The sequence below is a fragment of the Xiphias gladius genome, chromosome 10 (genome assembly GCF_016859285.1).
Source record: "Xiphias gladius isolate SHS-SW01 ecotype Sanya breed wild chromosome 10, ASM1685928v1, whole genome shotgun sequence".
Taxonomy (NCBI): Eukaryota; Metazoa; Chordata; class Actinopteri; order Istiophoriformes; family Xiphiidae; genus Xiphias; species Xiphias gladius.
Window position 1 is genome coordinate 7,667,490 of NC_053409.1, and position 72,089 is coordinate 7,739,578.

The following is a 72,089-nucleotide window of genomic DNA, read 5'->3' on the forward strand; positions in this document are numbered from 1 at the left end:
GTGAGGGGAATATTAGCAGCTGACATGCTGCCCTCATCCTCAAATCCTTTTCTCATGTTCAAGTGAAAAATATTGTTTAGAAACACTAACAGCCGCATAAATCATGTTTTTGTATTGTTTGTCCAAGTAACTTAATATGTCTTGCTATGGTATCAAAAGTGTCAAGTTAGCCAGAAAGACTAACAAACTTACTGCAACAGGGCAGTTTTGATGTTTATGTCTCCTGTCATTTTTCAACTCCTTAGTGGAGGAGTCACCTGCCATGATGTGCATCTTTTGTTGAGTCATGATGTGGCTCAACAGGGAAGGGGGGAGATTTTGATTGCGTCTAAGTTATCATACACTGATTACTACTGAAATTGCACAAAGCCGCTGTGTGTCATTAAAGCGTGCCCTGAGAAGAATTTGATTCACAAATATAAAGATGATCCTTAACATAGACAAACACACAAACAGATGTACATTTAAAAATTACATTTAGTGGGTTTGTTCTCCTCTTCATCCCTGATTCCTCCAAATCCTCTCTTTCTCTCTTTTTCTCTCCATCCATCTCTCCCATGATGCATTTGTTAACTGCTGATGTATGTGGAACATTGAGACAGGAAGTGCACTGCGGTTTTCCAAATATGGATGCAGATGACTGTACTCACTGGAGAAATGTGACCTCGACTTCCTCCACAGGAAATGCGCTGCCTACATCTTCTTAATGACCTGTATATGTGTGTGTGTTACAGACTGCCAGCACAGGCTATAGTTGTAAGTGACTTACAGACAGATTTATATTGGCTGATGGATGTCAGTCAATCTAAAAGAAAAAATACAATCAACAAAAAAGAATCTGCATGTTGTACTCTGTAACAGTGGGGCTTCATGTTAAATCAGACAAACAAGCAGTATAATAATAAGAAGCTGCTTAAATCAAAATTTTACAGTACGATTCACTGAAGCTGAAATGAAAAGTTAATTGAAAGGTGACCACCTTTAAATTACTAAATTCAGCCTTTGGCTCTGTCTTTTCTCTTTTACTCATTGCAATGCAGCAACTACGTCACTACTCTTCGTGTGGCCTATTAATTCCGACAACATTTTCTTGCATTCTGTTTACAGTTTCTCACCGGGTAGGCAAGCAAAACTGATGTAGTGGGTGGAGAGAGCCCTGTGTCAGGTTTTCATCTGTAATTAGAGTTAATAATCACACTGTTTTGTTATGAAACACCGTCACTTCATATGGTGCTCAGGAATGATAATGAGAAGAGGCCATAACAGTCTGAACGCAGTACTGTGTTCTACTGTATTAACTGGTACCCTTTTTTTCTGACATTTTTTGGTTGACAGTTTGATGGAAGAAATTTACCTGCTTTTGCTTCAAATCCTTGCTACGACGCTGATGAAGGATTGCAGCATCCAAAACCTAGACCGACCTGCACGTTGATTTAAGATACTGCGACCACTTTGTCGATCCTTATCAGCATGTGTTGGCCTTAAAGGTATGGGAGGAAATGGCAGAAGCATAGCAGTGTTCCCTGTAACGCCACAATCATGATATGCTGGGTTACAGATTCCCGCCCTGTCAGGGGAGGGGTCTGCCTTTTAGCGAATAACCCTAACACTACTCATTTTGCAAAGAGAACCAAGAGTGGCTGACGTGCCAAGAGAGAATAAGCCACTTTTGAAATGCAAATATCAACAACTGTATCTTACACTCTGTAAGTGCCACTAGCTAGGTTTCCATTCAAATGTAGTTCAGATTTTAACCGAATTTTGAGAAAAACTGCAAAAGACAATGCTAATTATTGTGTGGTTCCATCCACTGCCGTTACGAAAATATTAGGATCTGATTCAGTTGAAAGATTACAGTCTTCTAATCACTCCACGTAGATCTGAGGGTTTCGTGTACTTTTGCGTAGGATTGATACAGAGCCTAGAGTTGCAGTTAATAAATATTGAACGACAGCTACTTTTACTGAAATAACTGCAATGCAGAAAGAGAGTGGATGTCAGAGGAGATGATGTTTATGACCTTTGAAATGATTGAGGCAGAAGGAGGGTGAATGTTCTGTGCTTGTCCGGCCACTAAGAGACATGGACGACCAAAAGGACCAATCACAGTCATTGCGGTCGATGATTCTGTGCAGAAGTATAAACTGGCCTTTAGGGGATGTTTTAGTCACATGCTTTATGTATGTCATTATTTTTGAAGTCTGTTTCCATTGCACTTTGTCACAGTTTGCTTTCATTGTGAAGTGTAAAAAAAATCAAGATTTTTACTTGATTTTACTTGATTTTTACTTACATTTCTGATGTTTCCGCTCAGGTTTTTTTATGCACAAATCGAAAACGCGCCAAAGAGGTGGATAGAAACCAACCACTCTTGTAGTATCAAAATGCTGTAGACTCACAAGTGGTTTGTCTTAAATACAATTATCCACGTCACCTGATTCCCATGGGCCAGTCCCCTTTTACATCGATTATGAAACACGGTGGAGAGACGGTCTTACAGTTAAAGAGAACACCGTGGTCTTCAGTACTTCAGTAAATGCAGTAGTTTGACATCCCTGTACTAAGCATTAGCTGTACGTTGAGCACCATCGAAGCTCTTTCTTGCCACTGTATAGCGTTAACAGTCTGCTCAGCCTCAGTTAGCGCTGTCATGTGGTCTCAAGCAGTAGGATCACAGATTTAGAATTTAAACTCAGCTTCTTTGCTTTGCATGGCTGTTGTAATACTATCGCAGTTACCTTAAACCAAAGCACCATAAAAATAATTGCCGTGATTTTACAACATTCACATTTTATTGAGCAATACAGAGTGTTTAGCTCCTTTGTGGGCCAGGTGAATCCAGTTACCAGCTTTCAGAGACACAATTCGTCAGTAATTGTGGCCCCCTTGAGGTTGACAGATTGAGTTTTAAGCTCCAGTTGAATCTACACTGCATCGGTAATTCAACTTTGATCCTCTCTAACTTTCTCATCTCTTGGGTATGGGCCTCATGTCAGTACAGCTGATATTAAAAACTGGTTGCCTGGTTGAACTAAAAACAAAATGACTGTGTGCATTGGAATGGTTTTTAGACAAAGAACTCCTGGCTTATAACGTTTGATTGCACATAATTTGTAAATAGATCACAAATGAACAAAACTGAACTGAGCAAAACCATGTTACATATTTCACTATTTTTTAAAGAACACTTTGTATAAGAGCTGATAGGATTTCCTTATTCTGTTACTTGCTTCATCTAAGAGCCTTTTATAAATGTAATTCAGTGTAAAGTTTGAAAAACACTGATACACAGTTATATCAATGGTAAAAAAAACTCACCTCTAATAATTATGGGGGTGTCTGTTAATATTGATATGACAAACTATTCAGGTTATAATGTTATCTGTGACACATTTAAACAGGAGTATTTATCAATAAACCATAACATTTCAGAGAAATCACAGGATTTTTGCAGGCTTTTTACACATATTTTACACACACAAACACACACACACACACGCACACACATCATAGTCATCATCATCATCATCATCAGCTTTCACAGTAGCCAGTGAATGATTCTATGACTGTGAAGTGGCAAGTAGCTTTTGATGGAGAAAATTAGATTAGTCACCCTCCCAGGTACGGATATTTTTATGCGAGGGCTAATACACACACACACACACACGCACACAAAGGAACAAGCTGGATTTAGCCTAGTTATTGTGTTATTGTGTATGTTTGTATCTGTACACACATGCAAACAAATGCACACAAACACACTCACGCACATAGAGTAGTGATCTGTATTTAACCTAGATATTGTGGTGATTAGTCGGTAGCTATTGATAAGTCCCTGACACATTAAAGGCAATAGCGTAGCACCTGCATATGCACACACAGACACACGCGCATGCACATACACAATGAGGTTGGCATTAGACTGATCAAAGAGATTTGTAAATAACTTCCCATATGTGTGGAGTTTATTTGTATCATTTCCCTCCTAATGGTGAAAACCTCACACGTCTGCCACCTGACCCAAATTAAAGTACTGAGAGAAACAGATACTCACTGGCAGGGAAACAAACACTAACGAACAGATCTGGGCAGAAAATGATGACAAAATTCATGCATCGTTCATAAATATCACGCAAGGGGATTCATTGATTTTGTTTCATTTTTCGGGCCTAATTCCTTTTTCAGCCTTAGCAACATATATTGAAGGTCTCTACTGTAAGGCAAAGGAGCAATATACAGTAACAGTAAACACCTAAATAAATGGCACAGCACCTAAGTTAAGGGAATGACAGTGACAGGAAGTTCCCGAAGTAGTTCACTGTCTCTGTAAATTGAGGATTTTTTTCTTCATACATCGTCACACCTAAAATATTTTGGAAGAAGTAGCCAGTTTAAGCAATAAATCCTAGTAAATCTTCATGATATTTTTGCATTATTTCTTCAAATGGTGATTTTTTCTTTACCAGCTACTACCCACAAGACTAAGACTACCCACACTTTTCAATGGAATTCACATAAAACAAAACAAAAAAGTACATTTTTTGATGTAATACAGTTAAATATTTCATTGTTCTCTATTCATGGTTTTCTTTTGCACAAGCATTTGTTTTCGTTGCTCTTGCAGCTGATTGAATTTTTTTTTTTTTTTTTTTTAAATATTTTTCAGGTGTGCTTTGGTTTGAAGTAGTGCTACATAAATAAAGATCTTTTTGTTATCCATAAATGCTTTTATGCTCTTTTCCAGCAGCTGTTTCACCTTCATTGCTACAATTCAGCACACACTGACACCTGGGAGTTTCCTAGTACAACCTCACTCTGCTACTTTTAGCCAGTGAGCTGCGTCAGTGGTGCAGGCAGGGCAGCTCAAGAGTCTTGCTCACGGGCACCTTAGCCATTGCTTTGTATGGAGGAGAGGATGTTTGATGCTCACTTGCATGGGCAAATAAATGGAATTTGATTTAAACTTATGGCCTGTGTACTGCCTGCTTTATGGAAATAAAGTACTGCAAAACAGCAGTTGACCTGGCCACAAACCCCATACTTTTCAATTTAAAGTACTCTGACCATTTTTATTGCTACGACCCAGTGGGATACAGGGAGCAAGGTAAACACTGAGAAAAAGGTTTATGCAAGTTTAATATTTTCCCTGCATACACTGCTCTCTCTTACTAGCCATGTCTCTTGCTGTGATTCACCTTAACTTTCTTGTACTTTTCTCTTTGTTGCCGAGTGCTGTGCATTTCTTAAAAATTCATGGTAATTCTTTTTGACTGACTTTTATTTTTTCAATACCGAATACATTAAATTTGGCATTTGTGTGTGTGTGATTGTGTGTTAAATGTGAGGCGTGTAAATAATTAAAGAGTATGCTCATGTTTGTATCAGTGTAAATTATTTAACCCAACCCACACACACACACACACACACACTTATACACTGTCCCCTGTGACATACTGCTCGCACGCCACAGTTCTACCCGTCTCTTTCTCTCTGTCTGTCCCTCTGCTCTCTCGTGCTCTGTATCTCATTTCTTATTGAAGTACTCAATAAGAAAATTACAAGGTCAAGACAGCTTTTTTTCGGAAAGTAAACATCTCAGTGGGTTGGCTTGGGACCAGCAGTTACCATAGTCTGTTTAAAACTTGACCATGTCTGAAGTACATCCTCCAGCTAGACTCGCAGGGAAAAAAAAAAAAAAAAAAAAATATATATATATATATATATATATATATATAAAGTCTTTATTTAGTAACTTTGATAACAGCAGGTTGCAGGCTACATTAGGACCAGGTACCATGGAGGATTCCATGGCTTATTCAAGCACAACCTCTGGGTCTGTTTTATTTTGGCTCTGCATTTTCATTTATATTTTAGACATTTGGTTGGCACTCTTGCCCCAGAGTAACTTTTGCTCTTTTTCTTTCTTACTAACCAGGAAGCTGGGCCTTGTTTCCTGACAACAATCGATCTTACAAGTTGTGAGTGTTTTGGATTTCATTTTTATAATTTATTTTTACAGATTTTACAAAGCAGCACTTAAGGCTGCTAAGAACATCTTAATGTTGGGTTTCTATGGTGCTGTTGTGAATGGTGAATATATTTTAAAGTAACCTAATGCTTTAACTGTCTGTAAGGCACACTATATATCAATAACATATAAATCACAAGTGTTGTAAATTACACAATATATATGTTTAGGAAACTAAAGGTTTATTTATTCAGCTGCTGCTCCAGACAGGCAGACATTTTCCTTAAGTATTAAGTAAACCTAAAGTCAAGCATTGACGGTTTTTACAAGCTGATATACATAATCAGTTGTCGATTCTTCAAAGTGGTCGCAGTGTCATTCTTTCATCATTTCTGTGTCAGACCGATACTATATGTGGCAAAAGATATACAAACAATAAATAAAAAGGCAAAAGAAGATATGGAAACTGAAAACAGAACATTAGCAGCCAGGGGAGATTATTATTTTAGACAAGAAGAGGGAAAGGAGAACGATGGTGACAAAAACTGGCAGGTCAATTGCGCAAAAGCAAATGCTCACTTAATTTTGTGTGCATTAGTTTTGTTTTGTTTTTTTTATTTTCTAAGTTAAACATCATCTCATATTTTACGTTAAACACCCCTTAGCAGTGAACATCAGCGATCATGAGCCTTCTATGATGAACACTAACAATAGACACTAAAGCGAGAAGGTAGGAGGTACTTGTAAGAATGTCTTAAGTTACTCCCCTTTTGGGAAACAACTTTCATTTCTTAAAAAGGGTTTTGAAATGGGGCCCTGAGCAGGTTCCTTTGCACTCAGTCTGCTTTACAAATAAATCTCGGGTCATCAAGAAATGTCAAAAGGACTCACAAGTGTGTTGGACATTTTTGGTGACAGAAACGTCTCATTTAAGGATGGGAGAGTGTTATCATACAAGTGCTCAAAAAAGTTACATTAACAATGGCAATGGCTTCATATTGTCAATCATGCCTTTCAAAAATAAAAATACACACAACATTACAACAATTACCTAATTCTATTCCTACCATCCTGTTTATCCATTTTCTGGGGTCTGACTATGGAGTCTACTTGGAGCCTCCTGAGCCCCAGATGGAAAGTTCTTATTGATGCTAGCAAAAAAGCAAGCAGGGAATGAGTAAGGTGGCAGAATTCTAATAAACCACTGGAGGTGTGATTGGGATAAAAATTAACTCCCCAGGTCACCAACATCACAGGCAGCTTAATCTAAGGAGGGGAAAGGCAAGGGCATTATTTTATGCAGACTATTCCTCCGTAAATGAGGGAGTAACTTATCCCGTATTGACAAAGCGAAAACAGAATTTCATAATTTTTTGAAAATTTATGAACAAGGAAAAACTGTAATATCACATTGACAGAAGTATTCAGACCCTTTGTTATGACACTCGAAATTTAGCTAAGGTGCCTCCCATTTCTTTTGATCATCTTTGAGATCTTTCTGTGCCTTGATGTGAGTCCACCTGTGGTACATTCAATTGGCATGATTTCAAAAGTCACACGCCTGTCTATATAAGGTCTGACAGCTGACAATGCTTATCAGGCATAAAAACCAAGCCATGATGACGAAGGAAGTGTCTGCAGAGCTCAGAGACAGGATTGTGTCGAGGCACAGATCTGCAGAATGCTACAAAAAAAATTAAGCTGCATTGAAGAGCAGAGCAGAGTGGCCTCCATAATCCTTCAATGGAAGAAGTTTGGAAAAAACAGGACTCTTCCTAGCGCTGGTCTGATGAAACCAAGATTGAACTGTTTGGCCTCAATTCTAAGAGTCAATCATGTCTGGAGGGGTCTGAATACTTGCTATATGCACTTTATATATATATTTTTTCCCTTATTTGAGAGAGAAATGTTAAGTAGAGAATGGAGAGAGTAGAGGAGGTATTTGTTGGGAAGAAAAGTGATGTGAAATACTTAACCAGACATTGGTATTTAGCCTTCCTGTTTATGGCTAACAATGCTGAGCTTTGACTATTAACAGAGCTGCTCATATTGTGTTCTGATTGACCCCCCAATTTAAGCTAAATTACTGCCTATTAATTACAGAGTAATGACTATAAATTTAAAAATAATGGTTTTATTTACTGATTACTGATTCGTGCAAATGATAAAAACCTAGTTACGGTTGGGAAAACAAGGCGATATGTAAATACAAAATGTTACCATCAGTAATGACTGGTAATACAAAGGTCATGGTATCTTTAATCTTAGGAGATGTAAGAGTTTTTGTTTAATGTTTAGGATAAATGCTTTAATACATAGTAGCAGAAAAAAGAGGAAACACCTCACACTAAATAGAACGCACAATAAAAAATAGGAAAACACTTGAAGAACAAACATAGCCAACGTAATGCACCTGCTTTAGTCTGTGTTCTGATAGTGGCAGTCATGATAAGTGCTAATTAGCCAGTAAATTACTGGGTTTCGGTTCACAGGATACTTAACCAGCTGCCTTGCCTTACTGGTGGAGGTTGATGGGGTGTTTGCCGCTTAAAAAAAGGAATATCTGCGGACACTACTCAGAGCAAGGGGCCTTTTGGCTGAGTGTTTTAGGTAAAACAATTTTTCAGATACAGTATATCTTTATTTGTGGTCAGCATTTTCCTAAGAATATGCTTGAATTACACATCAAAGATAAGAAAAAAGACTCACAGTGCACTTTGTAGTAAAGAAAGAACTACAACATTGTCATGAAGTATCAGGTATTAGGTAAGGACTAAAAGGTAACACATCACATATTTTGAAAACTATCTCAGGATGATTACGGCTAATTTGCTTTCGATGTGATTAAGGAATTTTAGAGTCATATATGCATCAGTTACTAGCTCTGGTGTGGTTTCAAAAACCAGACCATTGCTCTCATCTGTGCAAATTAAATGTCTGGTTGGATCTTCTTTCAAGTCGAAATCTAGTTAGACCAAAATAGAACATTCAAGTGATTCACATTCAAGATAACATTCAGAAGTACAGAGTCTGTTGGGGATTGCCTTGTGTACATGTTAGCTGTTTGATTGCTTCTGCACTAACACAGAAAAAAGTCAGTAGTCTAGATGTAACGGGTAAGGCAGTGGGCTGGGGAGACGATTCGGAAGAAGAAGCTGCTTCCCTGTAATAGGCATCCTTTGAGTGAGATTTGCCTAGCTCTGGTTTCCCTGTAAGAATTTTCCCGTTCTGTTTATAACTGTTTGGAAAAAGAGAGACGGCTGCTTCTTGATTATCATTTCAACTACTATATCTCTCCCCCTCACACTCTTCCTAGTATCTATGCTGTCAAAGGCGCCAGTGCGATACAGTAGAAAATAAGATAAGAGAAAGGCACAGAGATGCTTCCACGTTCCCCTTTGCTCTCTCACACAGGCTATTTTCAGATACCACACACAAACACACATGTGAACTAACAATGTGTCATTACAAGCTAATGCCATAATGTGTTTGCCATGCCCTCCCACAATGCTTTGCTCCGTGGGCCAACCCCATTTACTGATCCGCATATAAACAAACAAAAACGAGATCCGTGCGTGCGTGCGTGTGTGTGTGTGTGCATGTCTTGCTGTGGTTGTGTGGACAAATTGTGGCTTGACACTAAAAGGGCTGTTTGAGGGATAAGACTTGGTTTAAGGGGTCAGTTTAGAATCAGGTTAGGGTTGGCGTTAGGCATTTATTTGTTATATTTAAGGATAGGGTAAGGGGCAAGGGAATGCATGATGCCAATGAGTGTCCTCACAACTAATGCAAGACAAGTATGTGTGTGGAGATGCGTATTTGTGTTGTTTTGTGTGACTATTCTTATGTAAGCATGCAGCCTCCTCTTGCCTCGAGGATGATGATGGAAAGTGTTTGTCATCCTCCCACCTCTCTCTATATCGCTCTTTCCCGCTCTATCTCTTCATCCATTCAAATCTAATGTGCTTTATTGGCAGAGCAGAGACATTTCTAGGGTAACATAACGGTGTCGACATACACAAATGGCTAATTAATTATGAATTTCAAACGCATATCAACAACGATGTACACAGAGGGTTTAATACTCAAACAGTGTCACACGATGTAAGACGTTAAGCTCCCCACACAGTTCGGCAGGGCTGCAGAGTGGAGGCGAGTGAATGATCCTAAAGGCTGTCTGTAGACACTGCAGTGCCTCCAACGAGCCACTAGGAGAGAAAGTGGCTGGGTTGCAGTGAATGAATGAATCATTAATGTACAAAAAAGTAAGAGCTTTATTGCCCCCTGAAATACGCACTTTGTTACACTATTTTCTGATAATGCTTCTGCACGAATCAAACATGATGTGACGTCTCAAATTGTGATGCTTTCAGCTGTTGGAGTTGTGGAAGAGGAAAAAAAATACACCACCCAGTGAAAGTCAACCTTTGTCAACTACGAGTGTCCATTAGGCATCTTCTTCAGAGGAGCTGCAAGTTAAACTAATTGATAATATTGTTTACAACAGCAGAAACTGAGGAGAAAAGATTGTAATGCAATAGATACAGACTACTTTTTATGGATAGATTGCCTGGGAAAGGTATGAGAAAGCAGGATTCAAGTTAGCTGGTTAAATGCACTGACTAGAACCTTGCACCAGCCTTTTTGGCCCATGATACAAATCCAAATTTGCATCATATATATATATATAATATTTCAATAATATATATTATATTTGCAGATCTTACTCAGTACAATTAATCACGCTTTAAAATTCAAGTGACTATAATAGATATTTTTTCTAATAACAATCTATGATAGGATAATTTGTAATGTGAGAGGCATTGATTGTAGTAATGAAGCTACAGAGAATTATCACGTATCTGCAGCTCCCCTTGGCTTCATGGAGTTTTAGAGCAAGTTTCGGTTCACTGTTTAGCTTTCCGCCCCACATCGTCACGATTTTGGTTCACTCTCTCTGCTCTCACGCCGTCGTTTCCGGCGGCAGCAGGCAGCTGTTTTCAGCAAAACAGCTCCAAAAAGCCACTCTACAATACCTGCCCAACGCCAAACGGCACTCAGCCACAGTTAGCCACTAGCTTCTAACAGCTTAGGAGTCTTAATGCTGTGGCTGATCTATGTATAGTGCTGCTACTAGTTACATTTCAGTTTTCAGTCAAGTTTGACAAGACACTTGAATGGAAACAGTGCCTTCTCTTGTCCCAATCTCTTTTTCTCTCTCTGTCAGTCGTATGTGATCCTTTTACCCTACTACTGTATTTCAGTCCATTACTGTCACTATCTGTCTCTCATATATTCTAATATAAAACAACCTGACCCAATTTAGACTGTTTAAATAAAATATTCATTGCCCCTTCCCAGTTCATGATTAATAGTTACTTTTTTCACCCCAGAGAGCCCATTATGAAAATAAGCCCTTTCTGTGTATTTCTAGTAGTCTTTTATTCTTTTTTTTTTTCTGATTCTCTTTTAGTCATCTCATTTGAGCCAACTTAAATTTTGTCACATTTTCAGGAACTCTCTTTTTCTTAACTTCAGTATTTTTATGAGGAAGCTACAGTATCTTCTGATGATCAAATATTCATACTTACTGAGGCTATCATCACTTATGGTTTTGCTTAATTTGTTCATAATTGCATATTCACTTTGTTCCAGATGAACTTCAAACTGCTTAAAATAGATTGAATACACATACATTCACCATACACATTTTTATTAAATGCAGAATATGCGGGAAGGAAAAGAGTCTGTTACTGCTGGAAGTCATTTACAGGTCAACAAACTGTTAAGGACCATATTCATTTACTACAAACTGCATAACATTTTTAATATAATCAGTTTGATAAATTACAAATTCAAAGCAAATTTAAGTCTCTCTATATTAAATTTGATTGCATATTAAAATGAACAGGATCCAGTTACGGCGAAGTTTGAATTCAATCTGAGTACTAGTGTCACAGAAAAACAGTGGAAAGTAGCGCACACAGAATATGTAGTGGTGATCTCAAACATGCCAAAACATTACTTAGAGTTTGAAATTGAAGAATAATTATGACCCACGCACATACGTAGGTTATCCTTTCCAAATACTCTGTCCAGAATTCCTATTCCTATACTATCTAAGTTCAAAGATGTTCAGATTTTGTGAGGGTGTGAATGTGGGGGTACATGCGGGTTTTCACTTGTGTGAACGAGACAGGACGATGCAGAATTGTGAGGCAGACTATATTTGGCAGATTTGATCTCAGAAGGGTGTTTCCATCTGTATGCATGAGTACATTAAAAATGCCAAATCTGCTTTGTGCTTTCCCAAGTTTAAATGTGTAACGACAGGTTAGATTAATGGGAATTTTTTTTTTTTGTACAGAAATGGAACATATCTCACCCTTTTTATGCTTCTGCCATGTGAATGTGTCTCTGCGCTGTGGCAGGTTGGATGACAGAGTGAAAAAAATGATGTCATTTTATTAACATCAAACACTTCTATGCCTCTGAGAGAATAAAACCATCTGCAGCAAAGAAAATTAGCACTTGTGACTCTAAGAAGGTACTTACTGTGTTCCATGTTTTGCTGAATTCTGTTAGATATGAGGAAGAAAAAGACAAGAAAGCATTGGCTTGTTCATCTCAGTGTTATGGAAGATACTGTTGTACAGTCCAACCAACGCCTCTTGAGGCATTTTCACACCTATTTGCTTTGCAGCAGTCATTTTAACCCCGGAGTGGTTTGTTTGGGTATATGAGAGAACTGTAATCACAGTGAGACCTTGCTGAGAGGCTGGTTTGTCAGTACATTTCCAAGTAAACCTTGGAGCTGTGTTTGAATTGAAAGTGTGATCCACTTCAGCTGCAGAAAACACGGAGCATTATGGGTTAAATAAGCTGTGAACTATTAGTTAATGACACACACCTCGATTTTGCAAATGCACTTAATAGCGCCTGTAAATCCCAGCATTTGCTCCCATGATGTTGTGAGACTATTCTGCAAAATATACTCTTGGCTTCTCATCCCTCTGTGTTGTGGCAAATTTAATGCGTGTTTTTGTGTTTTTAGCCACAAACAGCAAATGGACATTTGCTTTGACAGCACACACCGAATCTGTGTGTGGAGTGTAGCAGTGTACTGTGTGTGTCTGATTTCAAGATTTGGAAGATTTTCCAGTTTCTGCTTTTCCAGGTCCCCCTCTTTTTGCTTGAGCAAACACAGGATAACCTCATATTTTCTGCTCAAGATAAAACGTTTTGCATTCGAGTAGACCCTGGCAACCCGTAACAGGAAGACCAGGTACCAAAAAAGAATGGATGATATTGGAATGGACCTGTCTTTGCTTCAGTCCACGTCTTTCCATTGATCTTGTATGCATTCACACTACCAAAATGTTTTGCTTCACTTTCCATCTGAAAGCAAGCACCTTTAGGCTTGTAGTTGCCAGATCCTTCTTGTTTGTGTGTGTCTGAGAGCGCAGATTGTGTTTTCCAAGTAGATTCTAAATGCCAATATCCAAACCAGCTTTTTATTAAAAGAGTGCTTTATTCGAAAGGGATTTGGTAGTCCCATACTATACTGTAGTAAAAGCTAGACCTGTGAAGAATTATTCTTTTATGCATTTGTTTTGTGCACCCAGCTAAAATACAGATGCCCAACAGACACAAAGCCAGTTAACTCTAAGAGAGCATTGCAGAGCATCAGTGCACTGCCCTAGAGCTGTATTTACGGCTATAAACAATGCCTCTTACTTACCAGCTACACAGTAAACATGCTACAGCTGTGTGCATTTAGGCACTGTTATTGTATGTGGAGCATGGCAGCTTGGAATTTTGTGGGGTCTAGTGATCGAGTCTACAGTGAGAAAACTGACCTGAATCTGTTCCAGTTTCATTCACTTTACGTTTTTTTAAATGTATTTATTTTTCATGGTGAGCCCGATTTGTTCACTGTCTGAGGTAAACAGGGCAGTGCAAAAATAGTTGTACAACACAATTTGAAGTCGTCAGAATTTCACAGTTTTGTGGTTTGATGGGTAGGTATGATGATGTAATGGTATTAGAAACATCCATTCGTTCAATCCACACCAACTCTGACTCCGAAATCATCACTCTGAAATGGGCAGTTTTTAAAATCTATGTCGGTATAAGTATATTATTGTGAAATGTTCTAAAAAAATGTTAGCAGGCTGTGAGGGTGTACTAAGGCAAACTTGTTGTCTGTGCTAAACAACTCTCTGTCTTACACGTCAGCGGGGCAATATACCAGATTTCATGGCAATCCAATAATCAAAACATTTTACAATGAATCAAAAATGTTAACCTACTGGTGGTGTGAATTGAAAAGTCCGGGCATCACAAAAGTCATTAGAATTTATCCTCTGGGAAACTTGAATATCTATACAAAACTTCTTGGTATTCATCCAATATTTGTTGAGCTGCTTCACTCTGCATAGAAATGGGGGATAAGCCGACCATCCAGCAGACCAACTTTGGCGTTTCTACACCTCTTACGTGGCTTTAAAGTATTTTATGTTAGTTATTGCTCTGCCTTCCATGACATACACTCTTCTGTCAAGACTGGACTATAGCTTACATGGTGAAATGCTGTTGAAATCCAGTTCCATGATGTACGGGCTGCTTTACACCTTAAAAGATTATGGTTATGTATTTTAATGGCACCACCAGTCCTTGATCCCTCATAAAACAATGGGCTGAGAAACCATTTTACATCAGATACTCTTCAGCATCTGATGTATGCACTTGTGTGCATTTTGAGGGATAGTGATCGTAATTTTATGGTACAGAAATTGTCTTGTGAACACGATATCATCTGATAGCCAGTGATGAATGCACTCTGGCTGGTTGTGAAAAATAGTGCTGTGATGTAATGGTGCGGAAATAGCGTTGTAGACCAGATATTACACAGCACCGACATGAATCAGGCACTTAAAATACCACTGTTAGGCTCTCACCACCAAGATATCCAATTACACTTCTTCCTCTCGCTTTCCCTTTTTTCTTTCACTGCTTCTCTTTACCTCCCAGTCATACACATGCATAAAATCCTAAAATCGATACTTGGAGTTTAAGGTTTCTAGCATGTGTGTGTGTGTGTGTGTGTGTGTGTGTGTGTGTGTGTGTGTGTGTGTGTGTGTGTGTGTGTGTGTGTGTGTGTGTGTGTGTGTGTGTTTCCGTCCATGTGTGTGTTTTCTCATTCCACTGCTATCAGACTGACCTTGGCGGTGATTGTCTCATATTCCTGGCAGCTCATGTATTCCTACAAATCATCCGGCTGGCTGTATCTGCCTTTGATTGGTTTGATTTCATCCATTAAATCCAATTCAGTCATGAAATGGAGACAGTGACGGGGGGGGTCAGGTTAAAACAGGATTTCTCAGCCTCGATGCAATGAAAACATACATGTGCAAAATGACTCGTAAGTCAATGTGAGTCAAGTAAATGGATTGGAATTGACCATTCGCTAAACCTCCCCCTTGAACAGTGATTGTCCATTTTAGTTTAGCAAGTGTAATTATGCATGGGAGGTTTCTTTTTTCGTAGCCTTTCAAAAACCACACACAGAATATATTTGGATTCTGATTTGAATGAAAAGCACCCATGCAAATGAGAATCTAGTATTAGTGTTGGTTGGATTCATTTTACTTGTCTGCTTTTGTGTGTGTTTGTGTGTCTGCGTTGGTGGTTGGTTGCTCATGTGCTCATATAGGCGCGTTCTGGGTTTTTATAGCTGCTGAGCTGTGCTCAGTGCAGCAGTCTCAAAGTAAACTAATTGAATAAAGAGTAATTGCGATGTATTTAGGCAGCTGCTGATCCCTGTTGTTCAAGTGGGTAAAGCCATTAGCTTTAGCATAAGGTTTATGCCAGTGGACACAGAAAAACAAAGCCAGAGTGGAGGCTAGAGAATAGGAAGGCAGCAGGTTAGTTAAGTGGCTTGGGCATTGGTGTTTATATGTTATGCATTAGATTCTGGTACAAACAAGCCAAGGTACATGTTTAAAGGCAGAAGACCATGTAAAATATTAATTCACTTCAGAAAATGTAAAACAGGAACAGCAATGTATGGCAACAGCGACAGCAATATACTCTCATCTCCATGCTTTGAATGAAAATGTGTGCACCCTGTGTATAAAACCCTGGGACTAAATGTCCTCCCATTCTGAACAAGCTTTATCTTGACTGTCTCAGATCCTTTCTTAATGTGTGCCGTACCTCATACACATCTCGTCAATACTAAGGTGCATTAATGAGTGAAATCAACAAGGGATTGTAATTTTTTTGCTTAATAGTGTCCCAAATACTTTGTATCGTATCATATTAGAAATACACACACACTGTCTCAAAATACAATTTAAAGGCCCTGAAGAAATGATTTGACCAAATAAATCAATAAATTAAAATATAAATTAAAGTCAATTAGATAGATTAAATCTTAAATGATTGTGTTATGTTTATTGAAACAGCAGTTGAGAAAACAATCTCATCACAATGTCCATTTACTGGCTGCTCTAGGGCTTCAGATCAAATCATATTGTTCGTCATGGATTTGCAGATGTTCAGATTTCTTTTTTTCTTTGGATTACACACACAAAAAAAGGAAAACAATGATGGAAAAACTAACAAATGACAGTAACACTGTCTATATAGTTTAAAAGTGCTGTGTTTTAAAGGATCATTCAATGTCACAGATGGATAAAAAATTGCACTACTAGGGACAAAATATGTTTTTTTTGTAATTCAGGTTAACTGAACCTTTAAATGGTAGTGTTTGGGTTACCCTTTTCTTTACCATTGGATCACAGATTGTACATTTAAACTCTTAAGGATAGATTAAGTAAATACCCCACTGATAAGCAATCTGTAGATGTATTGGACAATTATCTGTACACGTATTTGCAATGATCCACATTCAATCAGTAATCCTAAATATTATTCAAATATATCGAATATGATATCAAATTCCAAATATTATCTTAATCTCTGCAAGCCATATTCCATAATAGCTGAGTGCAATACAACCGAGCAAATGCTCCATGTCAAATGAAATGACTGAGATAAGCATTAGAATAATCTCATATTACCATATTCTGCTTTAACCAGCAGGAATCTGACAAATAAAGGAGAAATCTGCATAAGCTTCTGTATTTGCACCACCATTCTAATATCTGTAATCTAAAAATAAATGCTGTGTGAGAGACTGTTATGAAATGCAGTCTCTGTAATGATCTAATTTTCTATGTCACTTAAATCTGTTGAGGTTGTATATGTAGGTCTGTGTGGATTTTATAGCTGCAATGTCGTGGTAAATAACATTGCTCTCCTCAACAAGAGCCCAGCGCTCTGAGACTGATGGAGAGTACTTTAACACATGAAGAGCATTTCTGACTCTAACATGATTAATCTATTTTAACAGCACAATTACCATAGGAAACTGCCTGAAACTCCTCAGCAAAGAGTCCTGCAAACTGCTGGATGACATCTCTAGGAATCCAGATTGGTTTCTTACTTCTAAAGTCACATCCACGTCATGTGGTAAATACTGTGGCTCGGAGGACTCGACTTAAAAATACAGTTCACGTCAGTCAGTCAGAGGTGAAGTGGGCACTCCAAGGCACTCCACCTCCGCTTTCACTGGGCAAATATAATCAGAATTTTTTTTTTTTTTAACTGTCATCTAGTTAACATCATATTATTCAAATTTTCCCCCTTAAATAGCCTCAATGTTGGAAAAGTATCCCATTTCACACTTTGTAACTGGCATATAATCTTTATGGCTAGTTCCAGCTCTTCATTGAAACAACATGATGTTTACACTGAGTGAATTATTCAAACACAGGAATACATGTGTTGTAAGGTTTCATTATACCTTCAATTTGAAACATTCTAGATGTCATTTTATACACATTTACACAAAATTCATCCTGACAAATTTAGTGTCTTAGGAGAATGTGAGGGAAAGTTTCTATGGGATTAAACAGTTTGCGATGACTTGAACCACCAGTGGGCTACTGCTTGTTAACAAGTTCTTTAAAAAAAAATAAAAAAACTAACTATGGCTGGCTTTGAAATGTAGCTCATTGAGCTAAATAGCATGTAAAGTTACCTCATAACTGTATCAGCCCAGCAGGTCATTTAGAGGTACACCGTATGATGCTGTTCATGTACTCAGAAAATGAGGAACATTAAACACCTTTTAAATGTAACTGCACAAAGACATTAGATTGACATTTCTAATAGTGTGCCTTTTATAAGATCATACAGGATATTTTTTTTTATTTTAACTTGACCTTAAACCTCGATACAATGACTACTAGTGGCACTTATGTGGTTTTGACCAAACACTGCAATGGGGTTTAGACTAAACCACAGATGCAGTCTTAACCAAAGCAGTGAGGTTAAGCAGATTATGTCATTTTGTTCTAAACGACAAAGGTTTAAACCTGTCTTAAACCTTAAGTCACAGCTAAGCTAATGATAAAACAACAGCCTCCATTAATTTAGAGAAATCCCTACATAACAGTTTAGCTCAGCTTCCAACATGGAAAATAAGGGTTTGAATACAGGAAAATACACTGAAATAGCTGGGGTTCTTTTTTTACTTGCTCTTAATAGTGAACTGTATGGTTTGCTATAAAACACATGACCTCAAATGTATCACTGGCCAACTGGATACGATTTAAGTGTGAAGAAGCTGATCAGGAGCAACAAGTCTACAGAAATCTTCAATCACGGCTTCTTGGCAGCCTTAAAAGAGTTTGAATGTGTGAGTACTTCCAAGTCGTCGCTTTTCACTGCCAAGTCGTTCCACTGGTTATCCCCCTTGAGATTTGAATGCAGCCTAGGATCAGTTTGAGTATATGGAGCGTGTGGAGAATCCATTTGAGCTGTCCAAGAAGCCAGTTGTTCATCAGTGAGCAAGCCGGGGTTGAAACTGGCTTTCTGGGAGACCTTTGGGGAACTGGGGTGTCAGTGTGAAAGACTTTAGAAGAAGTGGATAAAGCAGTCTGCACAAGTGTGAAACAGATTCATATTTTACACAACATTACAAACAGAGCTTAATTTGTCTTTCTTACCCATAGTCCATTTGGTTAATGTGCCATTCAATTTGATCCCACTGCTCCTGCATGTCACCTCGAGCTACACAGAGTCAGTAACTTGAGGAGATGAGTTTGTGTGAAACTGATCTTCATTCTGGTGTCATTTTCATTATTATATGTGTGTGACATACAGCGAATGGTGAATATGGTTTTCGTGTCACGTATAAGTGTGATAGCGTGACGCCGGCATCATCGATCCTACTTCGTCTCCTCTCGCTAAATGAAATTTGTCCCTCTCCCCCTTTTCCTTTCACACCTCAGCACTCATTTTAATTAGTTCATTCTCTGATCTCTTTTTTCTGTCCCTCTCTGATAATTCTCTCTCGTTTCCTTTCCACTTCTCTCTCTCTCTCACTCATTCGCTCTCATTACAGTCATTTCTCAGTCTAATTAATGAGCTGATATCTGCTTCCATGTCACAAGGGTCATAAGCTCTCTCTCTCTCTTTTTCTCTCTATGTAGCGGGGGTGCATGAGAGTCATCCGGCGCTCTATTTAGCTGCCGTTCTTTCTTCCTGCTCTTCATTCTTTGAACTCAGACAGAGAGTGAGAGAAAAACAGGGATTGTATGACCTCTGACATCGCAGCAGATTTCAGCTCAGTAATTACACAGAGAAATGAAAGAGCTATATAAAGAGAATACCGCACAGCTAGAGTAGAGAAAGGTGAATGGCTTCTTAGTCAGACCTAGGTAGTGATTTGATATGATATGAATATGTAGCACTTATATCAACCTGCAGCAGAGTTTTATCACACTGGCTCAATTTAGATAGCAACAGGAAAAGTGTCAATTACTGAAACAGAAGCTAAATTGATTCCCAAACACTTCTCTGTGATTGTCATTCTAGCAGTCATTGTACTGTCCAATGTTGCATAGCCCAGTCATCTGATACCCAACCATAAACAGCTACTGTATTTTTCTAGATCAGGTTTGTCGGTGTGCTGTTGAAGGATGAGACTTCTGATATTATATATTTTTCTTATTGTCACTAAATTCCAAAAAATGACCAAAAATAACAATACATGCATGAATGGAAGGATTTTGAGACAAAGGGGTCCCTGGGCACAGACATGTAACTACACCATTTGTGTCTCTTTGTAGTTTTTCGGTGTCCCTTTGTGCCTGTTTCGCATCTCTTTGCACTCTTTCTGTGTCTTTTGCAGTGGCATTTGGCAGGTGAAGTCCATGGGGGCCCTGTGACCCTTTGGGCCCCTGGGTCTGTACCTGATAGGCCTGTTTAGTAATCCATCCATGCATGCAATCCAATGATGTGCGGCCTGTGTATGCAAAGCCTGATATAGCTTATTCCTCTCTGCCACAGAGCTCTCTTATTGTTCCAAATCTATTAAAAACACAATGAGCCATACCATTGGACTGGGTGACATGTTCCTCCAATACAACTAACATGACTTTCGTAGTTTATTTTGCAGCGAGCCCGCATACACCTTGCTATAAATACTCATTTGCACACCAAATGCGTATTGCGTTATATTAGGAAAAAAAAAAAAACTCTTCTGCAATATACCATGCTCAATTCCGAAAACCTTATCTGCTATTTTGATTTTATTATGGTGGCATCTGAGTTTGCTTCTGGTCTGTTATATTTTATACAGTATAATACATGGAATCTAGTCATGTGATCATCTGAATTAGCACAATACATAGCACATTCCAATTATTCTTTTTCAAAATACTTTTTACAGGGTGCATTTGTTTGTCATTGTGGTTATACTATAGTGAAAGTATACCTGTACATTTGTGAGCCATTTTTAAAGAGAATCATTACACTCTTTTTCATATTATTGCTGTAGTGGTTCAACCTATAGTCAGTTTCTTAAACATTGTACTTTTATAAACACCTTAAGTCTGGCAGTTATTCTCCAGGAAAACTACTCTGGCAAGGACGGAAGAAAATGGTAAGGATTATGATTCCAGTTTGGAATGAGCAGTGGCAGCCGACAGTCCCGTCTACAACAGTTTGACTGACAGTCCATGTCGGGGAAGTGCAGTGCAGAAACACGGCAGTAATGAATTCACAACACAGATGGAGGCCAAACTGAGCAAAAAAGCATTTTGATTTTAACACCATCACTGTGGTGAGGGGAATTCCAGCTCTGTGATCGGATCTGTTCCTTTCCAAAAGCCATTAATTACTGAGGCCCGTCATTTGCTGTTTTATTGCATTACTGAATCAATTAATGACATGAACAACAGAAAAAACATTCAGACTTGAATTAGAATAACCTGCTTCTATTGATTTGTTTGCTTTGCAAATATTGTATTCTCCGCCATCATTTGTTTTATTTTTTTGTTGTTCTTTCAAACAAATCAGTCTCAGTCTAATGACAGGTGGATTACCACTTTCAAACAAGGCAACCTTTATAAAGGGTTATTAGCTACAACTTTTTTTTGTTCAAAGGTAATCCTTCATTCTAATCAATTAAAGAGCTCAATAGATATAACAAGTGTCATGCAAAAGGCTGTTCTTATCAATGGCATATAACTGATCTATAAAGCATTAATAAATGATTTGTTACTATTAATAAAGCTATTAGTTAAGAAGGTTGACTCATTGGAAAGTGGTACTGGACGCAAGCTCATTCTAAATTTTACCGTACTAAAAAATGTTACAGTACACTTCTGTTTTTCTCATCTTTCTCACTTTGTCTTCTTTTCACCACTCTGCAGCTAACGCTTATTTTTTTATAGAATAAAGTGTGAGAAAAGTTCACTAAGGTAAAACCTGAACTGTTTCACCCTCACCGTGTGTGTGTGTGTGTATGTGTGTGTGTGTGTGTGTGTGTGTGTGTGTGTGTGTGTGTGTGTGTGTGTGTGTGTGTATTTGTGCGTTTGCACTGTGATCCCTTTAATCCTGATTCTCCCATGTCCTTCAAACCCCAATCAAGGTTGTCATTAATGAGCGTTTTCTCTCTCGCCCTGCTCTGTCTCTCTCTCTCTAAATCTTTCCTAATTAACTACAAGCACTGCTGCTTACTAATGATGACTCTGAATGTGTGTCTGTGTGTGTGTGTTTGTCAAGTCAAGTTAAGTCAATTTTAGTTATACCGTGCCAAACCGTAACAGAAGTTATCTCAGGGCACTTTTCATATAGAGTAGGTCTAGACCGTACTCTTTAAAATATTATCAATATGTGTTTTTTGTTTGAGCTTGTTTTTTTAACCCGTTTGGGACTAAATACACACTAATCCTCGGGGACTGTGACACTGTTGGTACAAAATTGAGGTCCCCGAGGGTCCAGACTGCTTTTTTAGGGTTAAGACTTGGTTTTAGGGTTCAGGTTACAATGACATTCAGGTTAGTGTTAGGGGAAGGGTTAAGGTTAGGGAAAGGGGCTAGAGAATGCGTTATGTCCCCATGCGGATAGTGAAACAAATTATTTGATCTGATTAGTGATGCCTAAAAGTTGATGGTGAGGTCTTTGGGTTCATCGAGCCAAGTCTGGTCATTGATATTTTTATCTTCAGAATCAAATTCACCACAGTTGCCAAGTGTAATAAGAGTCTAATAAGGGGTTATATTGATATTTAAAGTGATTCTCGATGCATACTAACAGAGTACATTGACAATGGACCCCTGTAAAGTGCAAGTCATCATTCTCTATACTGCACTTATCATCTTAACTACGATATATACACTCAGCTTTCAATATACCACTCTGCATTGAGAGTGGCATAGGATTTAGTTGATACAGAAGAAAGTAGAGTGGATGATAAGTAGTCTGTAATTCCAGCATAGCATTAGAAAGTTATACTCAGTAGCGTGATCACTATAGCACACTGTGCACAGTGGGAAGCACACAGGTTCGTCCTTGCACTGCGGACTTTGCAGAAATTCTGGGAACATATTAAAAGAGCGTGTTAATAAATGGGTGAATTTCTGTCTAGTATTTTATTTCTGCCCAGTTCCTGTTTAAAAAAGTCCAATTTCATTAACATCTCAATTTCTCTCTCTTTGTCTCCATCTGTCTCATTTTTCAGGTGTTGTGTCCAGCTGGAGTGGTAACCATGGAGAGGCTGTTGCTGTGTCTGATGCTGGCAGTTGCCATGGCAGTGCGGGCACAGATCTGCCCGAAGCGCTGCGTATGTCAGATTCTGTCACCCAACCTGGCAACCCTCTGTGCCAAGAAAGGTCTACTGTTTGTACCACCGAACATTGATAGGCACACAGTGGAGCTACGGCTGGCTGACAACTTTGTCACAAGGTAACAGTCACATCAATAACACTACCGCGACATCAACAGTATTTTATACCACTCATTCTGCATGTACTGCTTCTCATGTTACTGCCCTATTACACTTTCTATTACTGAATTAATTTTCACACAGACAATAGCATCGTCTCATTCGTGTCAATGAGACCACAGCATTGTCATAGTAGGGTGCTAACACAGAGGGCTTCAGCATAAAAACAAAGCAGCCTATCATTAATCCCTTTGCAGAATTTTGGCATCTGAACAATTTATTCAGTAGCTCATCTCACAAATGACAATACTTCAAAAGGCAGTGCTCTCCAAAACCTCCCCAGTTGCTTCATCCATGAATAACAGATTTTCTGAAACTTCAATTCAAAATGTGAAAACGGTAGAACGCAGCTTTTTAAGCTGTGCTGACGCAGCCATCTGTAAAATTACCGACACACCACCAAACACAGAGCTCTCTGATATGTTTTTTTTTACCTTGTAACTAGCCAAAGGAAGATCCTGATAGAGGACACAGGTTACAGGTTTTGTGATAAATGATTTTGAGAATAGAAATAAATATAAAATGGAGATTGGAGATTTTCAGTCAGACCACTGGCTAATGCTATGCCGCTACTACAAAATTACCTCTTAATAGGCCTAATACTAGTTACTGGTGGGATGGTTACTTCGGCTGGGAGAGCTGTTGTTACAATTAGTGATACTGTTATTAGCTGTTATGAACTTTAGCCTTGCTGTTACAACCATAGGTGTTACCATAGCTAAAAAAATCTTCTTTTCTATTACTACTAAATCTATTGTTACTAATGAAACAGAAAAAGTTACAACTGCAAGTTTTGCTTCTACATCTATGGTTCCATTACGTGTAGAATACTGCACTGTAAGTACTAAGATACTGCTACTACTAGCACTAAAACTGCTATTATTACAACTGCCTGGAATATCCCTGCTTCGCTCATGTTTTTTCTGGTGCAATATATCCACAAATCCTCATCGTCGCATCCTCAAAAAACTAAAAACAATAAATATTTGCGTCATGCTTTTTGTCAGATAAATTAGTCAGAAAATCTCCACTAAGACACAGTAAACTGAACCTGTTTCAAGTAGAAGATAAAAAGTTATCATCCTATATGTACAGTTTTTCTCTAATATGATATTACAACTTCACTGACACTGAATTATTAACAACCTGTTCAAATTTAATAACTAAGCACACTAGTTCTTGGATAGTTCAGTCTTAATGAGTGAGAATGAACAACTTTTCCTCAAAACTGGAAGCAGAGACTGATCTATGATGTCATCAGGCTGCAAAGCCCGGATCTTCTCCGGCGAAGACGATTCAATTTCGGAATTTTTGGACAGAGCAGCATTACCAAGGGTGCTTTTTACAGAAATGCGAGTACATTATCCTCTGGCACCAGAATGAGCTAAAACTCATTTGGGTTTTTAAAAAAAAGCACACTCTTCGAGGCCCCAGAGTAAGTCACAGTCAGTTTGTAGTTAGTGGAGCAGCTCGAGGCTGTGTCCTGATGGCATTGCAGTTCAATGCCTCAGTTCTCTGGTTTGTAACCTTTGGAGAGATTTGTTCACACTCACAATAAAAAAATAAATAAATAAAAATAAAAACATAAGTAAATTCTGTTTTAGAAATAATTTTTCTTTTAAATTCTGAAAGAGTTTTCCCATAAAAGATCTCTTTCAAGTCTACTGTGCATTTGAACACTATTAAAGGAGTGACAAACATGCAACATCACCTTTTAAAGGAATATTTTGACATTATTATCTATATATTGAATCTGACAGCTTAGCTTATGCAGAATTCTGTTTTATTGGAATTGTTGGTGTGACTCAAAACTTTAAACAACATTAGACCTAGTGCTGGAGGGAATATCATAGATGGTATACTCTATGTCTGTTTCTTGTCTAATTTAACTGTGCTTATCCATGTCCACAGTGTGAAGAGGAAAGATTTTGCAAACATGACACGGCTGGTAGACCTGACATTATCCAGAAACACCATCTCGTACATCACTCCTCATGCCTTTGCTGATCTGGAAAACCTCAGAGCCCTACACCTTAACAGGCATGGCTTGAAATAGACTCATACATTTTAGGTGTTGTACTTTATGTCCAAAGCTGCAAAGATCTACATGTTATAAAAAGATTTGTATTCCTTCAATCTCTCACAGTAACCGGCTGACGAGGATAGGCAATGATACATTCAGCGGAATGTCGAAGCTTCACCACCTGATTCTGAACAACAACCAGCTGGTGCTGATCCACCAGGGAGCGTTCAATGACCTGCTGGCGCTGGAAGAATTGGACCTCAGTTACAATAATCTGGACTCTATTCCTTGGGAGGCCATCCAGGTCAGGATCTCTTTAAACTGTACCAGCCTTTAAAAACCTATTTGGCTGGAGGACTTTAAATAGAGCCAGTCCCAAGCACAATAAAATTTCTATAAAACCTTTTTGGCCATTTCTTTGAAATAAAATTAAAAGATGCTTTTGGACAGAACAGAGGCCATTAGTAGACAATTCACTAAGCCTATATGAGGTGTCCTTGATTGTCTCACTTGAGATTCTTTCATTTCTATGCGTTTTCATTGCTGACAGTTAGAATTTAATTACTGCTTTTTGTCAGTCAACAGGCAATTTTTATTTGATCTCAATGTCACAGTCTCTTTGGATCAGCTTCCTAAAATTTTCTGCAACATTAAAAAGGCTAAGTAGTTCCAATACAACTGTAATAACACTTCTGCTGCTGTATTAGGTTACTGTGTTTCTAAAATTATTTAACCACATAATGGCCTTGTTGTTTGCAGTTAAACTTTACATTTACAACACAGACCAGTTTAACAAATTCAAATTCAACATTTTTATCACCACTTTACATCAAGGATTGAAGTGAGAGATTGAAAGGACAGTGACAATAAGCAGGAATTTGCAACCTGGGAAGCCAAAAGAAGTATTAAAACTGTTTTTGTCCATATTCCTATATCCTTAACGCCTCCTTAACTCATTTATAATCAGAAAACATCCTTATGTAAGGCAAAGGATAATAAAAATCTCTTTTTTTCTCTGCCATTCCAACAGAAAATGACCAGCCTCCATACGTTGAGTTTAGACCACAACATGTTGGACTTTATTCCAGAAGGAACCTTCTCACTGCTACAGAAACTCAATCGGCTGGACGTCACCTCCAATAAACTCCAAAAGCTACCACCAGACCCTCTTTTTCAACGAGCACAGGTATTCTTTACCCAAACCCAACCCAACAAACACTTTGGTCAAACAAGCTTTAAATTGATGATGGAAAAAAAATCATTTTACTTTTTGCATTCCTTATAACTCAAGAAATGTTTTTGTTTCTAATGTTTTCTTTACCATAACAGTTTGTTTACATGGGTAGAACATAGTAAAAGCACCAAACTACATTACAGCAAATGATGTAACTGGCCACTTAATTTTAATGGCAGAGACTAGAGCCACTATATGAATGGCAGTCAATAGGGCAACTTCCATATTAGTGACAAATCACTGTATATCTGTTTAAAGCAGTTTTGAAACTTCTTCTAATGAAAGCTTTTTTCTTCTACATTTAAATCGTATTTCATGGTTTCTGGCCTTGGTGATTTATCCAATTCTGAAAAGCAGCAGGCCACAGTTTAAAGAAGGGAAAATATGTAGTTTGTATTTTTATCCCTTTCCTCATCCGTTACTGGGAAAAAGTAGGCAGGTATTATACAGTCAACTGGCCAGGTGGAACTGGTTGAATTAGACAGCTCCAGAATTGAATGTAGGGCCAGGATTTACTGGAAAATAACATTATACGTGACTAGTAAAGAGATTTAAAATGCAATCATTGTTTTACACTACCAGGTCCTGGCCACATCAGGAGTCCTGACCCCCTCTTCCTTCCAGCTGTCATTTGGTGGGAACCCTCTACACTGTAACTGTGAGTTACTGTGGCTCAGACGGTTGAACAGGGAGGATGACCTGGAGACATGCGCCTCACCTCAACACCTCTCTGGTCGATACTTCTGGTCCATCCCTGAGGAGGAGTTCTTGTGTGAACCCCCCCTCATCACCAGATACTCCCATGAGATGAGGGTGCTTGAAGGGCAGCGAGTTGCACTAAGGTGTCAGTATAAATTCTTATCTGAAATACATGAAAACAGTATGAATACATGCAATCAGTTTTAATAGGTTTCATCATCATCCCATAACCACTCAGCACTCACAAACACACACATAGACACACTGTAATTCCTGTGGTTGTGTATTCTGTTTATAAGCCACTCAAGGATACAGGAAACGCCCTACTGTTCAATGAAGCAAAGGACAGGGGTTTACACTAAAAATTTAAGGAGGATGAAGCTAAATCAAAACAACAGGTCCGAGAGATGATGAATACTTCATTTGCATATATATTGGTCACATGCTTCAAATCATGATAGATGTTATGTTTTCAAATGTGGAAATATGATGAAAATTAGAAAATGTCGTCAAAGGAAATCTATGAGATGTCATTACTTTCTTTTCTTGGCTGTTCCTTATCTGTATAAATGGAGATTATCAGAGGGTCAACTTATCAAACATTTTTCATCTTTTGCAGCATCCGTTTTAATTAATAAAAATGGAAAAAGCCAAAAAAAGTGTTGAGGTACACGATTAGGTGTTGATAGTGATTGTTTTTTTTTCCGGTAATGACTGTTAATAGTTTACCCAGCCTTTGTTTTACCATCTCATAACTGGGTATAAGGTAATACCTCTGATATACATGGCCGGGCACTGTCACCCATGTGTAGAGAATGCATACAGTGTGACCTTGCAGCAAAGTCCCCTGAAAATGTACTACATTTCTCTTAGCACTTATTCTGTCTTACTTCATTGCACTTCGTTCATTCATTACACTGTAATTACACAAAGAGAGATGGGTCACAATGACCCTCACACATGTGCACCTTATTTTTGACAACTTTTAATTTTGATGACGAAAAAAATGAATTTTGCACCCATCTCAATTCAGTCATACACCTACAAAAGATCATCGTTAGAGATCAACAAGTATGAAAAGAACACAAATTTTTCTTGAGTTCTTCAATATTTAACGTACATGACTCGTGTTCCTTTTTGCACAATCTATGTATTAGTTGTCATAAGGCTTTAAAATCTATCTGCATCTCTGCTTCATGACTAAATTATTGTTTATGGAAGGGGCACTATGTAGTTCCTTGGTTTATTGTAGTTACATAATTACTCATTTAGAGGTGAAACAATTAGTCGATTAATCGATTAGTCAGTCTTCTAGGCAGCTACTGAAAATTAATTGGCAAATAGTTTGATAATCGATTACTCACTTAAAGGCTCCTTAAATGTAAAGATTATTTAAACTAAAAATCTTTGGGTTTTGGGACAGTTGGTCAGATATAACAAGGCATTTTACAGTGTACCCTGTACTTATTTAATATATACCTGATTAATGAAAAAAATACTAGGAATGTAATTTATTTCTAGATCTTTGCTGTAATGAATACATTCTATATTGTAACTTACAGAATATGTGCTCCGTCAACACAGTAGAAACTGTTCAGACTCTTTTCCTCCTACTTTGGATTCCAAGAGGGAAAGTGGAGGGATTCCACAAACTACCAACAAGCAGGGATCTGCTCTTACTGTACAGTTCTGTCTTGTTTCCAATAAGTTCCACTCTACTGGTTTTCATTCCTTAAAGGTGTAAGGCAAGAGGTGACCCAGAGCCAGCCATCCACTGGATCTCTCCGGAGGGCAAACTGGTGTCTAACTCCTCCAGAACACTCGTCTACACAAACGGGACCCTGGACATCGTCATCAGTACTGTGAAAGACACCGGCTCCTTCACCTGCATCTCCTCCAACCCTGCTGGTGAAGCCCACCAAACAGTAGACCTTGTTATTATAAAACTCCCTCACATCTCCAATAACACCAACATCCAGGAACCTGATCCGGGATCGTCGGACATTTCCACATCGACCCGAGGCGGAGCCAACGGGAGCAATGTGACAGGTGACGTGAAGGGCGGGGTGGATAAGAGGGTGGTGACAGCTGAGGCCACCTCATCAACAGCACTGATCAAGTTCAACTTCCAGAGGAATATTCCAGGCATTAGGATGTTCCAGATTCAGTACAATGGGAGCCAGGATGACTCACTGGTGTACAGGTAAGTCAGACAGATTCATTATTTCAGAGTCAGACAGTTTACGCGGTGTGCAGGTAGACATTTACCCAAGTCTGAACTGTACAGATTAGATTACGGTAGATTAGATCTAACTTTGATGATCCTGTTGAAAAATGTGATTACAGGGAATAGAAACAGAACACAGACGAAACTGGAATGAACTGAGAATGTAAGGCAAATAGGCAAACAGTCTGAGGGCACTACAACAGTACTAGGAAGGCTCTACAAGGGTGCCACAAGAGAGCTGCAAGGGCACTACAAAAGCACTACAAGGGCACTACAAAGGTATATAGGTGCTACAAGGGGTCCCGCAGGCTGTATTATTATTTCAAGGGTACTTCAAGGTCACTACAAGGCCACAACAAGGGTGTTACAAGGGCACTATAAGGGAACTGTGAGGGCACTACAAGCGTGCTGCAAGGGTAATACACAGGTGCTACAAAGACACCTTACAGGGCGTTACAAGAGCACTACGAGGCTGCTACAACGCTCTGATCCTGTAAATTAAACATGGATGGACAGCAAAGATGGTAAAACAATGCAGCTCACCCTCACCTGCTGACCCACCAGGATGGCCTTGACAGGGAGACCTCTGCTAGTCTTTCTTGACTTTTGCCATTTGCTCAGGATTACAAAGATTAGACCGCTCTCGCTGGGAATGATTGTTATTTGAGCTAAATATTTATTCTGGTGAGATGGGGGAATTAACAAACACAGAGAGCCTTCGTAGGGAAATCTGCCAGCATTATCTCCCTTTCATATCGCTGCTAAGCCCCATACATTCTTCATCAGTACGCATCATCATGGAGAGCTGGGAGATTGTTGGGACTGACCGTCTGGGTCACAATGATGACAATGCCACAGGTTGTTATGAAATTAATCTCTGAAGACTGATTTTTTTTTTTTTTTACTATGAGCTATGAGTTGATGATCTTTGATCTCTTAAAGTCTTTGTAGCTCTGTGACTACACCAATATATAATGAACACACAGAGATCATTTATATGAGAATGTGCTGGTATTATCGGCTTTTCATATTATTCCTAATCTCTGTACATAATTCATTAGTACTTAACCCCGTTCAGAGGATGCCTCATCAAGAGATGGTGCCGATGGGATTTATAGTTGTCTGTCTTGCAAAGATAACATCGTAGATCACATCACATCAAGATCAGATCTATCTATCTATCTCTTTCTGTTACTGCCTCATTCTTTCACAAAGCCCACTAAAGCCTTTGTGTATTCGTAGGATTTTCTTCCTACAAAAGGCCGCGTTTATACTGTTAGCCCGAGACTTTAAAATACTTGTAAAGTATTAAGTTAGAGAGCATGACAGCGACAAAACAAACAGCTTCCTTGGGGGGGGGCACAGAAGAGGAGTGATTCGAGTGTCTTTCACTACCCACGCCGATCGTTCCTATCCCTGTCACGTCACTCAAAGTCTTTCTCTCTTTCTTCCTGTCTTTTCATCCTGCCCTCTTCCTCTGGCTTTCCCTTCCTCTTTTTTTTCCAAAATTAAGTGGTGAAGTCATTTGTCTACGTGTTATTCTGCAGCTCTCTTTTTTTTTAGATAGCGGATTGATTTCTATCCAACACCTCTGCTGACACAAAGCAGCAACTCATTGATTCTGCCTTTTCATTACCCAAACACAGAGAAGAAAGACAAGAGGGACGGAGGGAGAAAGAGAATAGAAAAGAGGGAGAAAGGTAAAGGTGAGTGGAAAACATAGGGGAATGACAGGGAGGAATTGTGGTGAGAGTGGCAGGGAAAGAGAATGACAGACAGGGGAAAACTGGTCCTATTGTCACAGACAGACCACTTACTTTTCAGGTTCAATGAGAGCTTATTGATTTGCCGCACATTGACATTTCTGCACTTTACTCCCCATGTGCTCAACAAAATGTTGTTAGGTGTAGGAGTGGTTCTGTATGTTTCCTCCATTCTGTGAATTCAGCTCTCTGCATACACAGATGGAAAAGTGAGTGATAGCTTAAAGCTTTTACAGGCATATCTTCCTGGCTATGTTGATCTCATGGGCATGAAATTTGCTGTATGTCTGAAATGTAATAGTTGTAAAACTTGATTCTGTATTGATCCATGCAGGGAAACCCCACCCACGGTTCCTTCCACAGGGAGGTCAGGGTTAGCTGCAGTAAAGCACTCCTGGAACTGACAGGGATTCAGTGTCCTGCTCAAGGACAATTTAGACAGGCAGATGTCTACTTATACCTGTAGTTCTCAAACTTTTTCTGGGATGCTCCCCTTCGATTTTTATCAGTCATTAGCAGTGATAAACAAAGGATCCATCTGAATCATTCGTGATGAAATTAAGTGTGGGCTGTCTTCGTACTGTTGTTCAGTTATCAGGGTTGTCAAATTATCCCACTTAAGCTTGGTTTAAGCACATCATATCACCTTTTGAAAATGAATCTGGACTTTCAATATTGGGGCCGTTGAGGTAGCTTGTCCTTTCAGTCTGTGAAGACTGAAAGGACAGCTTTGGTGCAGGGCCGTCGACCGTAGTGTTAACTTATTGCTATCTCAATTGGAAGGCATCAGTCGTGTAATGAGCCAGTGTCACGATGTGTCTTACTGGCAGTTTGTCATCGTTACCATAACTGGCCAACAATGCAACCGTTTCAACGGTAAATACAACACATTTGAATCTCATGATTAACATTGAATATCACTGAGTAATGTTAATTCTACCAGGAATGTAATGCCTTAAATGTGAGGTAAATTGATTAAATTTCCATAGAGAGCTACCCAAGTTCATTCAGAAGTCGACCTTTTTTCTGACTGACTGGTTTGAACCCTGGGAAGACCTCAACATTAACAGGGTCTCTGTAGACCATGAAATGTCTCAAAAGGCATTTATTTCAGTTCCCTCAAAAAGGCCTTAGAAGTTATTAAAAAGTGTTAAATTTCATTTACAAAGGTCTTGAGCATTTTTTCTTGCCTTCCATAGACAATTAAATTACTTATAACCTTTGGCTGTTTGGAAACAGTTGGTAGAAACTCATAATGGATAATATGTCCATTTTAGCCCCAACTTAAATTGCCAAAAAATAATTATTTATATTTGGTTAATTCATCCACAATTTTTATGCTTCTTATCTGGGTCCAGGCATAGATGGATTTCGAGACAGCGGCTCTCTGGGCATTGTCAAGTAAAAGGCATACCACTTCTCCTTTTTAGGCGCTGCAGCTGTGTCATTTGTAATTCTGTCTCTTCGAAGTTGTTTTGCGTCTCTTTAAGTCCTTTCGCATCTCCTTATGGTAGTTTTGCATTCATTTTATGTCTCTTTGGGATACTTTTGCCTGTATTCGTAGTCTTTTAACAGTGCTCTGTGACTTTCAAACAAGAAATATTAATAGTCACTTCACGCAGAGGCTCTGTATGAACACTGCAGATTGAACACTGTAGAAATCCTGAATAAGCAACTGCATATTTCATCTTATTTATCAAGATGAATATACTTGATACAAACTTTTGTAGACCACAACTTATTTGGACTACAAATACAGGCCTGTCGTTTCATTTATAGAAAATAATTGCAATTAAAATCACACCTGCATTTAAATATTTTCCTCAAATTGTTCAGCCCTAGTCCAAATTCTTTAGACTCAGCCAGAGATTCCGTTTTTCTGCAGCATTTTGGTAATATCTTATCTTATCTTAAAACTTGTTTTCTCTCAGGAAATTTTCCTCCACAAGATTTACTGCTCAGCCTTTCATTGTGGTCAAGGAAAAGTTAAGATAACCTTACAGTCAATCCGAAGTTGATATGAATCAATTTTGTTGTTACTTCAAGGCACTAATCCAGAGCACTACAATAATTTATTCACTGTATCTTTTCAGCGTATGGACCTTCGGATCTTTTTCTTTTTCCTGTAAAACTTCTTAAAACGTCATTTCTTTTCCTTTTTAAATGGAAACTATAAAGAACTAAATTGAGTCATCCAAATAGCCCTTACTAAGCTTCGTCGGTTAACTCCTTATTTCAGGGCCAGGTCAAGGGAGAGCTGATGTCGATGAAATAATGTGATGACTTTTCGCACATGACCTATCGCAGCACAGGCGGCACATGCAGTCTTTGGCCTTTACACCTCACTGGTTATATTAAACAATTCACAGCCATGTCGATGATGATAGCAAAACTCACCACCAGCATTGGCACTGACATCGATAAAACAGCAACAAAGCAGAATGTGCTCTTATTAAGATGTAGAGCCAGTTATTGCCCTTAATTAGGGTTTGGGTGATTACAAGCCATTTGGGGATTATAGAAAGAATGAATTCCCAAATTCTAAAATGAACATATCTATTGTTTAGTCAATGAATAATTAAAAAATGATGATGGTTAAAAAGACTTTTAAAGATTTTTGAGCCTTGAACAGAGAAAGGAAGAAAGACAGATGGGTGGAATATAGCTTGCTTATAGGCTATACTTAATTTTGTATGATAATGGTATCTGTTCAGTTTTCTTTAGATTACAAATAAGGGACCAGCATTTGGGTTGGGTTATGGGTTTTTTGACCTTTTGGTCAAAAGCAAAACATTTTTTTTTTCTAAAAGCAAAACAGTGTCGTTGTGGTCCCTTGCCACAGGTCGAATTTCTGAGTTTTGAGTAGTTCAATTGAAGAGTGGTTTACCTTTTTCAGACTGAAGAATGAAGCAACTTTGTTTTTTGTTTTTTACGTTGAAAGATCTGAAAAATAAACATAGTTTTGTGTAGTAAAATTTAGTTTATTCTTATTTCCTACTCATTCAGCCATTTATGCTCATCTTGTGAACCCTTGTGAGATTCCCAACCGCCCAGGGTGGGATCCACTGCTCTAAATGGTGTTTCAAATTCTTATCCACACTGCTACAAATAATATTCTGGAGAAGAAATGCTGAAGCCATTATTACGTTATTCAGTATTATAGTTTTTTTGAGGTTTTATTTGTCAGGTGCTCATTCAGTATGTGCAGTAAAATACAGGATGACGTACTCTTAAGGCTGTGTTATAAGGCTAACACTGGATGCAAAAATAATTACAATAACATCTAAAATTAGAATTAGAATCAAAGTATAAAAACTTACAAAGACAAAATTTACATACATATACATATAATGTAAATATTAAATGCTAGAGAGACAGCTTAAACCTCAGATCATTATAAAGTGCAGAAATGAGGATCATTGCAAGTGGGCTGCTATATAAGGAATGAGAGGGTTGACATCACCAAGAGCAAAACCAAACTGAGCTTTGAAAATGAATCAATAAAATACTGAAATACTCTTTGCCATGCTTACAATATATGCATAAACATAAGCCCTAAACAAATTTAGTTAATTTAAGGCTTAATTTAAGGTAGAATATAGTTCATCCACTACAGGCATGCAGACATTACAGCTTCAAAATACAGTATCTGCTTAATCTATAGTCTTTCATAAGGCACAAACTCTACTTCGACATTTACTAAGTTTCTTGAGAACACAGAAAACCCATTCTGCCTCTACCCTAGTCATCATCTGCTCCGCCTGTGGTCTTGTTTGGTTTTGTTTTGTTCTTCTTTCCTCCATGTTCTTTCAGCAGTTGTTTTCCATTCAAGCAGACCCATCGCGCTACAGTGGCTGGTTGCCATTTGCTAAAAAAACTACACATCAAGCAATTCGCCACACACACAACAACACACACACACACACACACACACCCCTGGAATAACACTTGGCTCAGCTGTGTTTAAAGCGTGAAAAAAACCTCTGCCTTTATCACACCGTAATGTTCCAATTCTGATTTTATAGCACCATAAACATAATTCGGGCCTAACGGAACAGTGTTATTGTTGTAAGTAGTCTATGGGGTTTTAAATGCAGGCAAGTAGTACAGGGAGAACTACCCAAACAGCAGAAGGATGAATCTGAAGGGAAGGACAACTTATAAAAGGCAGTAAAGGAAGCAGGGAAGGAGGGATAGAGGGAGAAAAACAAAACATGAAGATTTAGAGGACCCTTTTCAGTCAGATGAGAGGGAACAACAGAGATTGGAGGGCAGAAGAAATGAAGGACAGGAAGAAAGAGAGGAAGCAAGGTAAGACTGAAGGAAGGAGCAAACATAGACATAAAGAGATAGAATGGATTAGTGAGGAAATGACAGTGTGGAGGGAGAAAGTTTGGAAGGAGCCAACCACAGCATTAAGAATAGATGTAGATGACTCAGCTAAACTGGAGGAATGGAGCTGAGCTGGGCAGATGGAGGTCTGAACCCAGCTAAATGTCTTCCCTGCCTCTGGGACAGCTTTCGCTGCATGGCACTTTGACATCTACTTTGCGTTGCTTGTTTTCACTGAGCTCAGCAGTAATGAGATCTTGCTAAATGTGGAGCCTCCTTGCTTTTGTTTTGGAATTAGGAACTGACAAATCTAGGGCCCCTGCTGGTAGCTTTCATTCAAGAGAAGATTATTGCATGTGTTAATTGCCTGTATGCTTTACCATAATGGCCATTAAATACCAGTCCAATCAATTTTAGCTGGGTATTCAGCAACGTATAAATGAAGATGTTTTTAACTGAATTAACTGATATTTGGCTATTTGGGGGCAGTGCTACAAACTATAAACACAACATTGACATATACCTTATGAAGTTGACGTGGAGCAACATTAGCATTCATTTGGAGTAGTGGTTCTGGCAACTTTGGAAATGTGATTGTTTTGGTCCCGACTAACTGCTGACTGTCTCTTTAGCTGCTAAATGCTCCACTATGTTCACCAGCTAGCCTCTAACTTTGTCTGTCTGCTGTTTGGTGCTTGGCAGGTGGTGTACAGTGGGTTTATCAGAGCTCTTTTGTTGAAAAAAGCTGGCTGCTGGAAATGATGATAATGAAAGCTGTGAGAGTGAACCAAAACATTAAACTTGTGGGCCATACAACCAAAATAATGAACTTTAAGGTGCTAAAATGTTCCATTGAGCCGAGGGAATCTATAGAGTTTTGTAATAATTTTCTGTGGGTTTTGACACTACAAGCTTTCACATTACACATGGTCATTGCATTTGTTGTTAATATAAAAATATTGACTACAGCAGCTGTAAGTTTTTGTCTTTTCTGTGTAAGTAAATGTCTTTGAACTGCAGCTCAGTTAGATCTGTAGTGCTAGTCAAGTTATCAGTGAGAGTAACTTGATATTCATTAAACCAATTTCAAAATCATAATTAGTTTAGATTATTAGATCTTTTATTAATTCTTTTACAGGCAACAGTAATTCATTACACCACATTTGTTAGAACGCTCAAAACGGCAGCTGTATCCTGCGTACCTTGAAAGAGTCTAATATGAATTGATAAGGAGAAAACAAACAACACCAATGTTTGATGTATGATCTATTTTCAGTGATAAGAGTTCTAACAGGGAATATTTCAACATAAAGGAGCTAATCTTTCGAGCTATTTTTCTTCTCAGCTGTTTCAGTATGTGAGGATGATTAAGAGGAAAACAATAATACTACTACACTAATAAGGTGGCAATGTGTGTTTGAAACCAATTAGGCAACTGTAATTGAAATGGTAAAATAGTTAAAATAGTTTTAAACTGTTTATTGGTGAGAAACATATTTTCCTAAAATTAAAGAAAGTTGTTACCATCAGTGGGAATGGTTCATTACTACATTAATAAAAGTTTGGAATCATTGATAATCCACCAGCTCGGTAGCTAATATTTACTTTTTCACCAAGTCCAAAACTATTCTCCCCGAGTCTGACTTTGAAAATGGTTTAATGAATAAAAATGGATGGGGAGGGGTTAGCAAAGCCCACCTGCTCAGGGCTCAAAATCCCTGTTCCACCTCTGACTACAAGCTGTGTGGTGCTTGTTAACCATTAGCTCTGGCATCAGGGGTATTATGCATGGTAAAACAAAGATAAGAAGCTAGCTTCTGGAATGTTTTCTGTCTGCCTGAGAGACTCAGACCTATTAGCATGGCATTGTGCCATCTGCTGTGTAAGCCACATTAGCTTTGAGGTCAGCAGTAATGGAGCAGAAGTTGAACTACCATTAATCCTCTTCACTTTGTGCTTAGAAACCAGTTATTTTCTTACTGGTTTGATGGTAATTGTGTGCTTTACAGTAGTCGGCGTTATCATGTGAGATTGTTTTCTTAATTGTTAATAAAATTAACATGAGAAATGACTCATGAAAATTTCATGATACTGTTTAGTGTATGCATTATATAAACAGCAAAAAGAAGCAGTATGATAACACATTTAAAAAGTGCAGGGTAAAGAGAAGTTTTTTAAAACCCATTACTGCTTTTGTCTGCTATTTTGTTGGCTTATCTGACAAATTTTCCATGTTTCAGGCTATTTCTTTTAGACTAGTTTTCAATGCGGTAGCATGGGAGGCTTTAGCCAGAAGCACTGAATACCATTTTCTGAAATAATTGGACAACCTACTTTTAGATATCTGTGACCCACATTTTGGTCCCTCTCCTGTTTGAGCAAGACTGCTATGCAATTTTACAATGTTTTTCTATTCAAACACTTCTAACAAGAGTGGGTAGCAGTAATATACTACTGATGTTACTGAGATTTTAACCCAATTAACTTTATTCTTTTAGTATTATAGAGAATTTTGATGAATGCAGACAGCCTTATTTCCAGAGTTTTGGTGTGTTATGTTATTTTATTACAAAGGTAGATGCTATAATCTAATGAAAACGTAGCAATGGAAATTCATTTTTCTTTGCAACACTTTTTACCAAGACATTTCCAAGAAAATTAAAATTTCATCACCACAAGGGTCATTTAGTAGCTATTCTGGCAATTTTGATCATATCACATGATCCTCATCAGCAGAGTTGTCATAGAATTCTAGATGGTGAATTTCTTCTGAAAACTTTAAGGACTTCTTGCCTATGTTGAGTTTGATTCATGACCTTGCAGATTCACCATGAGGTCCATTTTGTTACTGGAGCTTTCAGTCAAGTCACATGATCTTCAACACCAGATAGAATTGTAGATTATTCAATTATGATTGAAATTTTCTTCCAAAATAACCATTTATCATATACCAATAGAAAGTACAGTATATCAAACTAAAATACAAATTCCCTACTTATACTTTATTACGGCTACTGCTCAGGTTGTAATATGCAACGTGTAAATAAAACAGATACGTCAGATATCAAAGGATGACAGACACATTTTTGTGATACAGGCAATATTGTCAAGTTGATTTGTTTTGACTTCACACTTAAAGGAATTGTTCAGCATTTTGGGAAATATGCTTATTTACTTTGTTGTTGTGAGTAAGATTTAAAGATCAATACCATTTTCATATCTTTATGGAAAATATGACACCTTAGGTTTGCACAAAGGCAATACAGGGGAACAGTTGGCATGGCTCTGTCCAATGGTAGAGAAATTCTCTGTGTTTTAACGCACAGGCTTTTAACACACAGATAATATCTTGTATGTTAAATCCGTACAGGAACCAAGACTTCAGGAAGTTATTACACTTAGCCAATAAATAGCGCAGCACAGAGACTCCTGTAAAACCACAACATGTTGATTTTCCATTTCTGTATTTGTATGAATAAGTAAATGAAATGTAGAGGTGCTGCTAGGTGGATTTTCTCTAACTCTGGAGAGAGTCAGGATAGCTGTTTCCCCATTTCCAATCTAACCGGCTACAGTCAGCAGCTGGTAGCTTTATATTTATTGTACAGAAATAGGAGTGGTATCGATCTTCTAATCTCTCAATAGGAAAACTTCCCGAAATGTCAAGTATTGCTTTAAGAAGTTAAAAAGTGAGACCAGATTTAATAATGCTTGTAAAATTCAGTTTGCAAGTCTTAGTCATCAAAAGAAAAAAACAAAAATTTAACACAATACATGAATATTAAGTTAAAATCACCAAAAATTGTTCAAAACAGGTCAACCTCCACTCTCCATATGAAATGCAAAAACAATATTCCCCTGCACATCTATCCCAGAGCAGTCAATATCATAACATTTGACATTGCTCACCCAGTGCGTCACACATGGTCAGAGTGGGCTCTGCTATAGGGAAACCAATGACTGAAGACTACAGCTCAGTTATTAGAAGCCCTGGCCCCTTATCGCACCGCTCCAGGTCAACCTGGAAACCCTGGTCTTGTGTGTTGAATCATTGCCAGAAAATGCCCTTTTTCTCCCAGAATAATGTCTGTTTGTGGCCTGTGGGCTTTTTCCAATATTTAATCAAGTGAAATGGCCTGAAATAGAACAATCTGGTATCATAGTTCACTGTTCTGTGCATGGAGGCAATTATTTGTCTTGAGACAAAAAGCTGAGAGCGACTAATGGAGATCACATTGGCCTCCTGGCTTTGTACCGGCTGGAGTGAGGAAAGCCACAGTTGATTAACGTGCACAAAAAATACACGTGCGCGCTCACATCCATGCACACCCACACCCAATAAGAGTATGGGTTTTACCAGTATGTAGTGGTGTATCAGTGATGAATGTTGGCAGAAGGCCAGACACAGTGACAGCCGCTGGGAAGAGGAGGCTGCCATGGGAGGAGAAGATTACTGTAATGGAATTCACACACATGCATATACTGCTGACACATGTAGACATAAGTACACAAGTGCATACTCATACAGGGCCATGCACACAGACAGTATCTCTTGTGTAATGAAACTATAATGAAACCCAGAAACACACACAGGCGCCCTGGGCTGAGGGCTTGGCAGAGCAGAGTAGATAGATTAGTGTAATAGTTTTGGCCAAGGCAATCATCTGCCCACTGTAGGACTTCAAATACTGGCAGCAAGATCCAGTTCAGACACAAAGAAATTAACCGCAATGAATGAGTCCATTTTGCTGAATTCACAATGCTACAGCTCACAGAGTCAAGAAAGAATCGTATGCAAGACCAAAATAAATAAATAAAAATACTGATTTGAAAATGTATGGAAATTTATTTTGTGAACTCAGCATTCAGTGGAACATTGTCAATATCTTGATTGTTCCATGTATCTATGAATTATAAATGATGACAGCTTGGCTCATACGTCCACAATGACAACTAACTACGCACTGCAAGTTTCATTGGCCGGAGCATCCAGTTGGTTGGATTTTGCTTAGAGACATTCTAATTTGGTCTGTGTCCAGGAGGAGTCATGTATTTAATGGTTTCTTGGAAGCAAAGTTTTCTGATGTGGAGAAAAGAGAGAATGTCATTTATTCCTTTGGATGCTTGGCTAAGCAGCAAACAAATGCTCAAGAAACAGAGATAATTTTTGCCCATTCATAGATTTCTAACCAAAACACATCCAGTGTGGCAGCATTTGGCTTTTAACTTACCTTGTTACTGTTTTCAATCACAATTGTTTGCAAAACAAAACTTAATTATCAAGATCCAGATAGCGCAAGATTTTATCAAACACGATCACTGTGTTAATCTACTTATGGAGCCATATGATATTGACCAAGAGAGATAATAATTAGCACTCTCTTATACTGATATAAGAAGAAGGGGTTTTCTTGATATACAAATACAGCAGAGGTGGACCTCCACAATCTTTATGTTTCTTTCCTAGTATTGTTATTGAATGCAGATACAGTAGAGGCCAGTGACAACAACACATTTGGGAGATTTTGGATTGACCTGTTCGACAGCGCTCTGCATCACCAAAAGATCAAATGAAGGAGTATCTTTTGGCTGAATAGTGTTCTATCCCTCCGGCAGAGTATCCATCTTATTATCTCATTTCATCAAGTGGCTGTTTAACCTTTTCCATTTCTGTATTCATAAAATACACCAGCATAAACATGAGTTTTATTATGCCAAATATATTTATGGTTATATAAACTACAGTTATCTTGTAGTTAATGTTCAAACAAGACAAGAGCTTGGGCACATTTTGGATTTAATAACTGTGTAATACGTTTTGCATGACGAAAGTGAAGCACTATGTGGATATTGTGGGTACTTTGTACCCATCACACAGAGACTAGCTAACGTTACTGGAGTTTTTCTTTTATATTGTTTCATATTTCTTATTTCAGTTGAGTAAGAGCCTGAAAACAGTGCACCCCCTTTCTATTCATTCAATCAAGAATCTGGTTTTGAATCGGGGACTCATTGATCACTTCAGTGTGATAGGAGAAAATATGCATAATACACCGGCCGAGCTCAGCCATGCGTGCGCCACCACAAACCAGAAAACACACCCTGGAGAATTAGCTATTTGCCGATGCCCCTTCAGAACTCTTCTGTTTTTTGTTGAAAGAGGACAATTTACAGTTTATAGTAATCAAGGATGTTTATTCTTATTGTTAAAACAATAATAATAAGCCCTAACAATAATAAAGCTGCTATCAACAGGCCTGGTTGAGTAGATATACTGTATGTCCCATTGACACTACAGGCACTTGCTGTGTGTGTGTGTGTGTGTGTGTGTGTGTGTGTGTGTGTGTGTGTGTGTGTGTGTGTGTGTGTGTGTGCGCGCGTGTTTGTGCGTGTGTGCGTGTATTGTCACTTTAAGTACGATGAATGTATCTGCCTGTGTGTGTCCGCGCATTTGGTGGCTAAGGTCTCCCATAATGTCCAAATCATCGAAGGATCAAAAGGTACAGGCGTTCAGTGTCAAGAAATGTTATAACAATGATTTCAGTGAATAGCCATACACATATAAATCCATATCCCAGACCGATACAGTATTAATGTGTCAGTAAACAATGGTCTCTGTTATAGAGCCTGACAGTGTTTAAGCCTTCAAGAAGAAGATGTATGTGTAGAATGTGCAGAGCATGCAAAGTTATTAAACAAACACATTTCTCACACAAAGATATTAATGCTTTGCTAGCTAATGTGTCACACAACAACACACAGATCCATACACACAAATGAAGCTCAAGGCCACAGCAATAATGTGGAAATTAATCTCTGTCTGTGTATGTATGCGTATACTAATGTAGCTTCTTGTATCTGAGCTTGTAAGTGCTGGTGACATTCGCTCCTGTCATTAAGCTGCACGCTGCTATGTCGATGTATGTGCCCCAACACAAAAATAATTGCATTGTGTGTGTGTGTGTGTGTGTGTGTGTGTGTGTGTGTGTGTGTGTGTGTGTGTTTGTGTGCGTGTGTGTCACTTTAAGTACGATGAATGTATCTGCCTGTGTGTGTCCGCGCATTTGGTGGCTAAGGTCTCCCATAATGTCCGAATCATCGAAGGATCAAAAGTTACAGGCGTTCAGTGTCAAGAAATGTTATAACAATGATTTCAGTGAATAGCCATACACATATAAATCCATATCCCAGACCGATACAGTATTAATGTGTCAGTAAACAATGGTCTCTGTTATAGAGCCTGACAGTGTTTAAGCCTTCAAGAAGAAGATGTATGTGTAGAATGTGCAGAGCATGCAAAGTTATTAAACAAACACATTTCTCACACAAAGATATTAATGCTTTGCTAGCTAATGTGTCACACAACAACACACAGATCCATACACACAAATGAAGCTCAAGGCCACAGCAATAATGTGGAAATTAATCTCTGTCTGTGTATGTATGCGTATACTAATGTAGCTTCTTGTATCTGAGCTTGTAAGTGCTGGTGACATTCGCTCCTGTCATTAAGCTGCACGCTGCTATGTCGATGTATGTGCCCCAACACAAAAATAATTGCATTGTGTGTGTGTGTGTGTGTGTGCGCGCGTGCGTGTGTTTGTGTGCGTGTGTGTGTGTGTGTGTGTCTGTGTCTGTGTGTATGGCCAAGGTTCAGCAGTCTAGTGATGATAACATCAAGAGAAGCAAGGGGGAGAACTCTCATGGTCAAGCAGTGTTCAGGTGGTCGTTTTAGTATTCATGGGATCATATAGATGCTCACACACACTCTTACAGCCTTGTGCTGTTATTCCACTGAGGGCACACTAATGACCTACCACTACATTCATCCCCTACCTCTTAATACTAACCATTAAACCTTAACATGTCTCCTAACCTTCACTTAACTCTAACTCCAAACCAGCTGCTTAACCTGGCTAATGTAGCCCTCTGCTCCTCTCAGTGGACATGAGGCCGCAAGATGTGAAAAAGCCGCCCTCTTTGCATTTAATGAGGAATTTCATTAGCATTTCACTGAGGAAATCCAGGAAAGCTGACAAGCCATTTGAAGGAAACTGAAGGACAAATGTGCAAATCCCTTAGTCGATGTGACAAGTGTCCAGTGATGAATAACCAACTGTACCTCAGGGTGGCAAAGTATCTTTGTATTTGTCCAAACTAATATATGGATTGATGGAAACTATTTCCCTTTTGTGTTTTACTGTGAAACCTGAGAATTTTATCATAAAGTACACTTCTGCTTAGTTGGACCACAGTTTGCACGCTGAGAAAGGGCTAACGCAAGAAACATCCGTGCAATAATAAATACTAATCTTTTAAATAAATAATACATGTTTTTATTGAACTATTGTCCTGCTGATGTCTTTTGGGTTTCTGTTTTTTATGATTCATTGGCCAGCCTTACACAGTTGAGCTGAGTGTGTTGATTCTTTATCATTTTCATGCTTACTTCCCTGTTGAGTATTTTTTTAAATTTATTTCTACATTCTTTTCTTTCAACAATATATTGTAGTCTTTTTTCCTCTGGGTAAATTCATTATCTAGGTTGTACAGAAAGAACATACACAAAGCGTGTACAATATGTTTGCTATTATCATAATAATTGTACCCAGGACAAATGAAAATGAGTGAGTAGGCAGGGTTTTAGAGAGCTATTTAAAGCAGCTATAATAAATATGTTTATATTAACAATGGATCACACAACTACTTGTATGTTAAAGGAGTCACCCGTAGTGACAAACAACAGACAAGAATGATCAACGAACTCTGCAGTTTCTCTCAACTCTACACAGCGTTTCAGAATCTTTTAGCTCATTGTTTTGGCTTTAGGGCCCACAGCTTTAATGTTTTGGTCCCCTCTCACCACTCTCATCAGCGTTGTTTCCAGATGCTGCGGGCTTTTTGATTTAAAAGGTCCTCTACCTGCGCGCACAAACAGCAGATAGACAAAGTTAGCTTCTAGCTGGAGTAGATAAACAAAGCTTGGGACTAGCTGTTGAACGTAGTGGAGCATTTAGCAGCTAAAGAGACGGACATTCCCCTCAAGAGTTGGATGCAACTAAAAATAGTGCTAAAAGAGAGTGAATATTGGACTGGAGTATTGGCGTTTGAATAGGCAAATGTTTTCTTACAACACATTCACTTTATTGATATATACAGTATATCAACTGAAAAGGTCATACTGTATCATTGTTGAGCTTTTTATGCTTTCCCCAAGTGTCCAAAACATCGTTTACTGCTGGTTAAAGATTTGTACCAAGGGCAAATTAACATAATGAGCAGGAAGGGTTTCCGAGTTCTTTGAGGATTTATAACTGTTGATGGACACACATTGGCTGTTCAAGGGATTTAAATTTGGACATTAGTCAAGCAGAGAAAATGTCCCAAAATATAATGGTGGATGTCCAGCCATATAAATTAATATGGTTTGAGAACATCCAGAAAAGCTGTTACAGTACATATACAGGACATTTGAGTATACATACTTTTCAAACATGATTCGTCCAATAGGCATCCTAACCGTGCCCTTGCCAGTGTACCTCTCCTTATTGTGATGTTCACGGAGAACAAACATTTGCATTTTCTTGAGTCTCCCTCCCCTTTTCATCCACAGAATGATCCCCCCCTCAAGCAAGAACTTCCTGGTCAACAACCTCGCAGCAGGGACCCCCTACGACCTCTGCGTGCTGGCCATCTACGATGACGTCATCACCTCTCTGACAGCAACACGTGTGGTCGGCTGTGTGCAGTTCACCACTGAGTCGGAGTACATGCGGTGTCATTTTATGCAGTCCCAGTTCCTCGGCGGGACTATGATCATCATCATTGGAGGGATAATAGTGGCCTCGGTGCTCGTTTTCATCATCATCCTGATGATACGCTACAAGGTGGGTCTCTCTGTCTGTCGCTCTTAATCCTCTCTGGCCAGAAATGAGAGAGAATAGGAGAAGAGAGCTTTTCATTGTGTGAGACAATGTGGCATTATTCAAATGGCGGCCATATACTGCCTCGGTCTAAATTATATACCTGCGTATACGCCCCACTACACCTCTGCATTTAATGTGTTCATGCATGGTGTTCATTACAGTGGACAATGACTCGCAAACAATTTTTGGCCATTTAAGGTATAAAACCTCATTCAACGAAACTCCGTTGAGTCTGTGTGGTTCTACATGATTATTGTGTCTCATTGACTCCTATATGGAAGTCCATTTATGCCAAGAAAAAAAAAAGATGAAAAGTCTTTTCTCTTTTTTTATTTTTCATCATGGAAAAAATGTATAAAAGGCGACTAAAATTAGAAAATTCTACACATTGTCATTAAGGTACATTGCTTGACAAGGTATTAAACAATTACATCACGGAATCAAAGCTAAATTTCACCAGTCATACACCGATCAGCCACAGCATTAAAACCAGTAACCAGTTTTAATGTTGGGGCTGAATGGTGTGTATATACATATGAATATATATGTATATATATATACAGTGTATACACATTCTTGCCATTTTGCCCAGTCATAAGTGAAGTGTTCATATGCCAACATTTCAGTATGAAAAAAAGGATGAAACCCTCTCTCTTTCCCTGTGTTTTTTCCTCAGGTGTGTAACCCTGGGGAGGGTGGTAAAGGCGTTTCAATGTCGATGACCAATGTTCACTCACAGACCAATGGGCAGCAGTCACAGGGATGCACTGTGACTCCCAGCGCCTCTAAACATGGCTCAATCGGATTAGACGACCTCTCGGGAGGCACAAAGAAAAGGAGCGGAGCAGCAGGAGGGGGAGGTGGGGGTAAGGATATGATGGCTCAGTCGTCTGACTCTTCCCTGCCTGACTGCTCCACGACTACGTCAGTTCTCAGCCAGCCTTGGGCAGCCAGAAGCCCAACAGCTGTAGCTGAGGAACGGGAGAAAGCAGGTGAAGAGAGAGCTCAAGCTGGCATCCTGACACCCGCCGCCACCACCGGTTCACTACCCAGGCCAAAGCGAAAGCCCGCTCCGAGTAAGTCAGGGACAGCTTGCTCAAACACCTCGGCTATCCCTGAAAACCTCCCCCCCTCTTCCCCTCGCCCTCCATCCTCCTCCTCCTCCTCCACTGCCTCCTCCACCCTCCTCCCTTCCTCCACCCCTCTACAGAACCTCAACACCAACCGCAACAACTCCACCTCCCTCAACCAAACCCCGCCCAGCTTCGCCCCTTCCCCTTTCGCCAGCCCTCTCACCACACCGAGCCCCGTCCCCACCAACCGATTCAGAGAGACGCCCATCCTGCGCCGGGCTCCCCGCGCCGGCTCTTCCACCACTTCCTCCTCCAAGTACCAGACTCTCCCTGTGGAGGAGGGAGGGAGGAGCAGGGCGAGGAGGAGGTACTCACTCAGTGAAGGAGGCTCAAAGACTCACTCGTCCCATCAGGGAGGAGGAGCACCCAAATTGGGGCGCATAATGCGGAACAAAAGGAGCCAATCAATGAGCGGCATGCTGCTCCCTGAAGATGGGGATGGCGACTCGGACAAAGGGCGGTGTGATTCGGACTGGATCTTAGAAAGCACAGTTTGAACTGGAATGAGACAGCGATCACAAAATAAATTTTGGTTTATCCATTACTGTTTATGTTCTGTATGAGTGCGTGTGTGAGACTATGTGTATGTGTTAGTTTGAATTTGTTTATAGATGAGTGAAGGTAAAGGCGTGGGTGAGCATTTGTGACATGTTTTTGCCGTTTAGAATGTGCGTTTTTGGTGTGTATGTGTGTTCATGTTAGTTGTGGCTGGATGACTGACTGTGAGTGTCTGTTCTGCAACCATACTGTTTCTTTTTTCAACCATATTTTTTTTTTTATATTTTTCATAACGTTTCTCCACTACTCTCTGCATTCAGTTTACAGTTTTTTCACTTTGACAGTTTCCTAACTGTTCTGCAGTCGGTCATTCAGCGAGTGGATAACTTGCCTTGTCTCGTAGCGTCCTCGAGTTGTCTCGTTGGTTCCACTTTATAGCACAAAAGAAAACAAGACAATGGGCCCGCCACGTCATTTCCCGTTTCACACTCACCTTATCTGAAAATACCACGAAAAGGGATTAATTCCAGGAAAAAATACTGAAAAAAAAAACCATAGAAGAACTGAAAAGCACACCATTAACATTCACACGCCCACAGAAAGTGTGGGTCCATACCACGGCAAGAGAATAGCAGTCGGTGCCTTCTTTTGCACTAACAGACCCTCTGACAGATGATAAAACCGGATTTAGGACTCCACCATGACTCCACGAACGAGGGATTGGGACAGAGGGGACAAACAAAGGAACCGAGAGATTTCACACATAGCCTTTCTTACCTGCTGGGGAGTACAGATGTTTTCTCTACATAGTGACGGACAAAAACTGAGACAACACGTAACAAACAGATGAAGACTTTACGGACCTCTTATGAAATTGATATTTTTTAAAGGGAAGAATTAAAAAAAAGAACCTAAAAAACTCGCAAGCTTTTCACTGACATTGGTTTACTGCAGCCTGTGTTGGTCACAAGCTCCTGGAAAGCTTCTGTACAGAAAAAAAAAAACAACATGTACTGTGTTGTTATGTTGTGTAAAATAAAAAGGGATAAAATGAAAACTGGAAATGTGAGAAGTGTGTTTTATGTACATATATGTCAAAAATATACTTTACATGATCTTTGCATATTTATCAGGGATGAGGATATCACAGAATTTGCATTTTGAAATGTTGCAATATTGTCGTCAGCATCAGTTTCTACTGGGATTGCATCGAAGACACATTTATGGGAGGTTAGAATCACTTTTCATCCGGCATCAATTTTTCTTTCCATTGCTGCATGATTTCATTACGGAAAAACAGTTTCCCACTACAAATCAGAGCAGATGTGTGACAGGTTTTCAGTAAAATAGTCAAAGTTTCACATAATGTTTTTACTGCAGACACATTTATTAGACTGGAACGATTCAGAAAACGTGCTGCCATGAGGCTCGGACAGGTGTGCCAGTGACTAAGACTCATGGGATATGATGTTGTTAGATGCTCACAAACGAAATCATTGTTTCATCTTTCTCAAAATGACTAGGTGTTACAACATTAATGTCCAGTACGGTAGTAAAATGGGCTGAAAACCCAGGAACACAATAAAGCCTTTTTCAAAACACAAAGTTAAGAACAGACTTTGAGAAAAACCCGTTGATTAACACAGTCATGCCAGTGGAATAAATGCGAGAGAGGAGAGGAGGCAGGACGTCAAGTCTCTATATGCTCTCACTCTTATACAACACCCACTCCGGCTCACTATGTAAAACAAGTGCTGGTGTTCACTCCGTTTAAATGGAACCTGTAGCTGTGAATATATGAATGGCTAATCCTCACAAAACATTGTCTTATACTTGGGCTAGTATGGTATTTAACAGCAAATGCACCAGGAAGGTAATGGGAATAGCAAGATGTAAGGTTTTTACCATTTAGGTATCTTTCACACCCGTGTTTCAGTTCATTTGGTAAGAGAAAGAAAAGAAAAGAAATGATAAAGAAATGGTAACTTATTAATGGATAGTTTCGACTTTTGACTGTCATCCTTCATCGTCAGTGCTGCATGGGCCCACGTGGGGAAATCAAATTCTGGTGAGTGACGGCACGTTAAGCAGCACTTTACTGAACCTTATGTGTTTATTTATGTTTCCTTGTAGTCTCAAAAAAGTCAGAAAGAAAGACACCACTCCAGATGTCAAAAACTCCACTGTGAGTCTGTCACGAATATGAGGATTATTATCATTATTATCGTAAATAATGACATACAGGTAGAATCTGAATGAAAAAGAAAATGAATGAAAAAGAGGTCTGGTGTACAACACTATAGTTATCATGTGGTGGCTACATTTAACTTTTAAAGGATGCAATGACACCTAGCCCTGGTGTGTTTGCCTGTTTAGTACGGTTCGTCTGGGCCGGTGCGATAGCTGTCAGTTGAACCTTGCTGAAGACAAAACCACCGTACCGAGACCGCATCACAACGAGGTTCTGGGTGGGCCCGCTTTGTCAGGACCCAGGACTTAAATCTCTGGTGGAGTTTGTTAGTGTAAACTAAATAGACCAACCACAGGAGGATAGCGGATATGTGGTTTTAAAATGATTTCAAAAGCTGAACTAGTATTAATGTCATCAGCTGATTATGAACTGTCAACCAAAATATCTTATGAGCACAATACATAGCCAATACATTTGTAGATGCAAGATCACGTGGTAACATGTATGCGAGTCATCATGTGAGTGCGTGATTTCCCTGATCACTAAGAAGAAGACCAAATGTATGTGTCCGACTCACATTTTTTAGCAGTTTCTCAATAAAAAGTAAGTAAAACATAGAGACCACACAGTTAATAACGTCCAGTCCCATTACAATACAAAACACCTCTTTTTTTTTCTGCTGTCTCTCTCTGTTTGTGACTATTCATGACATACAGGTTGAGGATTATTTTCTTCCTTGGTTTGCACCAAATGAACTCAACTACTGGCGTGTCATCATATATTACCATTTCACACATAAAAAAGGTACCACGTCGAGTAGCAGGTAAATCTCAATTTGCAAACAAGCTTCAAATCCAAACTTAAATCTCACTCTCCACCTTAAACATATCCAGCTGTAAATGCTCTGTAAATACTATAATTAGAATCTGGTAGCAAACGTGCACATCATATTATAAACACCTTCAGGTCTGCAATTATGCATCAGCACCTACAGTAAGAAGGCGACCTAGGGGCCACAGCCAGTATGGGTGAAGTCACCATCAGTTAACGTCAACGCGGGAAATTGATTCACTTTGCAATTAAATTACTGCAAATTGTTTGACATGAAACAGTTTTGACAGGCAATTGCAAATGGATGTTCTCACTTCAATTATCAGACATTGCTGTTTTAATTAAATAAATTAAATTGACTGAACTGACGGTGAATCATTACTCACCTCTTTGGGAATATCTGAGTGTTTATTCTAGGTTTTTTGGAAGACCTCTCCAAAATCCAGAGGGATTAAAGCCAAAACTACCCCCACTATCGTACTCCTATCACATTCAGGCTCTCCACTGGGTTTAAAATTTCAATAGCTGATGACGCCAGCAGACGTCAGGTCAATGTTTAAACAGGAACCTGAGTCACCGGAGAGTCAAAAGAGAAGATGAGAGGGAAACAAATTACATTCCCATAATTCTCCTTGTTTAATTTGCCTAAAAAGCCCATTGCCTCTGCTGTACAGCTGTCCCATACAGCCACAGAAGTGAGCTCACACACCCACAATCCTCCTCTGTTTAAAAGTGTGCCAGTAACGTCCTGCTTCATGCCTCCTTGACTGACCTTCCAATGCCTTTATTAAGCTGTAAATGCTTAACAGTAAGAGGCTTTGAAGGAGAATATCCCTCTCTATATCCATCTTCCTCATTTTCTCCCCCTTTCAGCCCCTCTCTCTTTCCCTCCCTCGGTATCTCTCTCTCTCCATCTTTCATTTTCCCTCATTTATCTTTTTATATTTTGTGGATTTAGTAGCAGCTTTTATACTGTGAGTGATAGTTTGCGGAACAGTAGTAGAAGCTTAAAGTAATATTCTTTGACATTTACACTGCATTTCAGCGAATAAAGACTCTGCCACATTCTGAATGAGGCGCAAAACTAATGAATAAAATTTTGGTGGCTAGTGAGAATCACATGATCATCGATCTGGGAGGGAGAACCCGGTGGCGCGCTTTAATGGAGGCGCTCTGACCAAGCCACAGCAGACGTTTGAGTCGTCTGGCGGAAGCATGGGCTGTGTGGCTGGGGTGCCTCAGAGACAAGAAACTCAACGTGAGGAAAACAGTGAGTTTTCCAGGGACTGGAGATAAAAATACAGGCTGAGCCCTGTAACTCAACTCCAGTACTAACTTTGTTATCTAGAGGCCTTCCTACATGATCCACAATAGTTTCAGGCCTAAAAAAACCTTAAAGTGCGTGTAAAGTCTGACAATTAAATGTCAAAAACAGAGCATGTTGCAGACTGAAGCCTGTGTCAAACCAACATTTAAAACAGAAAAATCATTCAATCAGTTCAATGAAATCCCAAATCTGGGAATTAGCTCGAATGTTTTTTGCTTTGTTTTTTTGTTTTTTTTTGGGGGGGGGGAGTCTCTTCACTTCTGAGAGCTTCTGGCTTCTGTGCTTGACACTTGGAATGTGGGACTATTAATTAGCCTGATAAGGTTCAGTTATTCTGCTTTAGCGAACACTAGCCATCGTGATTTGGATGTAACGTTGGGTTACGTTATTTCCATGAAGAATGGCGTTAGCTAGCTCACTTGTCATTCCAAATTCCACTTGTTTAACATTACTAATGTTACCATTTTGCTGACGATTACAACATAAGCTGAGCTCCTCAGCCAAAGGGCCAACTCAACTTTAATTTTTATTATTATTGTTTTGAAACATGAGATGAATTCATAAGACAATGGTGTAGACACTTAGCTAAAATGGACCTATGTTACTTACGATGTAAGTAATTGTTAAACAGAATGCTTGTTTCAGTATCTTAATATGTCGCATGAGAAGGGGGGGAATTACCAAGTTCGCTGAAAATGACACAAGCTGAATTAAAATCACCTTCTGACAGTTAGTTAGTGGTTGTAAAATCAGTGTGTAAATGTCAGATCTAAGCCCTGTATTTTAATTGACAAAACAGCAGTTGCAATAGCTTTAAAGAGCAAAAAACACATTTATATTTAGAAGCTAGTTGCCCCCCTGCACATCTTTGTCACCTCTTTCATCCCCGATGAGTTTGCACCTCTGCTTCTGGGTGTTTTTACCTTGCAAAGCTCAGGCAGCTGCTTCCCCCATTTTCCAGTTTTTATGCTAATCTAAGCTAAATGTCTCCTCGCTCCAGCTTCATATTTAGCGTACAGCCATGAGACTCCCTCTCTGCAAAAAAGTTAATGTATATGTAATGTATATCCCAAAATCTCAATCTAGAAAAGACATACGCTTACATACACTGTACACTTCGAAATGGGGTTGTAAAATATATAACCATGCCATTAAGCATGGTGTATACATTTACAGTTTTAGGATGCATATGTCTGCTAGCTTTCTGTCTAGAAAGTAAACTTCAAAATGTATATTCAGCATCTATATATAATGAGGATATTTTGTACAGAAATCCTTCCTTTTCAGGAAATTGAATGAAGAAAATGTAGAGAATTCCACAAGACTTATTCAACTGGCAAGTTTTTTTATCATGATACAATGAAAAGAAAAATGTCTACCATTCATATGGGCAAGGCTTCCTGACTTTGAGTATCGAGTGCAAAAATACCATAGAGCTTACTGAAGTGTAAGTGTTGAATGATCAACTATATGTGGCATGTATCTAGAGGATTTCTTTCCAGCACTGAATAGTATGTAAACACATAAAGTAGCCAAATGTAAGCAACGGAGAATAATATATGTCCACTACAGATACATTGCAGTTTGGCAACAGAACTTTTCAGTAATCTACAGATTTCAATCCCTTGTTTAGCAAGTGCAGTATGTACTCACATTTCCATCTGACTGGTTTTCTCGCAGCTAAAAGGAGGATTTGAAGGAACCTAGGAGAACAAGACTAAGGCTAGTTTTTTACTTTCCCTATCCGCGAGTAGGCAAAGGAACAAGTCCGCCCGTCCGCTACGCATCAAGGGCACCGACTGTGCATGCTTCCTCCAATCGGACTCCAAGCGGACTAGAGGGTAGAATAATAAGAACAACTACGCATCCGCGGTGTCCGCAGCTGTCCGTGTGCGCAAGGGAGTGTAATTGAGGCCTGAGTGTGTAAAGCCGTGGTAGCTGATCTGTGAGGCTCTATTCAGACACGTTGGCGCTTTGAACTAGATGCTAACGTCAGCATGCTAACATGCTCACAATGACAATGAGGCTGATGGGAATGTAATTAGTTTAGCAAAATTTTGGACAAATTGAAATTTTGACCTGAGGATGGCGCTAGACAGCATTGCCACATTTGACTGACAAAAAGTAGGCTAATCATCATAAAAGTAACCAATTTTTTAATTGCACTAAACAAAGAGGTATTTCTGTTGTTTAGCCTACCTTCACTGATTTGAATGGGGTGGACAAAAGGAACACCTATCAACATAGTGCAATGCAGTTCAACAGCACCACAGACTACATCCTCCAAAACGATCATAGAGTTGATCAATATCTCTTTAGAACAGTTTCAACAAAAACTGAACATTGACGTGGTCATGAGGGGAAGATGTATTGCAGGACTGTTGTATTACATTGCATTAGTTTTAGCTAGGTGCTCCTAATAAACTGAAAAACTAAGTGCGTGTGTGCATGTGTACATATAAATGTATACAGAATGAGCTTAAATATCAGTGTAATTCAAATATTTTATTTTATAAAGTCTTTTGGATAATGTTACATTAAGTTTTCTCTTATATGAACAGATGTAAACCTTAACAAGAGGAAGTATAATGCTGCCGTGGATACAGCAAGTTATGATCTGAGCTACAAAAATTGGATTGTCAGGCATGTTCTAGAGTGTGTGTGGTTTTTTCTATGACATCTAAGTGGGTTTATGGACGTTTATTTGTGACGGACATCAGAGATAATGATTTCCGAACGTGTAAGTCACATTGAATCTAAAAATATATATATCGTGTCTTTGAGTTCAGATTGGGCTCAGATTTTTGACACAAATTGCGACAACGAACCGCAGGAGCTGTGCGTCACTGCCACTGCTGCCGCTGCAGCTGTTGATCATGTTGATAAGCGAGCCTAACTGCAATAACTAACGTCCTGTTGTTTTTAAAACATCGGCGTGCACCTATCCCTTTCACCTCGTGCAGTATCTTTGCCTGGTGTCCCCCTTGGCACTTTTATATTAAAAAAGGATGATGTTCAATAATTTGTTGATGTTGGTACATAAGCTCTCAGTTTTGAAAGGTTAGGCGCCATCCGAAACTGCAGCACTTTAGCACCAGGACTGCGAAGTCGGCTGAGTGGATGAATTAGCCCTGACTCCCTGTACCTGCTTATTTACTTCCCCTGTGTTGTGGATGTTTACAAGGCCTGGATGGAGATAAAATTGTAAACACAGACACCTTTGAGAAATAGAAGCAAGAGAGAGGAGGTTCGAGGGAAGGAAGATGAGAGCGGAGATGTATTTTTATTAAAGCCAGGCAAAAAAATCTTCTATTTGGGTGTGATAATTGCTCTTGTTTCCAATGCAGTTTCATGTGTCAGTATTTATTAGAATCAAGCTCCAGTGCCTCAAAATAAAACAGCAAAAAAAAAATCAAGAGTTTTAAGAAAATTATTCCACAACACTGACAGTTTCTTGCAACATTTATATTCAGACTTCACAGGAAATTAGTGGAAGAGTAAATTTGATAGATGAAGAATGATGCGTGGAAGAGGTGGAGGGAGGAAACATGGGTAAACATACTGAACTGTGGGTTATACTGTGAAAAGGGAGCGAAATCGATGGCGGGGCGCCGATGAAGGAATAAAAAAAGCGGGAAAGGTAAACAGAGGCAGTCTCTCCTTTTCTATTCCCAAATGTCTTCATTCAGCTGTAAGTTCCTTTCCTCCCCACCTTGTTGAACACTCAGCAAGCGAGGGAGAGAGAAGGAGAGGAGGGGAATGAAAAGAATGGGACAAAATAGTTCTTTAGGGCTATAGGTAACATTCAATTGTGCCAGATGGCAAAACGTTGTAATTTACACGTTCGGAATATGTTTTCTGAAAATTTTCCAAAAAAGGTGTGGCTTGGTACTTAGTTGTAATTTCTTCTTCCAGTCCTTACCAGTGCATAACCACTGCCTATTAGCCAAAGCAATTTCATGATAATTGACAAAGTCTCTATGCTAAATAGCTTGTACTATAAAGCTAAATAACAATACTGCCAGTCAAAATTTCCTCTGCAAACTTGATCTCTGATTCAACATGGTAAGAAGGTGCATCGATATTTATGTAATGTTGAAACAAAAAGAGACTCAAGCCATGGCAGTCGCACACATGTGAAACACAGGGGTGGGAGGGAAGGTGCTGACAGCGCTGCACCACCCCATTTCGGCTAAGAGTGGAAAACAGTGACATTAATATTACACTTCTTAAAGTGAAACTTAAAAGCAGCTGACTTTGGTTTTGCCCTCATCCAGCTGTTAAACTTCTCACCTTGCTGTAGGGATGTAGAAGTGCACTGTGACATAACCGAAGAGTGTGGTTACAGTTACAACCGAGTTCACTTCTGTCTACACTTCTGTCTAGATTATTTGTCAGTGCCTTCTACAACACATGTTATGCTATGTTCAGGCCGCAACATAGATCTAACACACCCTTTTCATAATGTCTGTGTACTTAAATGAGTGCTCCACCATTTTAACATTTTGCACTTGTACATGTAACCGGATGGGAAAAGTATTGCATTGCACTGTCCCTTTTGGGGTACCCCTGTGACCGCAAAGGAATTGGGGTAACAGCAATGGATGTATTATTGGATATCAGACTTAAAGACGGCGCCCACTGACTTGTAATCGTCCACCTGGAGCTTGAGCCCAAAAAGTTTTCTAGCTTCTGGGTTTGCTTCTGTGTTGTGTGGCCCACTCCACATGCAAATTAGTGTTTCCCCCACTAGCGTCAAGAAATTAAAACTCGCTTTTCTAGGGTCTGGGGAGGTTTTACAAATTAAAACCTCCATGGATTAAAAATTAATGATGAAAAGAGTAATAACCAATGTTGTCTGCAGTTCAAGGTTTCCTGAACAGACATCGTAATGGTGGCCTTTGGGGAAAATGCTTTTTGGGCCGCAGGGGGATTTTTCATTGCAATACTGCGACTGGCCACTGGGGGAAATTGGCAGCATTGCTGAGCGGGTGCATTGTATCCGGCTCTCTTAATATATGCATGGGAACAGCAGAGAGAGACACCCAGACGCAGGAAGCCATCTTAATTACCGTGGTACTAACACATGTTGTTTTTCCTGGAAATGTTGCTGTTTCCTGAATCCTATCCTGTAAAATGTGACTTAAGCACAAAATATCAAGTGATAAACAATTAAAAGTGCTTTGTACAAATATTTTGTGGGATGTGATCCCCTTTATGGGATTGTATTTGTTGAATGTTGACAGAAAATGAAGAGTCCCGTCCCTCGAACCCAGACTGGCCAATCATATCATAGCATTGGCCAGCTCCGTCCACGGTGTGACAACTATAATGCTGTGCCCCATACACTCTTTTGCAATCGTTTCAGATTTTTATAATTTTCAGGCTGGTTTTGTGGATTTCAAGCTACTGATGGTTAAATGTTGTGCCTGGAGCACATGTAAAAATTATACTGATGAAAGTAAGTCCAATCAGATGGATGCAAAAACGTGCAGAGCTAACATTAGCAGAGTACAGCACATTAATCATTAACAAGCATTTCTATGATATGATAGCTACTGAAGGTATACTGAATGTATACACATGCTGCTTTTGCATTTTAATGATTTTAACAGTAAACCTACAATGCTTTACAGGAACAGTGGTGCTCCTTAATTTCATAGTCTTTTATCTCGATCGCCGGGTGATGTGGTGGTTCATTTTTACATTTTGTTTTTCCGAAAATTGGAAAATATTTCTTCAAGGAGTGCAGGTAGTGACAGTGTGGGCGCCATCAGCTTGATGGACTAGCAGCAGTTAACAAAAAGGGTCAGGGCTTAGCAAAGGGTCAATTGTCTACAGCATACTCTGTGAGAAAACCTAGCTTATTTTATTGCCTGACGGTTCAGTGTTTTCTTGGAAACCTGTGGTAGTTGGTGCATGATGTCCTGTGCTGTGTTGTTGTTATCACCATCACCACTGACTCACTGCATCCACATGTGACCCCACCATCCATTTGCTCCAACTGATAATAAAACAAAAGAACTCTCAAAGCAAAGTCCAATCCGGAAAGAAAGAAAAGACACCTTGAACATAAGAGTAGAAAAGCACTTTATTAGTACAGTCCATTTACCTTGGGAAAAACACCCTCTTGAGGAGCCGAGGCAGGGAAAAACTCAGTGAAAGCATACATCTGGAAGGTACACTCCAGGAGAACGAAGAGTAGAGGAAGGGGAGAAAGTGTGTATTGGAAGAACAAATGTGAGAAAATATGGTATACAGAACGAAATGGCAAGAAAATAAGGGGAAAATAATAACAGGAAGATTTGTGGCAGAGAGAGAAAGTAAGAAAGGCAATAGTCCAGAGTAGTAGCAAAGATTGAAGTGTGTCAAATTGGCTGTTTATTTTATCACTCTAGTATTTCCTGGTACAGGGCAAGAAAGAGTGATGAAGGGAAGGAGGAAGAGAGGAGAAAGAGGAAATTCACAGGATCAAAGAAGGGAGATTTGTTTACTGTGTCGTGTTGGCTGTGTATACTCTGTGAGTGTGTATTTAGAGTGTGTGTTTGTGTCTGTAATGGTATCTCAATGTGTTATAGGTGCTAATGGGAGGAAAGGAAAACCCTCTAAGTGGTTGAACTGGACTTCTGTGCATGTTATTACCTCCACCAGGGAGGTTGTGTGATAACCTGTGTCTGTTGGGTTGTTTGGTTGTTTATTTGTCAGCAGGATTACAGAAAAACTACTGAACTGATTTGCACTGAACTTGGTGGAGGGATGGGGCATGGACTTGGTAAGAAATTTTGGTGTGGACCCAGTTAAAGGGGCGAATTTAGGAATTTCTTAAATCATTTTCCATAACACTGTGAGATATGGCACTTTTTGCTTAGCAGAAGTTAGTAAAGTTAGTAGCCCTCTCTCCTCCGCCTGGCTATGATGCCCATAATCCATCCTCCTTGCAAAGAAAGTTGGTAAAATACATCCAGGTTTTCTGTTATTCCTTCCTGCTTACTGAAACAGGATGGCTAATCCACTCGTTATTTCATCTTAAAAATCCACTTGCTGTCACGGTGACAGATGACAAATGCAACTCATTTAGAATCAGCTGCATCTAGCATAATATGGATAACTTCGACTGTTTGATCTTTTGAACTATAATAATGACCATGACCGCTCATGTTGGCATTGATAATTTGCTATCATTCTGTGCTCTATGGGAGAAGTTTGACCTCTGCTCCCTGACCCTTCAGCTCCTGAGCGGGGGCACTCGCCACCTTGTGGCCACAGATGCACTTCCATCTTGATCAACGCTGTCTGATAACGGTGGAACCTCCTTGGATCCTCTTGGGTATTACACATAATGTTAAACAGACCCGGGACCTGCGGCAATAGAACGGGAATGGGATCCTGGGTCCCAGTTCTTCACAATGACAAACCCTCAGAGAACTGTCAACCCACTCGGCAGTTCCCCAATGCTGTATGCAGTGTTTTAGCATCTTTCAGCTCACTGTTTAGTTTTTTTTTCAGCCTGCAACTTCGATGTTTGGGTTTTTTCATCACTGCATTTATGAGACTGTCCTATAAAAAATGACCCCATGGTTCGTTGGTGCAAGCAGCCTATTACAACCTCATGTTACGTTTTATTGTTAATCTTCTGGTAATGTGAGACATCACTCAATAATAATGAGACATCATTAGGCAAATGCCCCAAAATCTAACCAGGTTGGTTTTGTGCCAAACCCAACCAAACCTTTACTATGACATTGTTACAACATAAAATTTTTAGTTACTGATTTTTCAACACTAATTTTTAACAGTTAATCTGTGCCGTATCTCCCGCTGCAGGGGCACTAATTCAGGAAACTCCTCTACGCATGGCATCAGAGAGTAAGGACAGAGGACCTATATGGTTGTTTGGGTTGGAGGACTTGTTGAACTTTATCAACCACATTTGGAAGCTTACATTTAGTGAAAAACCCACTGTACACTACCTGCCCAGCTCCAAAAAGCAAACAAAGTTAGCAAACAGCTGTTAGTAGTTGTAGCATTTACTAGCAAAAGAGAGGATATTTTGCCCTGATACCAAAGCAGAAAAGGAGAGTGAATGTTGGACTTACAGTACATTCACCAAGTGAACATAAACATAACTCCAAATGAATGCTAATGTTGCTCCATGTCTGCTAGATGTGTAAATAAGCACCTTTTTGCTAACATATTCAACCATAACAGTGGCAACAATGTCAATGTCAGCATTGTGTTTACAGGTTGTTACACTGACCCCAAGTGGCCAAAAAAATCAATTAATGCAGGTTTAATAATACATAATGCGATGCTAGATTTATAGTAGTCAGCAAATTCACCCAGACTGTGGCTTCTTTTCTTTAACTGACCTCTCAGACATACCGTTATTGTTGAGATAATCTTGTTCAATAGTCCCATAATTTTCACAGAAATGCAAGTTGAACAGTTGCACATTCGTCCAATTAATGATACAACTTGAGTATGAAATGGCTATTGTATGCTCATTATGGATTGTGAAGACAATAAAACCTACTACTGTGTGTTTTCTTTACTTCACAGAAAATGTAAACCTTCCAGTACAGGGTAACAGTCATCTACCTTTACAGGTATATTCTCGTATTGCCACGAACGTCCATGAAATTTTCAAAAGAAATCTGTTTAGAAGAAGGAGCATGCAGTACTGCAGCCCTGACAAACACAATCTATCACTGTAAAGCCATCACTCTACTTCCACTGTCACCAGGTCCTGAATATGTACGGCACACTCTAATGAGGAAAAAACCAAAAACCAGTTTCACTCAGAGGAAAAAAAGACATGAGCTGGGCTAAGTTAGGAAAGCTCTAATACACACTCTGTTCAACGCGATATGTTATGTTAGGACAGTTCTACAGTGTGTCCGAGCCGTTTAAGGATTTTTTGAGAATAATAGCAGCCTGTCACGCCTGTGAGGTAAGTTAATCCTGCAGCAGGAGACAGTAGCGGCTTTGTGGTACATACAGCAGAGGATTTAGACTCATAGGCTTTATTAGCAGTATGAAAAATCACAGGTATACCCATTTGATGCTTTAAACCAGGTCATCTATTTAATAGCCGAGTTTGCTTATTTGTATGACTGTGTTTGCATGAGTGCAGTAACAGTTCTCTAATTATTTTCTGGCAAACACTCAGAGAAAGCCTGACCAGAGATAGATGCAAGCACACACAATACACATGGGAAGAAAGCAGGAGAAAGCAAAAATCCATCTCGGCAGAGATGTCACTAAAACAAACACAGCAGACTCTCCAACACCTGCTGACCCAGCACTGAAGCCAGTGTTTGTGGCTATCTTTGTGTATATGTGCATGTGTGTGGTTGACCCCCTGTCTATGAACTAAATTCCGACTCTTAAATCTGAATCTAAATGATATTAAGCAGATTACACGAATTTGAAAAAATAATTTGCCTTCAAACTAATGCTACCTTCCATGGTAACAGCTCTATGGCTTCTATTTTTCTTTCATGTTTTCCTTTTTTTTCCGCCTGACTTTGTCTTCATTTTTTCCACATCCAGGTTTGTTAAAATTATTATTTCTATTTCTCTCAATCTCTCTTTTGTTCATTTCTTATCTTGTTATTTTAAAATGTGGAAAAAGAAATGACAGTTGCAAAGTGGAACTAAGATTTATGTCAGAATGTGGGAAGACTGCCATTTTTCTATTTGTCCAGATGAGCCTGCTGCATTTGTGCCGAGCTGTGTCAAGCTGTGAACATGTTTTCCACTACATCCTCACAGCAGAGGACATCGAGCCCCGAACCATACTGCTGTTGTCCTGCCTGGTAGCAGAGCCAAACCCAAAAGACAGCACTGTGTCTAAAGATTAAACATCAAACTGTCCTTACTTAGTACTAATGTAATGAATTTTCAACTGAATCTTTGCGGTTTAGAGTTTAGTTTCACTCCTACATGCTTGTTTGCACTTTCAGATATCAACCTCTATTTTACTGTTTATTGATCTCTTTACAGCTGTGTCAGTTTTATTAGAGCTATGTTAAGTTTTTGCTTATGCAAAGCGAACATGTCCTTCTGCTGCTGCTTCAAGTTTGCCACCAGTGACCCAGAGGGAGGCTTTTATAATGAAGCAGCTATGGAAAAGCAGAGCTTTGTTAGCAGGCTTTTATATTCCTAAATAATGACTGGTCCACACAAAAAAATATGACATATTTTGAGTTATTAGGTTTGTGGATTCGTTTTAAATATTTCAAGGAGGAATAGTACAAGATGAAATAGACAGTAAGCTGTTAGATGAAGAGCTTCAGGCGACAGCCTTCTAAAGTGGTTTGGGCAAACCAGCAAAACTGCAACAGGTCATCAAGGAAACAACTTTTTTTACCTTAACATGCTATGCTGTGGAAAAACACTTGCATGCTGGCAGCATGGCTTGAATGGTTGAGGCTGGGCAGTAGCCATGAGTAGCCACACCAAACAAAGAATGGCTTATAGCGCTTTAAAATGGTTCCGTTCTGAGCCTTACCTCTGCACTTGGGTAATTATGCCAAAAGATGGCCAGATGTGGAAATATCTGCCAATAATTTGGATGCAAAAAAGGATTACCACAGTATCATCAATTTAAATATTGAGTTGTTCACACAATACTTAATTCCTCCAAGTTTGACTAATAATAAGACTTTGTTTATATAGCACATTTCATACACACGTGCTACATAGTAAATTAAGCACTTTGAGTTGCTGTGTGAAAAACAAATCAAAGTGCTTTGCAAAATAAAAAAGAGCAGGAAATTTGAACAACAGCGAAAATATTAGAATATACCCTTTTTTTTTAAATGGAGAGATAAACAGACAAACTGATGCTTTCAATATGGATTGAACTCAAAGTGCAAGACAAATAACTACATAATTTGCAACCTTTAAATTCCAGTAGTCTTCTTCAAATGCAGTAACTCGCAAACCCCTTTTTCTAAATAAGACTGTGGAATACCTGACTCACAGAGGAATAGTTCATCTTAAACAAAAAAAAACTTTATGGATTTAAAAGAACTGCTGGTAAAGGAGAGGGAAACCAAAATACTGTGTTGGCTGCCAGCGTTCAGGCAGCCTGCAGTTGTGCTTAGAACAACAGATGAAACTTTTGCCCAGACCAGATCAGTTGCCCTTTGCACTGTCATGAGATGGGTTCATGCCTCACTCTTTACTTTTCAAACCGTAGTTGCTGGCATCTCAGTGCTACAAGTATCTGCTGTACTTGTAGGTTTGTTTACAGTTTACCGTCTACAAAAGACATACCTGCCCATTCTTCTGTGTAAAAGTTCGGAAAAAAGAGAATGCAGACATTGGTGGTGGTATATATTCACATTCCTCCATGCTTATGTTATTCTGTTGTTGAGTGTGTGCCATGCTTTTCGCACAACCTGTCTCCTCTATGTATCACAGGGATGAGTGTTTACACGCTTACCAGCGCATTTAAGTATGTGCGACATTTTCTTCTTATCTTGCAGTATGCCTCTATTTGTTTCGAGTGCTGTAAATGAAATGTTTGTCCTCCACATTTGTCTGCACAGTCACTCCTCAGTCCTACGCTCATGCTTTTCAGGCAGGAATATGACAGAGAGAGCAGTGTTAGGGATTGGAGGATTAAAAATGAGGGATTACAGTAATGCTGATTATTATGTGGATTATGAAAAAAAGTACCTGTATTCAGTATGAAATGATGATAACAAAAATAAAAGAGTCAATAGAGTACAGATATATTTATAAAGGGGGTTACATTAAATAGAATTAACAAAGGAGGCAGAGGTGTTTGTGTGACTAATTAAGAACTAGTACGTTGCCATTAGGAATTTAGGTAGGCAGATATGAAAGCACTCCTACTGAGCAGTGTCTTTGTTTTCGGAGCTATTGGTGTACATTGAATTTAACTCTGTTTCATTGCCTCATATGCTGTCCTAAGGAGTCTGTTATAAAAAAAAAGAAAAACATCAGTTAAAGGAATAGTTCAAAAGTTCTGACATTTTGATTTTGGGATTTTGGGATTTTATGCGAAGCCAAGTGTTTTCTGGTAGCTTCATATTTAGCATACAGAATTGAGAGAGGAATTAAAATAAACAAAACAAAAACAAAAAAAACAAAATTTTAAATTATTTTCAAAATGAATCTTTTTTTATTTTTTCAGTTGTCGGATGGAGGGGGCATTGGATGGACTGTTAACCATCAGGGGCTGAGCCCAGATTCTTCTCCATGAAAAACCATTTAAAAATTTAGCTCTAAATTGACTGCTTCCATACATTTTTTTTTCTTGCATGTGAAGGCTACACATTCCTTAAAAAATCAGAAAATTGGTTTGTTATTATTATTATTATTATTGTTGTTGTTTTTGATTTTTTGTTGTTGCTGTTGTTGCTATGACATTTTAAGTAATGTACTTTTCACATTCAAAACGACGTCTGTAAATGCACTAATTCTACTTAGTTAGCCCAACTTTGTTAACTACTAAGCCTAACTGCAGTCTATTTGGATTCATGCAACTCATTCATGTATAGTACGTTTTTCTATTTTCTCTCTCTAGTTTCAGCCTTTCTATCAACAAACCACATCATTTTTATTACCACGGGTTGTTGATTGGGAAGGCGTTTAGTTGCCTTTGAAATTACACTACAGAGTGTGAAGTGGAGAGAACAATAGCAATGAACGGTTGTTCATCCACAGTCTGAAGGCTCCTGATATGTTCATGATCTTTTATGACCACTATCACTGACACCTGACACTGACCTAGAGTGATGTATGTGTGAGACACATCTAAATCATTTAGATTCAGTTTATATTTTCTAATTTAACATGACATCTCCTGTGAGTGAGCCAACTTTTTTAACTCACTAACATTATCAGCTCAGCTAGTAGCCTAAAATTTTGGTTTATGGAAGCTAAGGTAACTTAGCTGTCAATGTAAAGAAAAAAAAAAGTTGGACTGGTCATAAAACTTGTCTCAGGTTATATTACTACCAGACCCATCAAATATAAAACGTTTTCATTATCTCACACTGGACTGGGATAGTTTGGTGTCACTAGCCAAGGGGAGGCAAAAACTAAGCTATCATTGCTAATGGTTTGGCTGGCTACAGTGCAATGCAATGTACGGTGTATTGTACTGAATAACTTATAATCTATTCATATTATGTTCACATAATGTGGAACTCATAGACATTTACACACCTGGTTTTCCAGCATGAGAGGATGTTTGTGCTTCAGCCTCAACCATTTTACCAGTAAAAAAATTCTGCGTATATTCCTTTTTTCCTCATACTGACTGACTGACTGAGCTAGCATTTTGCATAGTAAGCCTATCAGTTGAAGAATTGACAGAGACCTGTCAGTCATTAATACAAGTACTTTGATGTATTTTCCTGTAAACCCTCTCTGATTGGTCTTGCCTCCATTCACTGATGATAAAATACAAAATTCTGTTCACTGAAGATACAAAATTACAACACTGCTGTTTTCTTTTACTGACGCTCAGTTACGTAGTGACAGACTGCTGAAATTCGAGAATTATTCGGTGCTAAAGAAAAAATCTTCAAGGCTACAGCCCCAAGTGCCCAGGCCAGGCAACACCCATGTTGGATGGTAATATACACCAATCAGCCACAACATTAAAACCACTGACAGGTGAAGTGAATAACATTGATTATCGCATTACAATGGTGCCTGTCAAGGGGGGGGTGGTATATTAGGCAGCAAGTGAACAGTCAGTTCTTGAAGTTGATGTATGGGAAGCAGGAGAAATGGGCAAGTATAAGGATCAGAGCAAATTTGACAAGGGCCAAATTGAGTCAGAACATCTCCAAAATGGCAGATGGTGGTTAGTACCTACCCAAAGTGTTCCAAGGAAGGACAACTGGTGATATGATGACAGTGTCATGGTTGCCCCAGGCTCACTGATGCGTGGGGGAGCAAATGCTGGCCTGTGTGGTCAGATCCAACAGAAAAGCTACTGTAGCACAAACTGCTAAAAACCTTATTGCTGGCTATGATAGAAAGCTGCCAGAACACTCAGCCTACAGAGGGCACATGAGCGCATCATGTTGATGTTGCTTTACCACCTACCTAAACATTGTTGCAGACCAAGTGCACCCCTTCATGGCAAGAGTATTCCCTGATGGTAGTGGCCTCTTTCAGCAGGATAATGTGCCCTGCCACACTGCAAAAATTGTTCAGGAATGGTTTGAGGAATATACCAACGAGTTCAAGGTGTTGACTTGGCCTCCAAATATCTCAAATCTCAGTCCAATCAAGCTTTTGTGGCATGTGCTGGAAAAACAACTCTGATCCACGGAGGCCTCACCTAGCAACTTACAGGAATTAAAGGAACTGATGCGGATGTCAAGGTACCTTCGGAGGTCTTTGGAGTCCATGCCTTGATGGGTCAGAGCTGTTTTGGCGGCATGAGTGGAACCTACACAATATTAGGCAGTTGTTGTTGCTTTTACATAACATTGTATTCTTTTTGGCTGGACCGCAACAGCGGGGCCAACCCTATGAACGTGAAGGTCTGTGACTGACTGACTGACTGACTGACTGAGTTAGTGAGTGATAAAGTTACAGCTTTGGTTAGCTGAATGCCACGTGACTAAGTGCAGAAGTTACACCATTTGTCGTTACTCCTTCATAATGAATTGGTGCAAACATATTGTATTGCGTCATCAGGGGACCATTTATAGGCAGTGTTGCCAACTTAGATGCCTTTGTTGTCAGATTTACCGACTTTTCAGACCCCTTTAGCGACTTTTTTTTCAAAAAAGCACCCGGTAACAAAGTGACTTTTTGGACAAACCGTAGCTACCTTTTGTTAAAGAGAGTCGCCAGTATTGCCCCATACGCGCAAGGTTGGGGTTTCCCTTCGCAGGCACACCTCTCTATGCATCTCATTCAATTGACCGCTTGGCAGCTGACACAGATATGAATGATCTTCCAACTGTCTTCTGAGTGACCATTTTGCAAGTAAATATAGCCGAAATCGCAGCACAGCCATTGTCTTATGTGTTTGGTGATTTTCTCAGACGACGTTGCAGTTATAAAATCAGGATTTTAGCAGTGCAGAGACCCAGCTTGGAAATGGCTTGGAAGTGACTGCTGGTTAAAATGTAGTCTTAATGGGCTGCGTTTCAGACACTATTTAATACCTGTTCTGTTGTCTGACAAGAGAAAGAAAAATATGTAAATGAGAACAGCTATATAGGGAATTCGGCTGTTTTAAATTACTATATATATGAGCACAGACAGTAGGAGAGAAGCAAAAAGATAAAGGGCAGCTGTGCTGCATACAAGGTTTTGACCTAGTCTTGTTAATAGGACACTTCTGTAAAGTAAACTGAGTCTTTAAATGTTCTCTTTTTGGATTTGTGGAAGTGTAGATTACGATTTACCATGTGATCATCTTAGTTGTTATTGCTCTCTAGCGTCTTGTTTGCCCACATGGGCAAGTGCATCATTTAGTGCAGGACACTTGAAGGATTAGTTTGACTTTTTAGAAAACAATGCTTTAGACCTGACACGATTAATCAATAAATTGTTTAGTCAGTCAACAGAAAATGTTTGACTTATTGTTTCAGTCATTCAGAAGAGTTGCTGTTGTTCACCCTCTAATATCTGGATACTGTTAGAATATGGTATGAGATTTTGACACAGGTCAGAAAAAAGAAGAAAGTAGATTTCACCATTGCATCAACCTCAGAGACAAGTCTTTTATTAAAACAGAGTTGTTCAGTCAGTCAACATTGCCAGTCTTTTATCTATTAACTTCATGCACCTGGGTAAGATCATGGTTCAGACCTGCACTTGAACTGCATCAAAACAAACCTGCTGAAATGCAGTGGCAAAGCTGGCAGTGCTTGATGTTAGTACCTTAAGCAGTGAGACTCTCCATGATTCCGTTATCCAATAGTGACCTAATTTTCCTTGCAATCACATGCTCAGATCAAACAGGGGAAAGTGCCTCACCTCACTTGAGCTTTTTTCTTTTCACTATCAGGCAGGATAAGAGGGGTGCGGCTGGAACTGCAGCTTACCGATGCTTTTTTTTCACAGTTTTGTGACCTTAATGTACGTGTTCAGGTTTACCCTAGGTAACAGCAGCCAGAATACACAGAGTCCCCTGATGAAATCTGAAGTGATGAAGCCCTGTCATACCACAATTATGAAATTATGTGGCGAAATCAAACCATTTCAATAGAGTCACTGCAATTTGGAGTTTTTAGTGTTGAGTTCAACTTTGCCGCACAAATTTCTGTTGATCAAGCTATCTTAGTTTTCTAGCTGTTTTGCTTTATCCCATTTTAATTAGCCTCCTTTGTCAAAGTATAAACTGCTCCACAAAAGATGTAGGCTATGATTTGCAGACATTTCAGAGACAGGACTTGGAAGAAACAAAAATGTTTTGAATAAACTGTATGAACTTATTGTGTCGTTAGCGACAGAGAGATAACTATTTTGCTAACTGACAATTAACTTAAGCTACCTATCTCAAAGAGCTATTCCTCCTTTTCAATAACACTTGAGAATTAAATGATGTACAATCCTATGAACAACATGCTGGGTGGGTAAACAACGCAGTACAAGAGAAAATAGAAAGAAACTCTGTAAGCTAATTCGACTGAATAGAGCTAGCATGTTCCTGGTTTGCTAACTTGTTAGCCATTATCTCAACAGCTACAGTAGTTCACCAACAACTCTTGTGAGTAGTCCCTACATCACCAAGCCTTGAGCACTGCGTGTTCACTTACTCTTGTGACTGGGCCTTACTGCTTATAATACATGCATTAATCAAACACCCAGGTTCTTGACGTACAGAATGGAAAAACATTTCATATGCAGAGCTAGAAAGTTACCAGATAATCATGGTTTACAAGTATATTATTCATGCAGGTGTGTTAAAATCTGATGCACATGGCACCCTACCTTCCATATGCAGAAACGCGTCTTTACACAGATTGATGCTTGTATTTCTGTGTGCAGATGCATTAGGACTATAGCAGATAGTGCTTCGTTACCCTTTAACTTCATCAGTGAGGAGCAAGCAGCCAAATGTTACACTAAAAGAATAAATATTCATTACACATCACTCTCTTTTTCCTCCTCTCTGGCTCTGGCCTTGCAACATTCAACTTCCTCTAAATTACAGTGTGGCAGCCAATCAAACACGAGCAGTGACCCTGGAGAGGCAGTGATAACAAATCAGCTTCAGAGAGGAAGTGCCAATGTATGTGTGTATGTGTCAGCGCCACTGTTGGGTGATAGGCAGCACTGGAGACTTACATCCTCATGTCTTGTTGAGCAGAGCCCTTTAAACTTGAGGCTGTCTGATCTATTTTTCATACTTCTGATGGCCCACAGCCTCTTCCATGTTCTCACCTCCCTCTTCTTTACCTCTTCTTGTCCACTTTATACCATCCAGTAACATTTTTCACAGTATCTCTTTTGCAGCCTTTAGGCTTGATGGCATCTCTTTTTAGGATATACAATGCAGTCTGTCTGTAAACATTTAAAATAGAGTATACCACCTCTTTCTTTTGACACAAATAGAAAATACGCAGACTTTACCGTCTATCCCAAGGACAACCCAAAAGTCTGGAAAGTCCTATAACATTCCTCCAATTGTGACTCATGATATACAGGAAGTTAATTTAATGTTAATGTATAATGCGTAAATGAGTTAATAGTGTTAATAGTTAGAAAGAATTTTGGGAAATACATTTATTTGCATTCTAGCTGAGAGTTAGATGAGGATATTGATACCACTGTCATATCTTTGCATTAACTATGAAGCTAGAGCCAGGATGTGGTTAGATTAGCTTTGCCTAAAGACTAGAAGCAGGTGAAAAAGCTAGCCTGGCTCTTTCCAAAGTTAAAAAACACGTAGACCAACATCTCTGAAGCTCACTAATTGGCATGCATCACATTTGGTCAATCCATACACCAGAAGTTTCTGGACCTATCTGCTGGCCACCAAGAACTAGTTTGAGTTGGTCCACAAGTCTCCTTAAAACCAAAACTGATCATTTCTACATTTTGGTTGTACAGGTTCAGCAAATGAGATACAATATGCTAAGTAATGAACTTTAGCAGTGCTTGCAGGCATAATTTTGAAATCGGGGGAACCAGGTTAGCTGTTTCTTCTCCTGGGTTTCATTTATTTTCTCAGTACTTTTCTACCAGGTAGAGCAATAAATAAAACAATCTCATGTCTGGGAAGAGATAACAGAGGGCTGTTTGTGAGACAGTGGATCAAGAACTATTGGAAAAATTTCTATCAAATTATGTACAGGCATTCATGGTCCCCTAATGTTAAATCCCAAAGACTTTGGTGATCCCCTGACATTTCCTCTAGAACCATGATGAGGACGATATTTTTGGATTTTAGTGAAATATTAATAAATACATTATTAAATGGATAGACATGAAATTTCGTACAGATATTCATGGTGCTTAGATGATGAATCCTAATGACTTTAAAGATCCTCTTACTTTTCATCTAGGGTACCAGCAGGTCAAAATCTTAATGTTGACCAAATGACCAAATACCTTCAAAACTAATGACAACCAATGCCACAACTTTACTTGTGCATTAGAATTTGATTCATTTGGTCTACTAACACCTGGAAAGTCTGGAAGAGTTGTGAGATTAAATTATTTTATCCCATTCATGTGTGCAGGAAGCCGTCAGGAAGTCAGCTGACGCTTAAAATCATGTGAAGTCAGAAACAGCCTTCTACATTTAACCATTCGCATTAATTTCACTCCTTGTTATCCCCCTGCACTCTTCCTCCATTTCCCAAGTGCTTTTCTTATAACAACTTATCTAGTGTTGTTTATCTGTCTGACATTTGTCTATCGACTGATCTGTGCAGCATTTTCATCAGGCCTGCATTTGTTTAATTATTTTGTTCTCTCGTCACTCTCTCTCTTTATGTACCTTGGTGTTTTATGAACATTGCTTCAGTTCACTTAAGGTAATGAGGAATGAGGTTATCGTTCATACTGCACTTTGTTTTGCACAGTGCTAATGTTTATTGTTCTTTCTTCTTTATCCTGCTCTTCGTTACAGCTATGCATTGCTGACTAAAGATGATGTAACAACTGAAATCCTCTTGTTTCACATCTTATCATTTGTTCATTCTGTTTCCTGAAGACATGGGGTATTTTTTACACGTTGTTCACTTTTTGGCATTAATCTTTATTTCCAGCAGCTGAAGAGTTTCAGGGAAAGACTGGTGATGAAATAATGGACACTAGAGTGACTCTATCCAATGCATCTACCACTTCTGACAACAGAAAAACTGAACAAGAGAAGACCTCCCAAGTGTTGTGCGATTTGTTCTTCTAAATGTATTGTTTTCTGGATAAAGGCCTACATTAAATGCTTATCATTTGCTTTTTTTTCCAGTTTTCATTGATCTGAAGTCTCTTACTGGTTGATTGCTTTTACCAAGCTTGATTTTATTTTATTTAGAGGGCATGGACAACAAAGCTTTTTGTTATTTAATTTCAAGGACTTGTTGCAAATGAAAGAGGGACAAATTTAGTACCTAAATGTAAATAAAACAGCTTGTTCAATCACATTTTCATCCCATTAATATTTTCCTGAGATTAATTATTGTATATGTTTAATATATGTGAGCATAATTTTACTACTATTGCTATTTCAAAGAAATTGCCATTCTCCTTTTTTCTACTATGGGAAAAAGTTCAACCGTAACAAAACTCTTGAGGTCAGGTTACTCTAAACTTAGGGTTTTATTTCCATGCTCTTTTAAAATGTGCTTAGAAGACCTGAGTTCTGTGTTATTTGTATGTGTTTCTGGCCATCAGAGGTTATGCTTTAGCACTGGATTTTCATCTTTCACATGGTCACAGTTCAAGATTCGGTACCAACATACTCTCCTGTGACCCGGGCTGATGTAGGCCAAACACACAGGGTAAACACCTTCATCATCTTGTCGTCTGGTCCTTTGAGGTACAAGATCCTTCCACCCAAACCTCAAGTGTTTTCTCTGAGTAGAGTGAAGGAGGTTTGATAAGTGACTGTTGCCCGTGCCACAGTAACACCTGCCTTACAGTACGCCTGACCTTAACTGGCTTTGAACTGCATGAAACTCTTGCTGCTGCAACTGCACCCGTTATTGTATCTTCCAGGCCGGTTCATCAGACCTTAAACCTATGTTAGTATTGCAGTTTCGATTTGTAATTCTGACAACCATTGTCTTTGTCCCAGTAGTGTCTCTAATTTAAATTGTCTTTCTTTTGAAAAAAGTTGTGCCTAGTATGTAATTGAAAATGCTCATACAGTATGTCTTTTGCCTCAGAGATGACTCACTCCCTGTACAAAACCAAAATCTTAAACTGAGTTTGAAAACTTGGTATAACAAAAATCAATACAACAGATGAAATGGTGTGCTTTCAAAATCACATCCTGAACCCATACTATCATCACGGGGCTTCTGTATATTGGGAAAACTATGATTGCGTGTGTGACATTAAGTCAAATATCACATTTATAGCCTGTCATTTTTATGTAAAAAACATT

General features: G+C 39.1%; 1 protein-coding gene across 1 annotated transcript; it reads left to right on the plus strand.

The window, feature by feature from the left end:
* Nucleotides 1–5,940: 5,940 nt before the first annotated feature.
* lrfn5a (leucine rich repeat and fibronectin type III domain containing 5a) lies at nt 5,941–48,225 on the plus strand. Its single transcript, XM_040137456.1, has 9 exons — nt 5,941–5,978; nt 23,070–23,293; nt 25,245–25,373; nt 25,480–25,660; nt 26,387–26,542; nt 27,173–27,432; nt 29,028–29,492; nt 45,225–45,498; nt 46,214–48,225. Exons 2-9 carry the CDS (start codon nt 23,097–23,099, stop codon nt 47,165–47,167), a joined length of 2,616 nt encoding a protein of 871 aa, XP_039993390.1. The 5' UTR covers nt 5,941–5,978; nt 23,070–23,096; the 3' UTR covers nt 47,168–48,225.
* Nucleotides 48,226–72,089: the final 23,864 nt, after the last annotated feature.

Coding starts and splice junctions, on each gene's coding strand:
- lrfn5a (XM_040137456.1), top strand. CDS start 23,097: ATGGAGAGGCTGTTGCTGTGTCTGATGCTGGCAGTTGCCATGGCAGTG. Junction 26,543..27,172: donor CTCTTTTTCAACGAGCACAG/GTATTCTTTACC, acceptor TTACACTACCAG/GTCCTGGCCACATCAGGAGT. Junction 27,433..29,027: donor GGGCAGCGAGTTGCACTAAG/GTGTCAGTATAA, acceptor CATTCCTTAAAG/GTGTAAGGCAAGAGGTGACC.